This window comes from Aulonocara stuartgranti (genome assembly GCF_965226115.1).
Source record: "Aulonocara stuartgranti genome assembly, chromosome: 7".
In the NCBI taxonomy this organism is placed as follows: Eukaryota; Metazoa; Chordata; class Actinopteri; order Cichliformes; family Cichlidae; genus Aulonocara; species Aulonocara stuartgranti.
In genome coordinates this window covers 36,939,823-37,011,911 of record NC_138945.1, presented here as the reverse complement: position 1 = coordinate 37,011,911, position 72,089 = coordinate 36,939,823, and the positions used below count along the sequence as shown (strand labels likewise).

At 37.3% G+C, this 72,089-nt stretch overlaps 1 protein-coding gene and 2 long non-coding RNA genes across 16 annotated transcripts; all 3 read right to left on the bottom strand.

The window, feature by feature from the left end:
- Positions 1-11,254: 11,254 nt before the first annotated feature.
- On the bottom strand, positions 11,255-13,591 carry LOC309709629. 2 transcript variants are annotated; one of them, XR_014277553.1, is made up of 4 exons: positions 13,520-13,591; positions 11,752-11,868; positions 11,532-11,635; positions 11,255-11,429 (listed from the first exon to the last, which is right to left on the bottom strand). It is a non-coding gene; the product is annotated as an uncharacterized lncRNA (long non-coding RNA). The 2 variants fall into 2 exon arrangements; XR_014277554.1 differs by lacking the exon at positions 13,520-13,591 and adding an exon at positions 12,035-12,277.
- Positions 13,592-20,711: 7,120 nt separating this feature from the next.
- LOC309709626 lies at positions 20,712-22,703 on the bottom strand. Of its 2 annotated transcripts, none has more exons than XR_014277548.1 (3): positions 22,548-22,703; positions 21,820-21,847; positions 20,712-21,391 (listed from the first exon to the last, which is right to left on the bottom strand). It is a non-coding gene; the product is annotated as an uncharacterized lncRNA (long non-coding RNA). The 2 variants fall into 2 exon arrangements; XR_014277549.1 differs by lacking the exon at positions 22,548-22,703 and adding an exon at positions 22,218-22,538.
- An 11,732-nt stretch (positions 22,704-34,435) lies between these two features.
- On the bottom strand, positions 34,436-54,326 carry LOC309709578 (uncharacterized protein). 12 transcript variants are annotated; one of them, XR_014277538.1, is made up of 8 exons: positions 53,937-54,326; positions 52,302-52,332; positions 51,311-51,342; positions 50,159-50,185; positions 46,245-47,166; positions 45,368-45,447; positions 45,141-45,248; positions 39,098-39,186 (listed from the first exon to the last, which is right to left on the bottom strand). XR_014277538.1 is itself a non-coding variant. In XM_082538285.1 (3 exons), exons 1-2 carry the CDS (start codon positions 45,094-45,096, stop codon positions 38,817-38,819), a joined length of 6,120 nt encoding a protein of 2,039 aa, XP_082394411.1. In that variant the 5' UTR covers positions 45,097-45,134; the 3' UTR covers positions 38,621-38,704; positions 38,797-38,816. The 12 variants fall into 12 exon arrangements, 5 of the variants coding, with proteins under 5 accessions (XP_082394411.1, XP_082394409.1, XP_082394412.1 ...); XR_014277539.1 differs by lacking the exon at positions 45,141-45,248 and having other exon boundaries at positions 39,097-39,186; positions 53,937-54,318; XR_014277540.1 differs by lacking the exons at positions 45,141-45,248; positions 45,368-45,447 and adding an exon at positions 45,940-46,024 and having other exon boundaries at positions 39,108-39,186; positions 53,937-54,318.
- Positions 54,327-72,089: the final 17,763 nt, after the last annotated feature.

Below are 72,089 nucleotides of genomic sequence, written 5' to 3'. Positions count from 1 at the left end.
CAACTGACTCAAACTGCCCAGATCTGAAAAACCTGTGTGGAGAAGACAAGTCCACCAATACACAATCAACTTGAATTTAACAGGGCAATAATTCAGGGCTCTATTCAGTTAGCCTATACTAACTACTGACATACTGTTAATCTGTGGCAAAAGCCTGTCAAACCTGTCTTATTGTACCTATTGAAAAAGTTAATCTTACTACAACTGCTTAGATATAACACACATTTTTGATTTAATCTTGGCAGAGAGAGAGAGAGCTCGTTAAGCAGGCAGGTGTGAGCCTGGTTGCTATAGTGACTGCACCCAATGGCTCCATACACACGACACAGACATGCACCTCACTTTTGCTGCTTAAAATGAACAGAAAAGTCAGGCCCAAACAAATCGTTCCCATATGAAAAGTACAAGTCGTATTGACGAAATTCTTTCACCGTGAGCGACAGCAGCTTCTAGTCTACTGAATTCTCAGTTTTCATGCCTGTGGAGTTTATTATATGGACGTGGTGACAGTGGAAAGACACCATGCGGTTCTGATTTTCAAACGAACCTTCTGAGCCCTTTTAACATTAGAGTCTATGGAAGAGTTGGAGGGAGGAGGCTGTGCATTGGTGACATTTACGAAAGAACCATAACACCTAGTACAATAGTAAACACATTGGATGAAAGAGGACAGCGATGGCTACGTTTTGAGGGTAAAATCATACCTGTAGAGCAAACGCTGCGGACACAGCAGCAGTTTTAAAAAAGATTTTAAGATTAATTTTTTTGCTCCTCTCACTCTAGCAGTTGAGCTGTCTCACTCTAGCCCCAACATTCCGTCCCATACACACCCATTATAAACTCTGAAACGGGTGAAAAAACATCATGAAACTTAAACTGGAACTGAAGAAAAAGTATAATAGATATTGAAAAGATAAATACAAGTTGAATAGTTGAATGTCTTGTCTTCGTTTTAAAGTTTGAATGGTGGCTCTATGTCAATGTATGTGGAAGTAGATACAGTTTAAAGAGGAGGAAGTTGAATGAGAATTTGAAGGGTCTCCCCATTGAAATACATTATAAATTTTTGTTGAAAAAAGTTGAATAAAATTAAAAATATAAATGTTAAAAATGAGAAAAAATAGAAGCAATGTTGTCCAAAAGAATAGGAATCTAACGGTGTTTGAATGGTTTTTCTAAGTTGAACGGTTTTGAAGGAGTAGGCTTTCAAAAAACGTACGGAATAGATAATAATAACTAGAAAGTGCATTTTCTGAAGAAACTGCAGTGTGAATGCTTGAATCTGAATGTATGCACTGAAATGCATTAATTGCTGAATTTTGAGTTAAAAATTTTGAACGAGAAAAAAAAAAATCCCGAATTTAACGTGAAACCAAAAGTGCTGAACTGCTAAAAGCTGAAGGTTACACAGAAGAAGAAGTTGGAAAAAAAAGCTGAAAATGTTTTAATTGTAAATTAGAAAACCCTAAGAAATGAGAAAAGAACATTTAGAGTCAGAAAACATCTGAATGAATATTAAAAGGTAATATTCTTTGAATCACTGAATGACTAAAATGTGATCCCTCCACTTTGATCCACACAGTTTTAAAGGTTTACATCTCTGAGCTTTGAAAGACACGCTGTTGGAAAGAGAAGAACGATGGATACGTTTTGAGGGTAAAATGATGGCTGTAACACTGTGGACACAGCAGCAGTTGAAAGAGAAGTGCTTAAGATGAATCTTGGTACAGTGGCAGGCAGAGCTCGTTAAGCAGGCAGGTGTGAGCCTGGTTGCTATAGTGACCGCACCCAATGGCTCCATACACACGTACACAGACATGCGCCTCACTTTTGCTGCTTAAAATGAACAGAAAAGTCAGGCCGAAACAAATCGTTCCCAAATGAAAAGTAAAAGTCGTACTGACAAAATTCTTTCACCGTGAGCGACAGCCATGTCTAGTCTACCTAATTCTCAGTTTTCATGCCTGTGGAGTTTATTATATGGACGTGGTGACAGTGTAAAGACACCATGCTCTTCTGATTTTCAAACGAACCTTCTGAGCCATTTTAACATTAGAGTCTATGGAAGAGTTGGAGGGAGGAGGCTGTGCATTGGTGACATTTATGAAAGAACCATAACACCTAGTACAATAGTAAACACATTGGATGAAAGAGGACAGCCATGGCTACGTTTTGAGGGTAAAATCATACCTGTAGAGCAAACGCTGCGGACACAGCAGCAGTTTTAAAAAAGATTTTAAGATTAATTTTTTTGCTCCTCTCACTCTAGCAGTTGAGCTGTCTCACTCTAGCCCCAACATTCCGTCCCATACACACCCATTATAAATTTTGAAACGGGTGAAAAAACATCATGAAACTTAAACTGGAACTGAAGAAAAAGTATAATAGATATTGAAAAGATAAATACAAGTTGAATAGTTGAATGTCTTGTCTTCGTTTTAAAGTTTGAATGGTGGCTCTATGTCAATGTATGTGGAAGTAGTAAGAGTTTAAAAATGAATAAGTTGAATGAGAATTTGAAGGGTCTCCCCATTGAAATACATGGGAAATTTTTGTTGAATAAAGTTGAATAAAATTAAAAATATAAATGTTAAAAATGAGAAAAATAGAAGCAACCATGTCCAAAATAATAGGAATCTAACGATGTTTGAATGGTTTTTCTAAGTTGAACGGTTTTGAAGGAGTAGGCTTTCAAAAAACGTACGGAATAGATAATAATAAAATAGAATAATAATAATAAAGACTAGAAAGTGCATTTTCTGAAGAAACTGCAGTGTGAATGCTTGAATCTGAATGTATGCACTGAAATGAATTAATTACTGAATTTTGAGTTAAAAATATTGAATGAGATAAAAAAAAAAAAAAAAAAAAAAAAAACCCGAATTTAACCTGAAAACAAAGGTGCTGAACTGCTAAAAGCTGAAGGTTACACAGAAGAAGAAGTTGGAAAAAAACTGAAAATGTTTTAAATGTAAATTAGAAAACCCTAAGAAATGAGAAAAGAACATTTAGAGTCAGAAAACATCTGAAAGAATATTAAAAGGTCATATTCTTTGAATCACTGAATGACTAAAATGTGATCCCTCCACTCTGATCCACACAGTTTAAAAAGTTTAAATGCCTGAGCTTTGAAAGACACGGTGTTGGAAAGAGAACAATAATGGCGACAATTTGAGGGTAAAATGATGGCTGTAACACTGTGGACACAGCAGCAGTTGAAAGAGAAGTGCTTAAGATGAATCTTGGTACAGTGGCAGGCAGAGCTCGTTAAGCAGGCAGGTGTGAGCCTGGTTGCTATAGTGACCGCACCCAATGGCTCCATACACACGTACACAGACATGCGCCTCACTTTTGCTGCTTAAAATGAACAGAAAAGTCAGGCCGAAACAAATCGTTCCCAAATGAAAAGTAAAAGTCGTATTGACAAAATTCTTTCACCGTGAGCGACAGCAATGTCTAGTCTACCTAATTCTCAGTTTTCATGCCTGTGGAGCTTATTATATGGACGTGGTGACAGTGGAAAGACACCATGCTCTTCTGATTTTCAAACGAACCTTCTGAGCCGTTTTAACATTAGAGTCTATGGAAGAGTTGGAGGGAGGAGGCTGTGCATTGGTGACATTTATGAAAGAACCATAACACCTAGTACAATAGTAAACACATTGGATGAAAGAGGACAGCCATGGCTACGTTTTGAGGGTAAAATCATACCTGTAGAGCAAACGCTGTGGACACAGCAGCAGTTTTAAAAAAGATTTTAAGATTAATTTTTTTGCTCCTCTCACTCTAGCAGTTGAGCTGCCTCACTCTAGCCCCAACATTCCGTCCCATACACACCCATTATAAACTCTGAAACGGGTGAAAAAACATCATGAAACTTAAACTGGAACTGAAGAAAAAGTATAATAGATATTGAAAAGATAAATACAAGTTGAATAGTTGAATGTCTTGTCTTCGTTTTAAAGTTTGAATGGTGGCTCTATGTCAATGTATGTGGAAGTAGTAAGAGTTTAAAAATGAGTAAGTTGAATGAGGATTTGAAGGGTCTCCCCATTGAAATACATTATAAATTTTTGTTGAAAAAAGTTGAATAAAATTAAAAATATAAATGTTAAAAATATGAAAAATAGAAGCAGTGTTGTCCAAAAGAATAGGAATCTAACGGTGTTTGAATGGTTTTTCTAAGTTGAACGGTTTTGAAGGAGTGAGATGCCAAAAAACGTACGGAATATATAATAATAATAACTAGAAAAATTTGCATTTCCTGCGAAAATGCAGTGTGGATGCTTAAAGCTGAAGCTGTATGCAAAAAGTAGCTGAAAAAGCTGAAAAGTTGCAGAAATTGTAAAAACTTTGCAGAAGCAAAAGAAGTTTGCTAAAATGGAATAACTTAGCAGAACTGCAATATCTTAGAGGAAACATAATACTTGGCAGAAATACAATAGCATAGCAGAATTTAGCAGAAATATTGTAACTTACCAGAAACATGATAACTTCTCAAAAATACAAGAATTTAGGAGAAATAGTATAAGATAACAGAAAGAATATATTTAGCCAAAAAGACTTAAACATTACAGAAACACTATGATTTAGAAAAATAGTACAACAGAGCAGAAATATTGTGATTTACCAGAGACACTGTGATGAACTATGAATATTGTAATTTTAAATTAAGACTATGTTTTAGCACAAATATTATAATTTGGCAGAAATACTATAATTTAGCAGAAATACTATATTAAGCACAAATCCTATAAAAAGCAGAAATGGTATGATTAAGCATAAATACTACATTTAGTAGAAATACTTTGTTTTAGCACAAATCCCATAAAAAGCAGAAATACTGTACTATGATTTAGTAGAAAGACTATAATTAATCAGAAATACTAAATTTAGCAGAAATACTATATTAAGCACAAATCCTATGAAAAGCAGAAATAGTATGATTAAGCATAAATACTACATTTAGGAGAAATACTATATTAAGCACAAATCTTATAAAAAGCAGAAATACTATATTAAGCACAAATCCTATAAAAGCAGAAATAGTATATTAAGCACAAATCTTATAAAATAGCAGAAATAGTGTGATTTAGCACAATAGTAATAAGTTAAACAGAAAAATTGGAAAAGCAAAATGGACAGCTGAAAAAAATGCTGAACATGCTGAGGTTCCCTCAAATATACTTGTTAAATGACAAAAATCAGCAAAAAAATTTATGACTGCCACACAATTACAAATATGTACACATGAGGAAACACACATGCACAGAGAGACACACACACACAAGATCCAATTCAGTCAACCAGTCTAAATATATTGAATTTGAATCTTACAATGGGATCATCCCATTAAAAGGCTTTCTCTCTCTCTCTCTCTCTCTGTCACACACACACACACACACACACACACACACACACACACACACACACACACACACACACACACAGGGAGAGAGAAGTAAGTTTCTTGGTCAGCCTGGGAGCTGGTGAATTTGAATCCACCAATCAGAGAGGCTGTGCACTTTTCCCCACCAAAACAGGTGCATCTGTTTACACACGCAGCAGCACAGAGAGACACAGGATTTTTGCAGTCTATTTCTCATAGTGACGACTCCCCTCAAACAAATGACCGTAATTTCCTAACCGTAGGGGCTAGAACGGTCATTCTTACACCGTTTTGTTCAGAAGAGATGGGGGAATCTTCAAGTGTTGACAATTTAATATTAAAATATGAATTTTTAGAGATATATGACATGGATGACTTGTTGACTTAGAAGCCACGAATTCCCCAATATGCAAATTTGAATGCCTGAGACCACATATGTGATTGGCTGGCTGGGAAGCCGTGCAGGCCCTGATTTGTGGATTTGAATTCCTCAGCCCTCAGATATGATTGGCTGGCTTAGAAGCCACGAAGGCCCCAATATGCAAATTTGAATGCCTCAGGACACTTATTTGATTGGCTGGGAAACTGTGCAGGCCCTGATTTGAAAATTTGAATGTCTCAGTCCTCACAGAGGATTGGCTGCCTGGGGACCTGGCAGAAATATATAGAAATACTATTATTAAGCATAAATACTACATTTAGTAGAAATACTATGTTTTAGCACAAATACTATAAAAAGCAGAAATACTATAATTTAGCAGAAATACTATATTAAGCACAAATCCTATAAAAAGCAGAAATACTATAATTTAGAACAAATAGTATAAAAAGCAGAAATACTATAATTTAGCAGAAATACTATGTTAGGCACAAATCCTATAAAAAGCAGAAATACTATAATTTAGCAGAAATACTATATTAGGCATAAATCCTATGAAAAGCAGAAATAGTATGATTTAGCAGAAATACTGTATTTAGCACAAGTACCGAAAAGTACCAGAAATACTATGATTTAGCAGAATAGTAATAACTTATTGAAACACAAATGCACAGAGGGACACACAAACACAGGCTCTAATCCAGTCAACCAGTCTATGTTCAATTTAAATCCTACAATGACATGCTGCCAAATAAGGGCAGGGTCCTCTCTCTCCCACTAAACACACACACACACACACACACACACACACACACAGGGAGAGAGGACTAAGTTTCTAGGTCAGCCTGGGAGCTGCTGAATTTGAATCCACCAATCAGAGAGGCTGTTTACGTTTTCCCGCCAAAACAGGTGCATCTTTTTACACACGCAGCACAGAGACATAGACCTGCTTCTTTCAGTTTATTTCACATAGTGAGGATTCCCCTCAAACAAATGACCATAATTTCCTAACCATAGGGGCTAGAGCGGTCATTCTTACACCGTTTTGTTCAGAAGAGATGGGGGAATCTTCAAGTGTTGACAATTTATCATTAAAATATGAATTTTTAGAGATATATGACATGGATGACTTGTTGACTTAGAAGCCACGAATTCCCCAATATGCAAATTTGAATACCTGGAGCCCACATACATGATTGGCTGGCTGGGAAGCTGTGCAGGCCCTGATTTGTGGATTTGAATTCCTCAGCCCTCAGATATGATTGGCTGGCTTAGAAGCCATGAAGGCCCCAATATGCAAATTTGAATGCCTCAGGACACATATATGATTGGCTGGGAAACCGTGCAGGCCCTGATTTGAAAATTTGAATGTCTAAGTCCTCACAGAGGATTGGCTGCCTGGGGACCTGGCAGAAATATATAGAAATATATAGAAATACTATGATTAAGCATAAATACTACATTTAGTAGAAATACTATGTTTTAGCACAAATACTATAAAAAGCAGAAATACTATAATTTAGCAGAAATACTATATTAAGCACAAATCCTATAAAAAGCAGAAATAGGATGATTAAGCATAAACACTACATTTAGTAGAAATATTATGTTTGAGCAAAAATCCTATAAAAAGCAGAAATACTATATTAGGCACAAATCCCATAAAAAGCAGAAATAGTATGATTAAGCATAAATACTACATTTAGTAGAAATACTATGTTTTAGCACAAATACTATAAAAAGCAGAAATACTATAATTTAGCAGAAATACTATATTAAGCACAAATCCTATAAAAAGCAGAAATAGGATGATTAAGCATAAACACTACATTTAGTAGAAATATTATGTTTGAGCAAAAATCCTATAAAAAGCAGAAATACTATATTAGGCACAAATCCCATAAAAAGCAGAAATAGTATGATTAAGCATAAATACTACATTTAGTAGAAATACTATGTTTTAGCACAAATAGTATAAAAAGCAGAAATACTGTAATTTAGCAGAAATACTATATTAAGCACAAATCTTATGAAATAGCAGAAACAGTATGATTTAGCACAATAGTAATCAGTTAAACAGAAAAATTGGAAAAGCAAAATGGACAGCTGAAAAAATGCTGAACATGCTGAGGGTCCCTCAAATATACTTGTTAAATGAAAAAATCAGCAAAAAAATGCACAGGGAGAGAGAAGTAAGTTTCTAGGTGAGCCTGGGAGCTGCTGAATTTGAATCCACCAATCAGAGAGCCTGTGTACTTTTTCCCGCCAAAACATGTGCCTCTTTTTACACAGGCAGCACAGAGAGGCACAGGATTATTGCAGCCTATTTCTCATAGTGAGGACTCCCCTCAAACAAATGACCATAATTTCCAAACCGTAGGGGCTAGAGCGGTCATTCTTACACCGTTTTGTTCAGAAGAGATGGGGGAATCTTCCAGTGTTTACAATTTATCATTAAAATATGAATTATTAAAGATATTTGACTTCTAATGCACCATAACTGAGTAGAGCGAAGCAAAAACTGCCTTGACTTGCCCTCAAACAACGCTTTGTAACTCGAAATCTATTTGGAGTATCGATATCATTCTTTCACCGTAAGAGACAGCAGGCTTTGGTGAACAATCATGGAAATTTTCAGGTCTCTGTGGAAATCCAACAAAAAGTTATGACGAGAGAAAAAAGTGGTTCATTTCCACAGTTTGAAATCTGAAGAAATCTGAGCGAAGGACGAATTTCCTACCCTCAAACAAGTCCAACTCATTTCAGAACGGTAATAGGTGAGAAAGAAATTCTTGAATTGTGAGCGTCAGGGGTGTCTGAAGATATTCGGGGACAAGCCTCATGTCTTAAAGTCGCTTCGTTAAGGAGATATGACGATTCGAATATGCCTCTCATTACAGAAATCCAGCGATGATTTTGAACAAGCTCTCCATTGACTTTATATGGAGAGTTTTGAGACCTTGTGTTGGTCTGAGGAGATTTGCAAAAATTCTATAAATCCCACAACAATGATAGTGACATTTTCTGAAAGCCAGCAAAAATACCTACGTTTTGATGTATAATTTGTGGAAGTTGAGTGAAAATTGAGCAAGTAGCAAGAAGTTGTTCGGACATGAAGTGAAAATTGCAAAACCTTCAGTGGCACACTGGAAGCCAAGAGCATAGCAACCATAACAACGCATGTATTTTGTGAAAAATCACAATTTTGCAACTCAAAACTTTAAGAGGCATAAAAGTAAAACAGTAAAAGATTTGAAAAAGCTGAATCATACCTGAATAGCCCAATAATTTATGAACATTTTAAAGTTTGAATGGTTGTTCTAGGTGAAAATATGAGGAAGTAGTTAAGTTTCAAAAACAAGCAAATTTTAGCAGAATTGCAGAAGTTTCCCATTCATTTCAATGGGACAAATTAAAGGAAAAAAGCTTAATATTTTAAAAAGTATAATAGTTAAAAATAGCAAAAATCGTAGCGTAAATTAGCAGAAATAGCAGAATAGTTTAAAATTTGAACGGTGAAAATCGGCTGAAAATTGTGGAAGTAGTTAAGTGCCAAAAAGTGTACGGAAGCAACTAGAATAATAATAAAGAATAAAGAGAAACAGGAACTCAATAGTGTGGATGCTTAAAGCATCCACACAATAATAATAAAGATTCGAATAACAATACTGTGAATGCTTTTCAAGCATTCACACTAATTAGAAGAACAATACTGTGAATGCTTTTCAAGCATTCACACTAATAATAAAATATAATAATAAAGATTACAACAACAATACTGTGAATGCTTTTCAAGCATTCACACTAACTAGAAAGTGCATTTTCTGAAGAAACTGCAGTGTGAATGCTTGAATCTGAATGTATGCACTGAAATGAATTAATTGCTGAATGTTAAGTTAAAAATAAAAATTCTGAACGAGCTGGAAAATACAGAATTTTTAACCTGAAAACAAAAGTGCAGAACTTTTGAAAGCTGATGTTCACACAGAAGAAGTTGGAAAAAAGCTAAACATGTTTAAAATGTAAATAATAAAATGATGAGTAATGACAAAAGAAAATTTAGAGTCAGAAAACCTCTGAATGAATATTAAACGTTCAAATTCTTCTAACTGAAATGAACTTAAAAGATGAACAAAAATTCTGGAGAAAATACAAACTTTAATATACAGCATAATGTTTTTCAGACATATACACATGTGTATATCATGTTTAATAGTATTACATACATCAATTTGTTTTGTATGTCATAGAAAATAACATAAAAATCTTAAGTCATATTTTACAGCTTCTTTCTGAAAAGGACTAGTAGAATAAATAAAAATAACTAAATTAAATAACTAATGAAATACATGAAAATTCAACTTTTAAAACCACAATCCTGAACCTTTAAATTGTGTTGGTTTCTTAGAACATGGCTGAACAGCTGTTTCTATCGGTCTACTTAATCTGTCTACACATCTTTTTATTACTCATTCTTCTTTATGTTTTAATGTAAACAGAGTCCACACAGTGGTAAAAGAGAACTGTATAGAGATTTTTGAGTAAAGTCAAATGAAAGCGTAAGGTGGTGACACAGTTTAACACATGCAAATAATCAAATAAACACATTAGTCCTTTTTGTGAACATGGATAAATAAGTATCAATACAGCATTGTTCAGCCATGCCACTAAATGCTTTTTTACACATTGTTTTAACCTGGGCTCAGACACAAAGTCCCAAAATTAGTTAGTCCCTGACTTTGAGTTGTGGTTATGACTAATTATTATACACAAGGCTTTATCTATCTGAACTCTAAGGACACAAATATGAAAAAAAAAACCTATACTTACCAGCTGATACCCCACACTACACACTAGGTGTGCCATGTGACCTGAAACTTTGGTACAAAATCATCATAATCATTCTGTTAACACTGTTTTTTAATGCTGTTTGTGTTGCTGTTCAGCAGTTTAAAATGTTTTAGATTGGATTACATGGAATGAATTTGAATTTTCTTGGGGGGTTTTGTGTGTGTTTTGTTCTTAGCAGATTTTTTCTTCCATACTGTTGAATTCCAGTTACCACATTTCTGGTCATATGACATCCCGAGTGCCCACTTAAAAAAAATCCCCACAGTTAATTCAACATTAGAACAAAATAAAAATATCCATCCATCCATCCATTCGCTTCCGCTTATCCTTTCCAGGGTCGCGGGGGGCGCTGGAGCCTATCCCAGCTGTCATAGGGCGAAAGGCGGGGTACACCCTGGACAGGTCGCCAGTCTGTCACAGGGCCAACACACAGGGACAGACAACCATTCACACTCACATTCATTCGCACATTCACACCTAGTGACAATTTGGATTAATCAATTAACCTATCCCCACAAATAAAAAAATAAAAATATGTTAAAGAAAAAAAGGTTTGCTCTGTGATGAAATACTAAATAAGCATACATTGTACAGAGCACTAACAATGACAACAATCCTTTAGCCTATTGATCAGAGAGAGGCAGTCATTATGTCCATTTAAAACCTGTAATCACAGAGCACATCGTTTCTGTGAAACTATAAAGTCCCATATGATCCTCATCATGTCCAGTGACTTCAGAGTGGATCCTCCCTGTCATCCGGCCAGTGTTTGATGTGTGGCAAGCAGCACAGAAGCAGGATAGCTGAGGACTTTAAAAGAAGAGCAGAAAACAGGAATATGTAGTTGTAAATGTAAATATCAGTGATACTTGTCTTGTCAAAGGGAATAAAATAATGAAAATGTTAACTTACACACTCATTTAGGGAGGATCTTGACACTGCACAGAGGAGGCACAGTCAGTCTGACAATGATGGTGATCTCCAGGGATGTTTTCCTGCAGCAACATTCCTGCCAACTGGCCATATGATCCAGAGTAGTGGGTTTGTAATGAACAGAAAGGTGTATATGTTAGGTAGTGTGCACTCAGAGCTGGTCCTAAGAAACAAACACATCCTGTAATAAACTGAATACCTGTAGTAGTGCTGCTGCAAATATGAAGCCCTTCTATCATGAGTGGTTTCAAAGAAGGTGTTTTGGAGGCTCAGTCACAGAAACTGTGCCGTCTGTTCAGTCCTGAGTGTCTCAGCTCTGAAGGGGATGGATCACAGAGGGAAACACCTGAGTACAGACATTACAATACACTCTAACACTCCTAAGGTCAAGTGAAAACACAATTTAAACACTTCACAAAGAATGAATACATGTTTTCATGGAAATTATGTCATTAACCCTTTTTGTTGTGAGTAAATCTCACCGGCTGCTTGTGGGACAAGCTAGAAGGAGGACTTATCACAGAATGTCTCCTGTGCTCCAGATGTGAAGTCTCACGCTCTGATCGTATGGCGATGAAGATGGTGATGATGAAGTTTCTCTGATCTGTGGCATTACAGTTTCTGGCTGCTATGTGCTTCACATTGTTGGATTTTACATGTGAAGCTTGGAGAAGACACAGGAGGACTGTGTCTTGCTTAAAAAAAAAAAAAGAAAAAAAAAGGAAACCTAACAGGAAAGGAACCCCCCCCCCCTCAACTCCCACCGTACCCTCCCCCCCCCCTTCCCACTCAACTCCCCAACCTCACACCATCCAATGTCTATACAAATGTAGGGTATCAGCTGGTAACAGAAAGCAAGTGTAACATATGCACTACATATGTAACACTGCTGAAACATTTCTGGCCAGAAATGTGCAGTTATCAACCCAGACCCACCCTGATGATTGCACTGGCCAGAAACATGATAAAAGCTCATAAAAATTTATGTTTCATAGTAAAATTGGTCCAAAAATATAATCGTATACTTTTGAAAAAGTTTAAATTTATAACAAAACAAAATAATAACATTTTTGTAAATAGTATTTCAAAATAGAGGCACACATAAAGTGGCTTAACTGTCATTATTGCTGTAATTAGGTTTGTTTGTTTGTTTGTTTTTTTTAAAAAGCAACCTTTAGTCATTATTGTTCTCTCAGAAACAATGAAGAAGCTGTTGAACATTTATGTGTTGTGTAGGCAATCCTCTGGTCCACCCTCCCTCCCTCCCAGCCACAGTGAGACTGGGGCAGCCTGGCAGGATGTTGAAGCCTGGCTGCAGAGAGGATATGCCTACACTATTCATTTTAAACTGCTATATTTGATTTTTCTGACATTTATAGGTTACTGTTAGTGAATTTTAGATTTTCTGTAATAAATAAAATTGTCATCTTTTACTGATATCATTACTTAATTCATGTAATTGTATTTTATGTAAACAATTCAAACATTATACTGCAATGCAGGGCGTCAACTTTTAAATATCGCTCTACTTTATGTCTGTGAAGGTTCTCAGTCATCCAGGTCATCGTAGTCAAAGGAGCTTGCAAAGAAAAGCGTCTGGACTTCTTTCTGGAGTTCAAGCATCGCTCTACTTTCTTAAGTCATTCAAAAATATAGATATTACTTACTGTATTCAAAGATCTAGATCATGAATCATCACAGGACAATACACAGTATACTGGGTCATGGTAACTATGGTAGGTCTTCATGACTCCAGAATGGAGACATCGATCTGACTGAGAAATGAAAATTAGGTCAAGCAGTGTGTTCTTCTCTGTGGTAGGGGCAGTGATGACCTGTGCGTATCCCCTAGACTCAAACAGCTCCAGGATTGGTTTGTTTGCACTGGATAAAACATTCTCATTAAAATCACCACAAACTATGATGGGATGACAGTCCATGATCTCCAATGAGTCTAATAGGCTTACCAGGTTTTTCAGGAATGGCCTCAGAGTGTAGTCTGGAGGTCTGTATACAACTGCAATCAGAGCACTGACTGGTGCTTCAACCTTTAAAGCCAGAAATTCAAGGTCAGTTACATTATGGATGTACTGTTTTTCATGCACTTGAATGTCACTTTTCACATAAACAGCAACTCCACCACCACTTCTGTTTGCCATCTGGGGAAAGTTTGTGTAGGACAGGTGTCTGTTGCGTTTGAACAAATTGTAATTTTCCAAGTGGAGACTCTCTGCGACAAAAGAGCCCCGCAGGTGTGTTTCTGTTAGGCACAAAACATCTGCTAGACACAATTCATGGTGACTTTTGATGTCATTAATGTGAGCTGGCAGTCCCTCTGTATTATGATGAACAATGGTGAAAACCTCTGACCTGCTCAGTGTTTGCCTCACGTGTAGAAGAGGCATCATGTCATCAAGGTTGGCTTGTCTCATGTTCTCAAGCGCTGCAGTGATTTCTGGGTTGGTGAATATTTTTTTCTCCTCCATATCAAGAAGATACAGTCCACTGAGAGACGTCACTCTACTGACAGCTACGTAGGCCATGCCGGGCTCAAAAATGCTCTTAAGAGAGACAACAGCTGATGTAGTTGTCATACCCTGTACCTTATGTATTGTACATGCAAAGGCCAGCTTCACTGGGAACTGTCTTCGTACCACTCCTTTCTGCTTCAGATTCTCCTCTGCTCTCTCAATGTACACCATGTCGTCTGCTGGTGTGCGGTTATTCTTTCCAGATGTCTCATTATCCATTTTAAGTCCAAGCTTGATGATGTGTTGGTCGTTTTCAGAGTGAACTACTCTAAGTAGTATTCCAAAAGCTCCATTAACCAAACCATTTTGTATGTCAATGTTTCTGGTGAGCATGACACGAGCTCCTTCTGCAACTTTCAGTGTGTCTGGTAACTCGTTTTTACCTCCTTTCAATGGTCTGTCTTGAAGTGCCATTCTGCCAGTTCTAGGATCTTTTCTATAATCATCTGCATGGATGTCAATGATATGAGTGTGGAGCAGAGCCAGTGTTGCAGAGTTGTGTGCATCCACTTCTTTATTAGTTGCAAAAATGTGCAACGCATCAGTTGGACAATGGGCTGGTTCAGTTATGGCCTGTAACAACAAATCTCTATCTGCTTCGCAAAGCTCATCCAACTTTCCTTTCACACGAATTCTGTTCAGCATCTCTGCAAAGACAACATCATCTTTCTGACGCATAATCTCAGTCAGAGTGATCATCTGAAAATGCTCCCGCCACAGGTCGATCTCAGACGGGTCGTGCACACAGAGAGGTTTAGACTGTCGCACTGGGGGTAGCTGATAGAAGTCTCCGACAGCAATGACTGACATGCCTCCAAAGGGTCTCCGAGTCCCTTTGATCTGTTTGAGTCTTGCATCTACATATGCAAACAGATGTCTTGACACCATAGACACTTCGTCAATGACGATTATTTCAGCATTCAAAAGTTCTGATCTGACTTCATCCAGCTGATTGCCAAGTCCCTGAATGGGAGGTTTTAAGCTTCTAGGCAGCTTGAGAAGAGAATGCAGTGTTGTTCCAGAAATGTTAAAAGCTGCAGTCCCAGTGAAAGCAGTTAACAGGACAGTGGGTTTTGATATGTCAACGTCGTCTGCATATCTGGGCACTTTGCTCAGTATCTTAGATGCTTCTGAGTAGATGCATTTGATAAGATGTGATTTTCCTGTTCCAGCACCACCATTAATATAAAAGAAAAACTGCTCTGGATTTAGAGCACAGACTCTTTTAATGCACCAGTCTCTAACTGCATAAAATATGCAGGCTTGCTTCTTGTTCAGATTCTGAAACATCTGACGTAACAATGTGGGATCAATAGCAGGGGGTTCCCTGATGGCTCTGACTTCTGTTGAAGCATCAGCCTGACGGCTGTAGTCGGGCACATCTTCCTGTTCATTTTCATTGTCTCGCTCTCTTTCTTGTTCGACAAGTGGCAACCTTACGAGATCTGATTCAGGTGCCAGATTACACCATTCGTCAGTCACACCTCTGTTCTGCTCATATTCCTCAACAGCGCTCTCGATCTCCTCACTGTTTTTCTCATATTTTTCTCTGTTTCTTTTGACAATGTGTTGCACGTACTCAAGATGGTCAGTACCTGGTAGCTGTACACAGCCAGCACCATAGAAAGCCTGATAGGTTGGCAACGATGGTGTTTTCAGTTCGTGGTCTGAACGATGAGGAAGGTACAGTTTAAGCAGTCTTCCGTAATATTGCTCTGGATGTTTTTCTTGTGAGCAGCGGTGAAATCTGATGATAGCAGGCTTATTGTTTTTGCGCCTTTGCACAAACCCCATCTCATTGAGAAGGGGCAAAACATCTTTACCTTTTTTCTGTTGGCCATAGACAATCCTGCAAGTAGCAGCAAAGTCTGCCATGCACATCTCCTCATACTCTGGTGTTTCAGGTCTGGCTTTGTATTTGTCATTCAAAGATGTCATCCAAACATTGGAAGACTCAGGTGTTGTGTTGTCCAGAACTGACAGGGGACGACTCATTTTCACAGGATTATCATCAGTTGGAATGAATATTACAGCACGTGAGCATTGCTTCATGTGAAGACCACATGCACGAGCAACACACTCCTGTGCACTGATCTCTCGCTTCTTTGAATATGCCTGCATGACGGCTCTCATTTCATCGCACTCATTTACACTGTCCTTATGGGAGTTCTCAATGACAGTTTTCAGGTACTCAGATAGCCCGCCCTCTTTTTTTGATATATATTTCATTAAATAATTTGCAGCACCAAAAGCATCTAAAACAAAGCTTATGTCGATATTACTGTTCCAGGCTTCAAGCAGATGTGGATTATAGCCGTTTATCCAAGAGTCTTTTGGATCACGCTTTAGTATGATCGTACTCCTCATGTTCATTTTATTCAGGTATCTCTCATATTCTGCATGTGTCAACTTGCATCTTTCCAAGAGCTGCTCTAAACTCATGGAAGCAGTTTCAGGTTCATTCAGCAGCTGGTTCAGTGGTCTGAGCTTGTTCTTTGCCGTTTCTACTTCCAGTGCATCATCCTCACTGGGTCTTGTGATCATTGTCTCATTGCAGGGTGGTTTGGGAAAACCAAAACGGCACCCGGAGCTTAAACTCCTAAAGCACGTCTTTGTGTGGTTCTTACTGTGTTTTTGCACTTCTGTTACTTTTTTGTACAGTTCGGGTTGTTTATGTGGATCAGGCAGCTGAGCTGTGATGTATTTGTTTATAAAATCAAGAACAGTTTGCTCATCATCCTCCTCAAACACAGGAGCACCTTCTACCCACAGGAGGCAGTGTATGTGTGGGCTTCCTCTGTGCTGAAACTCAACTCTGTAAAAGTAGTCAATGACTTTGCCAAGTGGCTCTGCGGGAGATAAGAGTAAATCTCTGAATAATGCTTCAACTCTCTTGTCAAACATGCGCATTGTTGTGACAGGATTGCTTCTCAGGATGTCACACTTTGCTGACCAGTCGAGTCCTTCAAAATTCACTTGTTCACCTTGCTGCCTTGTTATTGCCTCGATCACTTCAGGCCAGCGCATTTCAGCAGCTGAAAATGTGCAAAAGAACGTGGGAGTTCCCAACTGTCTGATCATGGCAAAAAGATCTCTTGTTGTTTTCTCCCAATAGGCTGGGGTTCCTCTCAGAGGCTGCATGAATCTCACTGCATCTTTATTTCGCACCAGTTTCTCCACCTCATGTTTATCTTGTAACATGCCTGAGGTTATTTTTCTACCATCTCTGGTCAGAGGCTTTGCCTTCCTTAACTGTACTGTCATGCTGGATGTAGCCAAGTGTATTTCAGTCACAAACTGTGCAAAGAATAAATAGTTTGTGTCTTTGGCAAAACGATCATCAATGCAGAAAAGTCTTGATTTGAAATACCCACTGGGGGATACTTTGATCAGCCTTCTTTCATCAAGTGTGTTTTGGCCTGTAGGAAACTGCACAGGGAAGGCCATGGCCTCCAGTTTAGGTGTTTTGAAAAAACTTATTGGATTGTTTCTCTCTGCAGGAGCAACAGAGTAGATTCCTTCACTGAAACATAATATCTCCTCAGCCACATCAGGGGGCTGCAAACAGGACTCGAGTGCAAAACCACCATTAGTCAGTCCATCTGCTTGCTCTGAATCATCTCTCATCTGTTCATGCGATTGTTCACCATCACAGGGTAACATGTCAATGTCCTGTTCATTTATATTTTGTGCTTCACTCAGTGCATTTTTCTCACAGCTGTCAATTTCCATTAAATCAGCCTCATCATAATCGTCCTCATTCATGTTTTCATCATCATCATCCTCATCATCTTCATCAGGAAGAGTTGGATCACACAGCTCAGCATCATCTCTGATGCTCACATCCTTATACTGTGGATGAATCTGCTTGAGTTTATGCAGTGCTTGCACAAGTTTAGACCAGCTTACAGTCTGAAACAGCTGATGACCTTTGTAAGACAAGCGTCTCTTCAGTTTTACTCTGATCACCTGAGAATTAATTCTTAATCGAGGTAGTGTTTCAACAGTTTCCTGTACCTCTGATGGGACACAGACCACATTTCCTCTAATTGCTCTTTGTCTGCCTTTGGGAAGAGGAATGATCTTGGCAAATGGTATGCACTTGGCTATGAGATGTCTCTCCAGTATGTTGAGATCAGAAAGTTCAGCTGGAATATCAGCAAGATCCAACTTATTGGCAACAGCAAGTGCTGGCATGGATCCATTTTTAAGATGATCGTGGCAGGTGTGACATATCCACTCTCTCTTTCTCTCATCAGGCACTTTGCACTGCTCATTTCTGCAGTTTTCATCACAAACATGAACAAACTTTCCTGTCAAACATGTTGCAACTACATGTGGGTTTTTGACATACTTTGACCTTGTGCAGGGTCGCACTTGGTTTGGAAATGAAGCCTTGAAGCATACAGTACATGGGTATGATGGTCCAGCTTTGATTTGTGATTTGAACACAGATATGGCCTCGTTGATCACACTGTTGTCACTCTCTTGGGTTTGTCTGTTCACCCATCTGTATTTCCTTTTTATTTTCATTGCACATCTCATGTTGTGCATAATCCTGAATGCAAGATTACTTTGATACCTGTCTCGCATTAGTTGTTTCATTAGTTGTCTGTGTCTTACTCTGAATGCATTGTCACGTGCATAACGCTGAGTCACTCGAGATCTCTGTCTCTCTCTGAATTCAGGGTTTTCTTGATACCTTTTAGTCATATAGTTTTTTTGTTTTTGTCTAAATTCAGCATTGTCACAGTAGCGTCTTTTAATATATTGTTGTTGTTTCTTTCTAACTGTAGCATTCTCAGAAAAACGTTTTTTAACATATTGTTTTTGTTTCTTTCTGAATTCATCATTTTCACAGTAACGTCTTCTAATATATTGCTGTTGTTTCTGTCTGAATTCATCATTTTCACAGTAACGTCTTTTCATATACTGTTGTTGTTTTTGTCTAACTTCAGGATTGTTTTTATATGTCTCGCTTGTGCAAGATTTTTTCTTTTCTTTGTAATCTTTATTTGAAGCATACTTTTGTCGTTCTTTCCTTTTTTGGTTTTCTTTTCTCTGATTTCTGGGTTTCTCTGATGCCATTAATCTTCTTTTCCTTTTTTGCCTTTGTTGTTTATTAACTTTTTTCACTTTTTGTAAAGCTATATCAGAAAGGTCACAGGCAGCAACATTTGTTATGGCAGCATTTGATTGACATGAAAAAGCATCACTTGATGGAAGGAAACTTAATTCACTGCATAGTTCTTCAGTTGGTATATTAGGAGGTTCATTCTGATCTTCATATGATGTGAACTGAGTCACGTGGACTTCTTTTTGTTTCACCAGTGGCGTACAAATGGACATTTGACAAAAGATATTTTCAGTCGGATCAGTGGTTGTGTTTCTCCTTGGAGTAGAGGGGTTTGCTTCATCAACAGTTGTATCAGAGTGAGTAGGTGCCACAGTAGTGGCAGCTGTTGGTCTGCAGACTGTGTCTGTGATAGTATCACTCAGGTGGACTGTGCTCATACTGTAGAACTGCACAGGCTTCAGTTCATAGTTACAAGAGGGTGATATCTCCATCATTTCATAAGAATCTTGGAGCCTCTTAATCATGTCACTGAGGAGTGTGAATTTCAGCATCACAGCTGTACCACGATTACGTGACTGTAGTAGTAGAGGAAGACCACTGGGTGTTCTGGGGTGTGGGTCAAAGAAACCATATTTGCCTGATGTGGATCTGAACACTGCGATACACAATCCACTCATAATCAGTAAGGCATACTGCACATCTGACAACAGGCAGCTCAGTCCTGCTTCTAAGCTCAGAAAGGTATCTACTGCCTCCTCTGGAGGTTCTTCAAATGTCCCATACCGGGAAGGCTGTGTCATGTTGACATGATACATAGACCTGCGAGCATCAACTTTGTCTGGCAGCTCATCGGTTGCCAAATGAATATTTTTAGGAAATCTTTTCTTGGCCTCTTTGTACATCACATCACCTTTATCCAAGACCAGATTAAGGTCAGCTGTAGTCATGTTTTCATTCTCATGAAGGAAAGCAAGAAATGTGAGTGAGTTACATGTGCACTGCTTGTTTCTGGAGTCTCCATATTTAGGATGAGCCTGGCTGCGAGATGCACAGACATGTATAACAGAGGGCTGGTTTTCAAGGTTCAGTCTTTCTGCATGAGATGGTCCTGCCACATCACTGTGACAGCCTCTTTTCAAAAAATCAGCATAACCCACCTGTGGGTCACATGACACCTCATGTTGTTCATTAAATTCATGCTGCAGTCCACTCTTTACAGCATCAGCATAAGATACCTGTTGTACATGTGCAGGAACATGTTGACCTGCCTGTTTGACACTGTCAGAATTGGTCTTTGTAGACACACTGTCTTCTGCAGAGCTCTGAGGAAAATCAAACTCAGCTTGTTCACATGTTGGTACACTGTGAAACTCATGAAACTTTTTCCAGCGTTGTTTTGCAGCTTGTGACTTTTTCTGCTTCCTTGGCATTTTCACACACCTGCAAGTGTTTCTTAGTCTTTAGAAAATATGTTCACAAGAGTGGCACACACCAGGAGATGTTGTCTTTGTTTTTATATTTCAGTTTTTATTTGTCTTAAACAGATGTCTTTCGTTTGACAGTTTGTTCTTCAGTTGAGAGAATATTATGCACTCTCTTTATTGGCTTGGCACAACTTAGCAGCAAGCCAAGAGTGAAAAACAGGTAGAGAGAAAATTTAGAAGAGAGAACAGGCAGAGCAGGAGAGACACGGCTGGGAAATCACAATCAAACCGTGAATTAGTTTTCTTTGTTTGTTCAGTTTGTTCTCAGGTAGAGGCAATATATGCACTCTTTATTGCTTTAATGGCTTGGCGTTTTTCAGCAGCAAGCCAAGAGTGAAAAACAGGTAGAGAGAAAATTTAGCAGTGAGAACAGACAGAGCAGGAGAGACACGGCTTTAAATCAAACCGCAGATTTTTCTTTGTTTGTTCAGTTTGTTCATAGGTTGAGGCAAAATATGCACTCTTTATTGCTTTGTTGGCTTGGCGTTTTTCAGCAGCAAGCCAAGAGTGAAAAACAGGTAGAGAGAAAATTTAGCAGAGAGAACAGACAGAGCAGGAGAGACACGGCTTTAAATCAAACCGCAATAAGATTCTTGGTTTGGCAAAATTTCTCACAAACCACAGAGTGAAATACAGATGGAAAGAAGGCAGAGACAACAGGTGGAGCAGGACAGAGGATAGAGGGGTTGGGGGGTTGGGATGTGAGAGAGAAGACTGGAGATCTGGTCCTTGTTCTTCTTCTGCACACTGTGAACAAAAAACAAGAAAAAAATTATTTTATTAAAATTATATCACATGGTAATTGTATGAACTAATTGTGACTACTGAAAAAGGACAAAACAAATATTCAAGCTAAACTGTTGTCGGCTGCCATGTGCAAAAAGTTGCATAATTGGGCACTTTTTAAAAGAATAAATATTTAATTAAATTCAGCAATAATATTTTTAAATACAAATATGATTGAGTGAATCATTAATTAATCACATGTAGTGTGACTACAAAAATGTACGAAAAAAATATTTTAGCCCAATTGTTAAGCTGCACTTATGTGTATTTATTATAAAATTGTGTTTAAAAGGTCTAGCACAAAGTTTGAACCCATCACTTTACATCTTATATTAGTCAGATTATTTTATTATTTTGGTCTACTTCTCTTACAGTATGTGCACACCTACCAGGCAAAGCACAGTGTCAGTCAGGTTCCTGAAAGTGTAACACGAGAAATAATACGTTAGTTGTCTGTACAGTGTTATCAGACTAACAGAAATACAAAGCCCACACGACATGATACACTGAACTTATAGTCAGCAGGGTAATTATAGAGTAATATAGCACACCAACTGATACAGCAGCCATTTTACAATTCAAACTAATTAACTGAAGTATTGCCACTTATGTAAGGCTACTGTTAGACTGTTACTAGCCTTAGCATTGCTGCTAGCGCTAGCATTCCGGCTAGCATTAGCACTTCAGTTAGTGTTAGCAATGCAGCTAGCGTTAGCAATGCTACTAGCGCTAGCACTCTTACTGTTAAAACTGAGCCACAATGGCAATAATAAAGCTCATTTCTTACTTTTGTCTCACTGACCGGCAAGAAATATCACAGGAATATTATTTTTGTCAGTTAACAAGTGCTAAGGCTAGTGTTAGCACTATAGCTAGCGTTAGCATTGTTGCTAGCATTAGCATTGTTGCTAGCATTAGCATCGAAGCTAGCGTTAGCACTGCTGCTAACAGCAAAACATCATAAACGTATATAAATGATAGCGAAGGTTATTCTTTTTTCTTTCTTCTTTGAATTCTTTTTAACTCTGTTGGACTTGATATGTGAGTTTAAATGTCAAACATGTATTTTTTCCATCATAAAAATAAAACACTGCAGTACTGAGTGTACTGTACTTACCACAGCAGAGAGCGAAGCGGAATGACGACAGTTGGTCCAGTGATAGGTTAAAAACAGATGAGGCGTTCAGGTGGTGCTTGGAAATTTGACCATCAGTTTGAACAGCAATAATGAGCATATACATGTCTGTGTGTTGGTCTCTGTGTGTGACAGACATAGAGAGATAGAGGGAAAAAATACACTATACTAGTGTACAAATTGGTACTTTTTGCCAAAGTATAAGCGAATGAGTGACATACAGAAAAACAGGGCAACTGGCATTAAATGAGCAAATAAAAAGTATTAAATCTTGAACTGTTTTGTGGGTTTTATTTTAAGACTACTTTGAGTGTATTCGTGGGGAGATAAACTATACAGACTATAAACAGAAACATTAAATGTGATTAGATTAGTTAAACGTTAGTTAAAAGGTGGGGAAATTAACTACAGACCAATAGATGCTGAGAGCTTTAATTATCCAGTCAGAAAGGATGATTTTGAAGTCATCAACTGACTCCAACTGCCCAGATCTGAAAAACCTTTGTGCCAATCACAATGCTCTACTTAGTTGGCATATACTAACTAGTGACAAACTATTAATCTGTGGCAAAACCCTGTCAAATCTGTCTTATTGTACTATTGAAAAAGTTAATCTTACTACAATCTAACATTTTTAGGTTTAACCTTGGCAGAGTGAGAGAGAGCTCGTTAAGCAGGCAGGTGTGAGCCTGGTTGCTATAGTAACTGCACCCAATGGCTCCATACACACGACACAGACATGCGCCTCACTTTTGCTGCTTAAAATGAACAGAAAAGTCAGGCCGAAACAAATTCTTCCCAAATGAAAAGTACATGTCGTGTTGACAAAATTCTTTCACCGTGAGCGACAGCAATGTCTAGTCTACTGAATTCTCAGTTTTCATGTCTGTGGAGTTTAATATATGGACGTGGTGACAGTGGAAAGACACCATGCTCTTCTGATTTTCAAACGAACCTTCTGAGCCATTTTAACATTAGAGTCTATGGAAGAGTTGGAGGGAGGAGGCTGTGCATTGGTGACATTTATGAAAGAACCATAACACCTAGTACAATAGTAAACACATTGGATGAAAGAGGACAGCCATGGCTACGTTTTGAGGGTAAAATCATACCTGTAGAGCAAACGCTGTGGACACAGCAGCAGTTTTAAAAAAGATTTTAAGATTAATTTTTTTGCTCCTCTCACTCTAGCAGTTGAGCTGCCTCACTCTAGCCCCAACATTCCGTCCCATACACACCCATTATAAACTCTGAAACGGGTGAAAAAACATCATGAAACTTAAACTGGAACTGAAGACAAAGCATAATAGATATTGAAAAGATAAATACAAGTTGAATAGTTGAATGTCTTGTCTTCGTTTTAAAGTTTGAATGGTGGCTCTATGTCAATGTATGTGGAAGTAGTAAGAGTTTAAAAATGAGTAAGTTGAATGAGGATTTGAAGGGTATCCCCATTGAAATACATGGGAAATTTTTGTTGAATAAAGTTGAATAAAATTAAAAATATAAATGTTAAAAATGAGAAAAATAGAAGCAATCATGTCCAAAAGAATAGGAATCTAATGGTGTTTGAATGGTTTTTCTAAGTTGAACGGTTTTGAAGGAGTAGGCTTTCAAAAAACGTACGGAATAGATAATAAAATATAAGAACTAGAAAGTGCATTTTCTGAAGAAACTGCAGTGTGAATGCTTGAATCTGAATGTATGCATTGAAATGAAATAATTACTGAATTTAAGTTAAAAATATTGAATGAGATAAAAAAAAACCCGAATTTAACCTGAAAACAAAAGTGCTGAACTGCTAAAAGCTGAAGGTTACACAGAAGAAGAAGTTGGAAAAAAGCTGAAAATGTTTTAATTGTAAATTAGAAAAACCTAAGAAATGAGAAAAGAACATTTAGAGTCAGAAAACATCTGAAAGAATATTAAAAGGTCATATTCTTTGAATCACTGAATGACTCAAATGTGATCCCTCCATTTTGATCCACACAGTTTAAAAAGTTTAAATGCCTGAGCTTTGAAAGATACGGTGTTGGAAAGAGAACAATAATGGCGACAATTTGAGGGTAAAATGATGGCTGTAACACTGTGGACACAGCAGCAGTTGAAAGAGAAGTGCTTAAGATGAATCTTGGTACAGTGGCAGGCAGAGCTCGTTAAGCAGGCAGGTGTGAGCCTGGTTGCTATAGTGACCGCACCCAATGGCTCCATACACACGTACACAGACATGCGCCTCACTTTTGCTGCTTAAAATGAACAGAAAAGTCAGGCCGAAACAAATCGTTCCCAAATGAAAAGTATAGGTCGTATTGACAAAATTCTTTCACTGTGAGCGACAGCAATGTCTAGTCTACTGAATTCTCAGTTTTCATGCCTGTGGAGTTTATTATATGGACGTGGTGACAGTGGAAAGACACCATGCTCTTCTGATTTTCAAACGAACCTTCTGAGCCATTTTAACATTAGAGTCTATGGAAGAGTTGGAGGGAGGAGGCTGTGCATTGGTGACATTTATGAAAGAACCATAACACCTAGGACAATAGTAAACACATTGGATGAAAGAGGACAGCCATGGCTACGTTTTGAGGGTAAAATCATACCTGTAGAGCAAACGCTGCGGACACAGCAGCAGTTTTAAAAAAGATTTTAAGATTAATTTTTTTGCTCCTCTCACTCTAGCAGTTGAGCTGCCTCACTCTAGCCCCAACATTCCGTCCCATACACACCCATTATAAACTCTGAAACGGGTGAAAAAACATCATGAAACTTAAACTGGAACTGAAGAAAAAGTATAATAGATATTGAAAAGATAAATACAAGTTGAATAGTTGAATGTCTTGTCTTCGTTTTAAAGTTTGAATGGTGGCTCTATGTCAATGTATGTGGAAGTAGATACAGTTTAAAGAGGAGGAAGTTGAATGAGAATTTGAAGGGTCTCTCCATTGAAATACATTATAAATTTTTGTTAAATAAAGTTGAATAAAATTAAAAATATAAATGTTAAAAATGAGAAAAGTAGAAGCATTCATGTCCAAAAGAATAGGAATCTAACGGTGTTTGAATGGTTTTTCTAAGTTGAGCGGTTTTGAAGGAGTGAGATGCCAAAAAACGTACGGAATATATAATAATAATAATAATAATAAAGATTCGAATAACAATACTGTGAATGCTTTTCAAGCATTCACACTAATAATAAAGATTAGAAGAACAATACTGTGAATGCTTTTCAAGCATTCACACTAACTAGAAAGTGCATTTTCTGAAGAAACTGCAGTGTGAATGCTTGAATCTGAATGTATGCACTGAAATGAATTAATTGCTGAATTTTGAGTTAAAAATATTGAATGAGATTAAAAAAAAACAAAAAAAAACAACGAATTTAACCTGAAAACAAAGGTGCTGAACTGCTAAAAGCTGAAGGTTACACAGAAGGAGGAGTTGGAAAAAAACTGAAAATGTTTTAAATGTAAATTAGAAAACCCTAAGAAATAAGAAAAGAACATTTAGAGTCAGAAAACATCTGAATGAATATTAAAAGGTCATATTCTTTGAATCACTGAATGACTCAAATGTGATCCCTCCACTTTGATCCACACAGTTTAAAAAGTTTAAATGCCTGAGCTTTGAAAGATACGGTGTTGGAAAGAGAACAATAATGGCGACAATTTGAGGGTAAAATGATGGCTGTAACACTGTGGACACAGCAGCAGTTGAAAGAGAAGTGCTTAAGATGAATCTTAGTACAGTGGCAGGCAGAGCTCGTTAAGCAGGCAGGTGTGAGCCTGGTTGCTATAGTGACTGCACCCAATGGCTCCATACACACGTACACAGACATGCGCCTCACTTTTGCTGCTTAAAATGAACAGAAAAGTCAGGCCGAAACAAATCGCTCCCAAATGAAAAGTATAGGTCGTATTGACAAAATTCTTTCACCGTGAGCGACAGCCATGTCTAGTCTACCTAATTCTCAGTTTTCATGCCTGTGGAGCTTATTATATGGACGTGGTGACAGTGTAAAGACACCATGCTCTTCTGATTTTCAAACGAACCTTCTGAGCCATTTTAACATTAGAGTCTATGGAAGAGTTGGAGGGAGGAGGCTGTGCATTGGTGACATTTATGAAAGAACCATAACACCTAGGACAATAGTAAACACATTGGATGAAAGAGGACAGCCATGGCTACGTTTTGAGGGTAAAATCATACCTGTAGAGCAAACGCTGCGGACACAGCAGCAGTTTTAAAAAAGATTTTAAGATTAATTTTTTTGCTCCTCTCACTCTAGCAGTTGAGCTGCCTCACTCTAGCCCCAACATTCCGTCCCATACACACCCATTATAAACTCTGAAACGGGTGAAAAAACATCATGAAACTTAAACTGGAACTGAAGAAAAAGTATAATAGATATTGAAAAGATAAATACAAGTTGAATAGTTGAATGTCTTGTCTTCGTTTTAAAGTTTGAATGGTGGCTCTATGTCAATGTATGTGGAAGTAGTAAGAGTTTAAAAATGAGTAAGTTGAATGAGGATTTGAAGGGTCTCCCCATTGAAATACATTATAAATTTTTGTTGAATAAAGTTGAATAAAATTAAAAATATAAATGTTAAAAATATGAAAAATAGAAGCAGTGTTGTCCAAAAGAATAGGAATCTAACGGTGTTTGAATGGTTTTTCTAAGTTGAACGGTTTTGAAGTTATAGGATTATAAAAAACGTACGGAATACAGAATAAAATATAATAATAATAATAACTAGAAAGTGCATTTTCTGAAGAAACTGCAGTGTGAATGCTTGAATCTGAATGTATGCACTGAAATGAATTAATTGCTGAATTTTGAGTTAAAAATATTGAATGAGATTAAAAAAAAAAAAAAAAAAAACGAATTTAACCTGAAAACAAAGGTGCTGAACTGCTAAAAGCTGAAGGTTACACAGAAAACTGAAAATGTTTTAAATGTAAATTAGAAAACCCTAAGAAATGAGAAAAGAACATTTAGAGTCAGAAAACATCTGAATGAATATTAAAAGGTCATATTCTTTGAATCACTGAATGACTCAAATGTGATCCCTCCACTTTGATCCACACAGTTTAAAAAGTTTAAATGCCTGAGCTTTGAAAGATACGGTGTTGGAAAGAGAACAATAATGGCGACAATTTGAGGGTAAAATGATGGCTGTAACACTGTGGACACAGCAGCAGTTGAAAGAGAAGTGCTTAAGATGAATCTTGGTACAGTGGCAGGCAGAGCTCGTTAAGCAGGCAGGTGTGAGCCTGGTTGCTATAGTGACCGCACCCAATGGCTCCATACACACGTACACAGACATGCGCCTCACTTTTGCTGCTTAAAATGAACAGAAAAGTCAGGCCGAAACAAATCGTTCCCAAATGAAAAGTAAAAGTCGTATTGACAAAATTCTTTCACCGTGAGTGACAGCAATGTCTAGTCTACCTAATTCTCAGTTTTCATGCCTGTGGAGTTTATTATATGGACGTGGTGACAGTGGAAAGACACCATGCTCTTCTGATTTTCAAACGAACCTTCTGAGCCATTTTAACATTAGAGTCTATGGAAGAGTTGGAAGGAGGAGGCTGTGCATTGGTGACATTTATGAAAGAACCGTAACACCTAGGACAATAGTAAACACATTGGATGAAAGAGGACAGCCATGGCTACGTTTTGAGGGTAAAATCATACCTGTAGAGCAAACGCTGTGGACACAGCAGCAGTTTTAAAAAAGATTTTAAGATAAATTTTTTTGCTCCTCTCACTCTAGCAGTTGAGCTGTCTCACTCTAGCCCCAACATTCCGTCCCATACACACCCATTATAAACTCTGAAACGGCTGAAAAAACATCATGAAACTTAAACTGGAACTGAAGAAAAAGTATAATAGATATTGAAAAGATAAATACAAGTTGAATAGTTGAATGTCTTGTCTTCGTTTTAAAGTTTGAATGGTAGCTCTATGTGAACGTATGTTGAAGTAATAAGAGTTTAAAAATGAGTAAGTTGAATGAGAATTTGAAGGGTCTCCCCATTGAAATACATGGGAAATTTTTGTTGAATAAAGTTGAATAAAATTAAAAATATAAATGTTAAAAATGAGAAAAGTAGAAGCACACCATTCCAAAAGAAGAGGAATCTAATGGTGTTTGAATGGTTTTTCTAAGTTGAACGGTTTTGAAGGAGATAGTCGGCGAAAAACGTACGGAATAGGAAAAAATAATAATAAAGATTAGAAGAACAATACTGTGAATGCTTTTCAAGCATTCACACTAACTAGAAAGTGCATTTTCTGAAGAAACTGCAGTGTGAATGCTTGAATCTGAATGTATGCATTGAAATGAAATAATTACTGAATTTAAGTTAAAAATTTTGAATGAGATAAAAAAAAACCCCGAATTTAACCTGAAAACAAAAGTGCTGAACTGCTAAAAGCTGAAGGTTACACAGAAGAAGAAGTTGGAAAAAAGCTGAAAATGTTTTAATTGTAAATTAGAAAAACCTAAGAAATGAGAAAAGAACATTTAGAGTCAGAAAACATCTGAAAGAATATTAAAAGGTCATATTCTTTGAATCACTGAATGACTAAAATGTGATCCCTCCACTTGGACCCACACAGTTTAAAAAGTTTACATCTCTGAGCTTTGAAAGACAAGATGTTGGAAAAAGAACAACGATGGCGACGTTTTGAGGGTAAAATGATGGCTTTAACACTGTGGACACAGCAGCAGTTGAAAGAGAAGTGTTTAAGATTAATTTTGGCAGAGTGGCAGAGAGAGCTCGTTAAGCAGGCAGGTGTGAGCCTGGTTGCTATAGTGACCGCACCCAATGGCTCCATACACACGACACAGACATGCACCTCACTTTTGCTGCTTAAAATGAACAGAAAAGTCAGGCCGAAACAAATCGTTCCCAAATGAAAAGTAAAAGTCGTATTGACAAAATTCTTTCACTGTGAGCGACAGCAATGTCTAGTCTACCAAATTCTCAGTTTTCATGTCTGTGGAGTTTATTATATGGACGTGGTGACAGTGGAAAGACACCATGCTCTTCTGATTTTCAAACGAACCTTCTGAGCCATTTTAACATTAGAGTCTATGGAAGAGTTGGAGGGAGGAGGCTGTGCATTGGTGACATTTATGAAAGAACCATAACACCTAGTACAATAGTAAACACATTGGATGAAAGAGGACAGCCATGGCTACGTTTTGAGGGTAAAATCATACCTGTAGAGCAAACGCTGCGGACACAGCAGCAGTTTTAAAAAAGATTTTAAGATTATTTTTTTTGCTCCTCTCACTCTAGCAGTTGAGCTGCCTCACTCTAGCCCCAACATTCCGTCCCATACACACCCATTATAAACTCTGAAACGGGTGAAAAAACATCATGAAACTTAAACTGGAACTGAAGAAAAAGTATAATAGATATTGAAAAGATAAATGCAAGTTGAATAGTTGAATGTCTTGTCTTCGTTTTAAAGTTTGAATGGTGGCTCTATGTCAATGTATGTGGAAGTAGTAAGAGTTTAAAAATGAGTAAGTTGAATGAGGATTTGAAGGGTCTCCCCATTGAAATACATTATAAATTTTTGTTGAATAAAGTTGAATAAAATTAAAAATATAAATGTTAAAAATATGAAAAATGGAAGCAGTGTTGTCCAAAAGAATAGGAATCTAACGGTGTTGGAATGGTTTTTCTAAGTTGAACGGTTTTGAAGGAGTAGGATTACAAAAAACGTACGGAATACAGAATAAAATATAATAATAACTAGAAAAATTTGCATTTCCTGCGAAAATGCAGTGTGGATGCTTTAAAGCTGAAGCTGTATGCAAAAAGTAGCTGAAAAAGCTGAAAAGTTGCAGAAATTGTAAAAACTTTGCAGAAGCAAAAGAAGTTTGCTAAAATGGAATAACTTAGCAGAACTGCAATATCTTAGAGGAAACATAATACTTGGCAGAAATACAATAGCATAGCAGAATTTAGCAGAAATATTGTAACTTACCAGAAACATGATAACTTCTCAAAAATACAAGAATTTAGGAGAAATAGTATAAGATAACAGAAAGAATATATTTAGCCAAAAATACTTAAACATTACAGAAACACTATGATTTAGAAAAATAGTACAACAGAGCAGAAATATTGTGATTTACCAGAGACACTGTGATGAACTATGAATATTGTAATTTTAAATTGAGACTATGTTTTAGCACAAATATTATAATTTGGCAGAAATACTATAATTTAGCAGAAATACTATATTAAGCACAAATCCTATAAAAAGCAGAAATGGTATGATTAAGCACAAATACTACATTTAGTAGAAATACTTTGTTTTAGCACAAATCCCATAAAAAGCACAAATACTGTACTATGATTTAGTAGAAAAACTATAATTAATCAGAAATACTAAATTTAGCAGAAATACTATATTAAGCACAAATCCTATAAAAAGCAGAAATACTATAATTTAGAACAAATAGTATAAAAAGCAGAAATACTATAATTTAGCAGAAATACTATGTTAGGCACAAATCCTATAAAAAGCAGAAATACTATAATTTAGCAGAAATACTATGTTAGGCACAAATCCTATAAAAAGCAGAAATACTATAATTTAGCAGAAATACTATGTTAGGCACAAATCCTATAAAAAGCAGAAATACTATAATTTAGCAGAAATACTATATTAGGCATAAATCCTATGAAAAGCAGAAATAGTATGATTTAGCAGAAATACTGTATTTAGCACAAGTACCGAAAAGTACCAGAAATACTATGATTTAGCAGAATAGTAATAACTTATTGAAACACAAATGCACAGAGGGACACACAAACACAGGCTCTAATCCAGTCAACCAGTCTAACTATGTTCAATTTAAATCCTACAATGACATGCTGTCAAATAAGGGCAGGGTCCTCTCTCTCCCACTAAACACACACACACACACACACACACACACACACACACACACAGAGGGAGAGAGCTGCCGAATTTAAATCCACCAATCAGAGTGGCTGTTTACGTTTTCCCGCCAAAACAGGTGCATCTTTTTACACACGCAGCAGCACAGAGAGGCACAGGATTATTGCAGCCTATTTCTCATAGTGAGGACTCCCCTCAAACAAATGACCATAATTTCCTAACCGTAGGGGCTAGAGCGGTCATTCTTACACTGTTTTGTTCAGAAGAGATGGGGGAATCTTCCAGTGTTAACAATTTATCATTAAAATGTGAATTTTTAGAGATATATGACATGGATGACTTGTTGACTTAGAAGCCACGAATTCCCCAATATGCAAATATGAATGCCTGAGACCACATATATGATTGGCTGGCTGGGAAGCCGTGCAGGCCCTGATTTGTGGATTTGAATTCCTCAGCCCTCAGATATGATTGGCTGGCTTAGAAGCCATGAAGGCCCCAATATGCAAATTTGAATGCCTCAGGACACATATATGATTGGCTGGGAAGCCGTGCAGGCCCTGATTTGAAAATTTGAATTTCTCAGTCCTCACAGAGGATTGGCTGCCTGGGGACCTGGCAGAAATATATAGAAATACTATGATTAAGCATAAATACTACATTTAGTAGAAATACTATGTTTTAGCACAAATACTATAAAAAGCAGAAATACTATAATTTAGCAGAAATACTATATTAAGCACAAATCCTATAAAAAGCAGAAATAGGATGATTAAGCATAAACACTACATTTAGTAGAAATACTATGTTTGAGCAAAAATCCTATAAAAAGCAGAAATACTATATTAGGCACAAATCCCATAAAAAGCAGAAATAGTATGATTAAGCATAAATACTACATTTAGTAGAAATACTATGTTTTAGCACAAATAGTATAAAAAGCAGAAATATTGTAATTTAGCAGAAATACTATATTAGGCATAAATCTTATAAAATAGCAGAAATAGTATTATTTAGCACAATAGTAATAAGTTAAACAGAAAAATTGGAAAAGCAAAATGGACAGCTGAAAAAATGCTGAACATGCTGAGGGTCCCTCAAATATACTTGTTAAATGAAAAAATCAGCAAAAAAATGCACAGGGAGAGAGAAGTAAGTTTCTAGGTCAGCCTGGGAGCTGCTGAATTTGAATCCACCAATCAGAGAGCCTGTGTACTTTTTCCCGCCAAAACATGTGCCTCTTTTTACACACGCAGCACAGAGAGGCACAGGATTATTGCAGCCTATTTCTCATAGTGAGGACTCCCCTCAAACAAATGACCATAATTTCCAAACCGTAGGGGCTAGAGCGGTCATTCTTACACCGTTTTGTTCAGAAGAAATGGGGGAATCTTCCAGTGTTTACAATTTATCATTAAAATATGAATTATTAAAGATATTTGACTTGTAATGCACCATAACTGAGTAGAGCGAAGCAAAAACTGCCTTGACTTGCCCTCAAACAACGCTTTCTAACTCGAAATCTATTTGGAGTATCGATATCATTCTTTCACCGTAAGAGACAGCAGGCTTTGGTGAACAATCATGGAAATTTTCAGGTCTCTGTGGAAATCCAACAAAAAGTTATGACGAGAGAAAAAAGTGGTTCATTTCCACAGTTTGAAATCTGAAGAAATCTGAGCGAAGGACGAATTTCCTACCCTCAAACAAGTCCAACTCATTTCAGAACGGTAATAGGTGAGAAAGAAATTCTTGAATTGTGAGCGTCAGGGGTGTCTGAAGATATTCGGGGACAAGCCTCATGTCTTAACTTTGCTTCGTTAAGGAGATATGACGATTCGAATATGCCTCTCATTACAGAAATCCAGCGGTGATTTTGAACAAGCTCTCCATTCACTTTATATGGAGAGTTTTCTGACCTTGTGTTGGTCTGAGGAGATTTGCAAAAATTCTATAAATCCCACAACAATGATGGTGACATTTTCTGAAAGCCAGCAAAAATACCTACGTTTTGATGTATAATTTGTGGAAGTTGAGTGAAAATTGAGCAAGTAGCAAACAGTTGTTCGGACATGAAGAGAAAATTGCAAAACCTTCAGTGGCACACTGGAAGCCAAGAGCATAGCAACCATAACAACACATGTATTTTGTGAAAAATCACAATTTTGCAACTCAAAACTTTAAGAGGCATAAAAGTAAAACAGTAAAAGATTTGAAAAAGCTGAATCATACCTGAATAGCCCAATAATTTGTGAACATTTTAAAGTTTGAATGGTTGTTCTAGGTGAAAATATGAGGAAGTAGTTAAGTTTCAAAAACAAGCAAATTTTAGCAGAATTGCTGAAGTTTCCCATTCATTTCAATGGGACAAATTAAAGGAAAAAAGCTTAATATTTTAAAAAGTATAATAGTTAAAAATAGCAAAAATCGTAGCAGGAATTAGCAAAAATAGCTGAATAGTTTAAAATTTGAACGGTGAAAATCGGCTGAAAATTGTGGAAGTAGTTTAACGGCGAAAAGTGTACGGAAGCAACTAGAATAATAATAATAACTAGAAAAATTTGCATTTCCTGCGAAAATGCAGTGTGGATGCTTAAAGCTGAAGCTGTATGCAAAAAGTAGCTGAAAAAGCTGAAAAGTTGCAGAAATTGTAAAAACTTTGCAGAAGCAAAGGAACTTTGCTAAAATGGAATAACTTAGCAGAACTGCAATCACTTAGAGGAAACTGTAAAGCTGAAGCTGTCTGCTGAAAATAGTTGAAAATAGCTGAAGAAGCTGAAGAAATCAAAGTCAGTGTTTAAAAAGTTGTTGAAATTTTAATAACTTTGCAGAAGAACATCAAGTTAGCAAAAATGTAATAACTTAGCAGAAATGCAATAACTTAGAAGAAACATAACAATTCAGCAGAAATGTTGTAGTTTACCAGAAGCTACAACTTAGCAGAAATGTAATAATTTATTAAAAAATTAATAACTTGGCAGAAATATTACAACTTACCAGAACTGCTATAATTTTGCAGAAATGTAATTATTAGGAAAAAAATGTATACAGATAACAGCTGAAAACGATGACGTAACCTCAAAGTTACTTGTTTAACTGTGAAAAATGACCAGAAACATTAGAAAAGAAAGAAAACCAATTCAATTCAATTTATATAGCAACAAATCACAACAAAAGTCGCCTTAAGGCGCTTCATAGATACAGAGAAAAACCCAACAATCATATGACATATGACCCCCTATGAGCAAGCACTTTGGCGACAGTGGGAAGGAAAAACTCCCTTTTAACAGGAAGAAACCTCCAGCAGAACCAGGCTCAGGGAGGGGCGGCCATCTGCTGCGACCGGTTGGGGTGAGAGAAGGAAGACAGGAATACCAGCCAGCAGATAAACTGATGTGAAACAAAACCAAGGTAAAATTGCAGAATTTACACAGTTGGTGAAAGGTAAAAATGGCAACAAAAAACCCCCAAACAAACAAACAAAAAAAACAAACAAACAACATTTAGTTAATAAGTGCACAAGATGATTCGATGATAAATATGGTACCAATCTACAAAATACTGTCGAAATGAAGTCCACATTGTGATATATTTCAGGTGTGGAGAGTCACAGAGCTAAACAATCGATGTGCATATTTAAAGAATCAAATAAAGAACATTGTTGTGGAATAAATTACAGTGAATAATAATCACTTCCCTGCGTTAGAGAGTGACTTATGATGATGTATTAATTGGCTTAACTTTACCTCTAACAGCTTTTCACATAGTGCTGTGACCAGGGTGAAATCCATCATAAAGTAACTGTAAACAGTAGAACCATTAGCATGAATGTTATGGTTCTACTCTGATCAAAACTCAAGTCAGCTGTGTGACCTGATATAAAATGATAAAGAGGAACACATATAAATGACCTTTATGAACTTTTCAAAATGACTTTATATGTCTGACCCATTATCTATATATATTAGAGCAGATGTGGAAAACCACTGTTAGACCTACTCTATACTAACACAAACACAGTCAAAAATTCATTGCTAGTGTGACATGTGGTCCTTTTTGCCTTTGACCAATGATATGCTGGTTACTTGGACCAGTTTAGTATTTGCTGTCACAGAGGAATGTTAACCATAAATCCAAAAGACAAAACTGAAAAAATATGTTAATTGCAAACATGTTTTTGCTTAGTAAGAGGATTGAAATTACATGGAAACTGTCACCTTAAAGCCTCATTGTAAATATCATCACAAACAGATGTTTTCCACACGGTTAACAAAGCTCCACCACATCCAATCACTGCATATAAATCTAAAAGAAAACAACAACAAATAAAATGTAATTAACACAAGTGAAGTCTAAGGAGCTTGGAAAGAAAAGCGTCTGGACTTCTTTGAGTTCCTTGAAGACGTTTCACCTCTCATCCGAGAAGCTTCTTCAGTTCTAAGGGTCAATGGTGGAGAGTCCCAGATTTAAACCCAGTGGGAGTTTCCCCCCAAAGAGGGACAAAGAACCCCCTGATGATCCTCTACCTAATCACATGAGCCAAGGTGTGAAAGTGGGTGTGGGTCCCAATCAGCCAGGGTTTCGGGTGAGCTCATTGTGAAACCTGGCCCCACCCTATCATGTGATTTCCCGAGGTCAGGAAATCACCCACGCCCACTCCCAGGATGTGAGTGGACGTTACGGTGTCTGGGGAGGGAACTCAAAACTGGATTATAGATGGCAGACAGTTGGTGTCGTAAACCACCGCCTCTGTTTAAAGATGGTCACTCACAGTGGACGTAAATGGCTTCTTTCACTCCTCCATCTGTCCAAAATGTGAACATTGGCATCCTCAAAGACTGACCTTTGTCCTTTAGATGCAGATGAACTGCTGAGTCTTGTCCCGTGGAGGTGGCTCTTCTATGTTGTGTCATGTGCTTGTGAAGTGGCTGTTTGGTCTCTCCGATGTAGAAGTCTGGGCATTCCTCGCTGCACTGTACAGCGTACACCACATTGTTAAGTTTGTGTTTAGGAGTTTTGTCTTTCGGGTGAACCAGTTTCTGTCTGAGTGTGTTACTGGGTCTGAAGTACACTGGGATGTCGTATTTGGAGAAAACTCTCCTGAGTTTTTCTGATACACCGGCTACATAGGGGATGACAATGTTGTTGTGTCTGTCTTTCTTATCCTCCCTCGCTGGTGTCTGATGTTCTTTTCTGTGAAGCTGGAATGCAGGCACACTGGACGAGCTTATTCTAAAAAATACAGAAAAAGGAACATTTTTTTTGTCTGTAGAAACCCTAAAAACTACAAATAAGTTATACAATGAACAATGTTGAAATACCTTATAGGTGCTGCAGGCCACATAACCAGAATCCAGAGCAATCTCACACTCACATGATGGTGAGGAAAGACATGAGCTCTGCAATGAGGTTTGAAGGCCTCAGTTGGGACACGGAAGAACTCAGAAGACAGCAATACCTGCACAGAGAGACAGAGTAGAAAAAGCATAGATTTGTAATCCATAATGTGAATTAAAACTCAAAAAGTGTCAACAAGTATAATCATTTGAGTGTGGAATTATTTATGCAATAAACAGGATTTTAATTAATTAATTGAATTAAAAACACTGACATTTTTTTTTATCAAAGATAAAGAATGATACCTCTCTCTGCTCTGAGGATCACTGAGCATCTCTGACAGGAAATACAGTTTCCTCAGTATGAGTCATCATTGATGGTCTCAGAGGTGTGTAGTGTGATAGCATGATGATGGTCTCCAGATCAGGCAGGAGGTCAGGTGATGGGTGTGTCATCTTCTCCATTGAAGACACACTGGTATGGCAATTCATAACACAGCAGTCTCCTTGTGGCATGTAGTTATCTGTGCAGTCCAGCACTGATGGATCAGGTTTGGCTCAGCAGTTCATGAAGATGGTGTCTGAAAAAATATATCTAACAAAACACGTGCTTATAACACCACCCACCCAGCTCAGCCCCCAAGTGTCTATGTAATGCTGGTATGGGGTGTCGGTTACTAAGTCTAATTAGTGCATCAGAAAGCGGGGGCTACACCTAAAGCCCACACTTTTTGATGTCTTTGTTTATTAGCAGCTTTTTCCAGCTGCTCAGAGAATTCTGACTTGGCCTTTATCCACCCAAACCCAAACCCACCCGGATAAAGGCCAAGTCAAACTCACACACCATACCAGCATTACATAGACACTTGGGGGCTGATCTGGGTGGGTGGTGTTAAACTGTAGTCGGGAACTTTCAGAAAACTATCCATTTACTTCTAAATCAGTTTTTATACATATTCTGTAAGCTGTACTAATGTTTTTCTCTACATAATGTATCATTATAGACATCTCTGGTAGCCTAAAGATAGTTTATAACTTTTGACATTTTTTACCTGTAAAACATGATAAGCAAAACCTCATTCATCACAAAAACTTTTGATTCTACAAAAGCTACTATAATCAAGAAAATATAATTGTCTGTATTTATTCATGTGAGCCATAATAAATACCTGCATTTATGTGGGATTTATTTATTTACTATTTCATATTTTCAAGCCCTTGGAGGGGAAGATCTCGTTTGTTGAGCTACATACGTCACAGTAAAAAGATTTAGTCATTTAAAACATGAGAATAAAAGAAATTATGTTGGTTTAATAAATGTTGCAGCACATTTCAGATCAGAGGTGCATGATAGCAGATGTTCTCTGCTCTGCATGAAGTTCAGCAATGATTTGGTGAAATGATTAATAACATTGCAATAAGAAAGGGTCTTCTGACAGACAGAGTAGGGAAGACCCTTTTTTCAATGAAAAATCTTTTTCATGCTCTACAATCAGTAAACTCTGTAACAAACATGATCTGTAATTGTTTCAAAACTCACCAGACGACTTCATGATTGGCTCGAGGACAGGACACAAAAGACAGGGTTGTGGTAACTGTAATATGATCTCAGAACACCTGAATACAGACATTTCTGTGGCTGAGAAATAAAAATGAGGTCAAGCAGGGTGTTCTTGTCTGTAGTGGCAGAAGTGATCAGCTGTGAATACCCTCTCGACTGAAACTGCTCCAGAATCTGTTTTCTTCCACTCTGCAACTGGTTCTCATTAAAATCTCCACACACAATGATTGGGTGACAGTCCATTATTTCAAGTGAATCTAAAAGACTTACCAGGTTTTGCATGAATGGTGTCAAACTGTAGTCAGGGGGTCTGTACACAACAGCAATGAGCGCAGGGAATGGAGCCTGAACCTTCAACACTAAAAACTCAAGATCAGTGACATTATGCAGATACTGTTTTACCTGAACCTGAAAATGATTCCTCAAATACACAACAACTCCCCCACCACTTCTGCTGGCCATGTGAGGAAAGTTTGTGTAGGACACATGTCTGTTGCGTTTGAACATGGTGTAGCCGTCCAAATGAAGACTGTCTGCAACAAAGGAGCCTTGAAGGTGAGACTCAGTGAGACACAAAACATCTGCTAAACACATTTCATGATGACTCTTGATGTCACTGATGTGAGATGGCAAACCCTCCGTATTGTGATGGATCAGTGTAAGAGTGTCAAGTCTGCTGGCTGTTTCTCTGACCTGAAGAAGAGGCATCATTTCCTCAACACTGGCTTGTCTCATGGTTTGGAGCGCTGCAGTTACCTCGGGATTGGCGTAAATCTTTTTCTCATCCAAGTCCTGCAAATAGAGTCCACTGAGAGACGTCACCCTGCTGAGAGCAACGTAAGCCATACCTGGTTCAAAAATGTTCTTCATTGAAACTACAGCTGTCTGTGTTGTAAGACCCTGAGTTTTGTGAATTGTGCAAGCGAATGCTAGCTTTACAGGAAACTGTCTGCGTACCGCTCCTTTAAACTTCAGACTCTCCTCTGCTCTCTCAATGTAAACAAGATCATCAGATGCTGCATTAGCACTGCGGTTGTGTCTCATAGGCTGCCGGTTGTCCATCCTGAGCCCCAGTTTAATTATGTGTCCATCATTTTCAGATCTCACCACCTTTACCAGTATACCAAAAGCACCGTTGACTAAACCGTTTAGTGTGTCCAAGTTTCTGGTCAGCATGACTCGAGCTCCTTCAGCAACATTCAGAGTGTCAGGTAAATCATTTCGCCCACCTGTAAATGGTTTGTCTCTTCGTTCCATTCTGCCTGTACATTTATCCTTCTGGAAATCGTCTGCATTGATGATTATGATGTTTGAATGAAGCTTCTTCAGGGTATCTGTGTTGTGGGATTCCACATTCTTGTTGGTGGCATAAATGTGTAAGACCTCAGTTGGACATTCTTCTGGTGCAGTCACAGCCTGTGACAACAAATCTCTGTCGCACTGAGAAAGCTCATCTGTCTTTTCTTTGACTCTAATCCTGTTCAGCATCTCTGCAAAGGCCACATCATCTTTCTGACGCATGATCTCGGTTAGAGTGATCATCTGAAAATGCTCCTGCCATAGGTCAATCTGTTCTGGATCGTAAACACAGAGAGGTTTAGACTGTCGCACTGGTGGCAGCTGGTAAAAATCTCCAACAGCTAAAACTGACATTCCACCAAAAGGTCTCTGAGTGCCTTTGATTTGTTTCAGTCTTGCATCCACATAAGCAAAAAGGGGTTTTGAAACCATTGAAATCTCATCAATAACAATAATTTCAGCATTCATCAGCTCAGATCTGACTTCATCCAGTTGGTTACCAAGTCCTTGAATGGGTGGTTTCAGACTCCTGGGTAGTTTCAGTAGAGAATGTAACGTAGAGCCACTGATAGAAAAAGCTGCTGTACCGGTAAATGAAGTCAGTAAAACAGTTGGATTTGATATGTCAGCTTCTTCTGCATTAGCAGGCAGTCTGCTCAGGATCTTTGATGCTTCAGAATGAATACACTTAATCAGATGTGACTTTCCAGTTCCTGCACCACCATTGATATAGAAGAAAAATGGATCTGGGTTCAAACCACAAACTCGCTGAATACACCAGTCTCTTATGGCATAGAACACGCAGGCCTGCTTCTGGTTCAGATTCTGATACATTACACGTACCACGGCTGGATCTACTGCAGGTTGTTCTCTGACGGCTCTGATCTTTGTTACAGCATCAGACTGACGACTGTAGTCGGGAACATTCTCCTGTTCGTTCTCATCATCAGAATGTCTCTCAGGAAGATTCTCATCGCATTGCAGCCTCACAACTTCAGATTCAGGAGCAAGATTACACCATTCATCAATCACAACATCCCTATTTTGTTCAAACTCTTCCAGTGCACTCTCAATATCCTCAGAGTTCTTCTCATACTTGTCTTTATTTCTTTTCACAACCCTTTTCACAGACTCACTGTGGTCTGAACATGGAAGTCGTACAAAACCTGAGTTGTAGAAGGACTGATAGGTTTGGAACCCTTGTGGTTTCAGTTCCTGCTCTGATCTGTGTGGAAGGTAAAGTCTCAACAGTCGACCATAATATTGCTCAGGATCTTTTTCCTGTGAACAGTGGTAATACCTGATTATAGCTGGTTTATCATTCTTTCGCCTTTGTACAAATCCAAGCTGGTTTAGAAGAGGAAGCACATCTTTTCCTTCATTTGGACCACTCACCAACCTGCACAAGGCAGCAAAATCAGCCAGTGACATTTCCTCATATTCTGGGGTCTCAGGTCTGCATTTGTATTTATCACTCAAACTAGTCATCCAAATATTACAACTGTCGTGTGTTGTGCTTTCCAGGAAGCTCATGGGCCGACTCATTTTTACTGGGTTATCATCTGTTGGTACAAATACAACACTGCGGGAACATTTTTTCATTTTTAGGCCACAGACTCGAGTCACACACTCCTGTGCGCTGATTTCTCTCTTTTTTGAGTAAGCTTGCATCACAGCTCTCATTTCATCACATTCATTGACGGTGTTCTTATCAGAGTTGTCAATAACTGTCTTCAGGTATTCAGAGAGGCCAGATTCTTTCTTTGTTATATATTTACAGAGGTATTCTATACATGAATAGGCATTCAAAATGAATGAGACATCTAAATTAGAGTTCCAGGCTTCAAGCAGGTCTGGGTTGTAATTGTTGATCCAACACTCATTTGGGTCACGTTTCAGAATCAGAGCTGTTTTCTTGTTTATGTCTTGGAGGCATTGTTCATACTCATTCATTGTCAAGTTGCATCGTGACAGAATCTGCTCTATGGTGAGGGAAGCAGCTTCAGGTTCCTTCAGCAGGTTCAACAAAGGTCTGAGTTTGGCTTTTGCAGCTTCAGTGTCTGAATCCTCATCCTGTCTCACAATCATTGTTCTTGTGGCTGGTGGTTTGGGAAACCCAAATCTACAACCAGAGTTCACACTCTTAAAGCATGTCTTTGTGTGGTTTTTGCTGTGCTTTTGTAGCTCAGTGACTTTTTTGTGCAGTTCAGGTTGTTTTTCTGGATCAGGGAGTTGAGCTGAGATGTATCTGTCCACAAAGTCACAGACAGTTTGGTCATCATCCACATCTGCTTCTACCTTTTCTCGAATCCACAGCAACATGTGTATATGTGGACTACCTCTGTGCTGGAACTCAACTCTGTAAAAGTAATCAATGATCTCACCAAGGGGCTGTGCAGGAGAAAAAAGCAAATCTCTGAACAAAGCCTCAACACGTTTATCAAACATTCGCATGGTGGTTACTGGATTTGATCTTAGAATTTCACACTTTTCTGACCAGTCCAGGGCTTCAAAATCAACCTCTTCACCTTGCTGTCTCTTTATTGCTTGAATCACTTCAGGCCATCTCATCTCAGCAGCAGAGAAAGTGACAAAGAACTGAGGTGTTCCTATTTGGCGAACCATGCTGAATAGATCTCTGGTAGTTTTCTGCCAGTAAGCTGGAGTTCCTCTGAGTGGCTGCATAAATCTGATTGCATCTTTATTTCTTACCAGCTTCTCTACTTCTGTCTTACTTTGTAACATTCCTGATGTGATTTTGCGTCCATCTTTGGTCATAGTTTTACCTTTCCTTAGCTGTATTGTCATGCTGGAATTAGCCAAATGTATTTCAGTGACAAACTGTGAGAAAAACAGGTAATTTGTGTCTTTAGCAAATCTTGCATCAATGTTGAAAAGCCTTGACTTGAAGTAAGCACTTGGTGTGAGCTTGAGACGTCTCTTTTCATCCAGTGTATTCTGACCAGTAGGAAACTGCACAGGAAATGCCATGGCTTCCAAATGAGGAGTTCTGAAGAAGCTAACAGGATTGTTTCTTTCTGCAGGAGCCACACAATATGTGTTATCAGTGAAACAGAGAATCTCTTCTGAAATGTCTACAGGCTGCAGACAACTTTCTAGAGCAAAACCTCCATTGTTCAAATCACTTTCTGGTTCATCTGGATTTTGTTCCTCTGGTTGTTCATCACAGGATTGCATATTAATATCTTGGTCACTTTGAGACTCACTTTCGCACAAAAGGGCATCTTTTTCATAGTTGTCAATTTCCATTAAATCTGCTTCATTATAATCATCACTTGCCATGCTGGCTTCATCACTGCTGTCATCATCAGGTAACGTTGGATCACAAAGCAATGCATCATCTCTGATAACAATATCTGTGTACTGTGGATGAATTTGTTTCAGTTTACGCAGAGCTTGAATGAGTTTAGACCAGGTGACAGTCTGGAACAGCTGATGGCCTTTGTAGCACAGTCGTCTTTTCAATTTCACCCTCATGATCTGTGATTGGCTTCTGATCCTCGGTAAACTGTCAACTGTTTGTTGGACCTCAGATGGTACACACACCACATTACCACGTATGAGTCTCTGTCTCCCCTTTGGAAGAGGAATAATCTTAGCAAATGGTATGCATTTGGCAATCAGATGTCTCTCCAGAATGTTGAGATCACAAAGTTCAGCTGGAATATCCTGCAGTTCTAAACCATTAACAGCAGCAAGCCTGGGCATGCATCCACTTTTGAGGGAACTGTGACACGTGTGACAGATATACTCTTTTTTTCTCTCAACAGGAAAGCTGCAGTGATCATTACATGCTTCATCACACACATGAACATATTTACCAGTTAGACACTGCTGAGCTACAGTCTGGTGTTTTGAGTAATTTTGTCTTTTGCAGATTTTCACCTGATTAGGAAAAGAAGCTTTTAGACAAACAGTACAAACATAAGATGGTGCTGACTTAATGTTGGATCTGAAACGAGATATGGCCTCATTCATTAAAGTGTTCTCTGGATGACACTGTAAAGTCTCAGTTGGTCGATGCATCTGGCGATATTTCCGTTTTATATTCATTGCACATCTGATATTATGCATCTGTCTGAAAGAAAAACCATTCCAATATTTTACTCTCATTCGTTCTCTCATATTGTCCTTGTGTTGTTGCTGAAATTGTTTTTCTTCTCCATAACGCTTAGTCATATAAGATCGTTTTTTCTGTTTAAAATCTTCGCTTTTTTTATATAGGTTATATACATATGACCTCATGTAAGCTTTATGTTTCTCTCTGAATCCAGCACAAGTTCTGTATATTCTTCTTATACGCTCTTTCTGCTTATCTCTGAATATGGGAGACTCTCTATACGTTCTTGTTATACGTTCCTTCTGCTTATCTCTGAATATGGGAGACTCTCTATACGTTCTTGTTATACGTTCCTTCTGCTTATCTCTGAATATGGGAGACTCTCTATACGTTCTTGTTATACGTTCCTTCTGCTTATCTCTGAATATGGGAGACTCTCTATACGTTCTTGTTATACGTTCCTTCTGCTTTTCTCTGAATAGGGGATTGTCTCTATATGTCCTTATGACACGTTCTCTTTTTCTCTCTCTAATTTTAGCACTTTCTCTATACATCTTTCTCAAATGTTCTCTGTGTTTCTCCTTATAGGTAGCATTTAATTTATACAGCTCATTTTTGTACAGACTCCTTTTATGTCTGTGATCAGGATCATTACACTTCTTAGTTGAGTTTTTTTTCTTTGTCTTGAAGCTTTCATCAAACCTGTACATCTGCCTTTCTTTCGTCTTCTGATTTTCCTTTCGTTGTGGTAGCTTTTGTTGGGCTAATAATCTTCTCCTCATTTTTTGCCTTTCCTGTTTATTACGTTTCAGCAGTTTATCTGAGAGTTCCTCTGTTATCTTAGTTGAACTGGAGGCACTGTTTGAATCATTCTGAGGAACAGAATCTGGTGTTACCGGAGTTTCTCTCACAGAAGATGCAGAGGTTTTCTTTTCAAAATAATCAGAAGGATGTTTTTTTCCGGGAGCAGCTGTCTCATTTGAAGAATCAACTCTGGATGACATTACTTCACTGATTAAATCTTTGGTCACAGGTTTCCGTGTCTGCTCAGTGTATATTTCGGAGTTTAATTCATGAACACGTTCATTTAAAGCTGGTGCTGGTGCACTTGTAGCTGTTTGTCTGTATTCGGTGGTTTGATTAGCATCTCTTTGGTCAGCAGCGTTTTCACTGTGAAACTCGATGGGCTGTAGCTCATAAGTGCAGCTTGGTGCGATGCTAAACATTCTGTACAAACGTTTGATCCTGTCAATCATGTCATTAAGACGTGTGAATTTCAACATAACTGCAGTTCCACCACTTACACTTAGCGACAATGGCATACCAGTAGACTTACGTGGGTGAGGGTCAAAATATGCATATTCACCTGAAGTCAGCCTGCTAACAGCGATGACTGTTCCTCCCATGACTAGCAAAGCGTAGCGAATGTCTGAAGCCAAACACTGTAATCCCTGTTCAAGGCTCGGAAAGTGATCTGTACCATCAAATGTGCCGTAATGAGCAAACTGAGACATGTCGACTTGATACTCGTGTCTGCGGCTGATGACCACTGAGGGAAGTTCATCGCAGGCTAGAAACACGCTGTTCACAAACCTCAGTCTGGCATCTGAATAGACGGCATGGCCTTTGTCCAACACACGGTTTAGATCTGCTCTGGTAATAAATTCATCCTCCTGTAAGAATGACAGGAAAACCAAACTGTTAGCCATGCATTGCTGATTCCGGTACTTTCCATACCTAGGAGAAGCCTGGCTTCGGGAAGCACAGACGCTACTCACTCGTGGACTTTCACTGTTTGTAACCTGTACATGAGACTGTCCTGGAGCTTGTCCATCATGCTGTGTTTGTGCAGTTAGCTGGGGTTCAGTCTGGATTACCTGCATAACTTCAGGCTCTGGGACAGACACTGAGGGAACACTTCTCTTTACCACATCTGCATAAGATACTTTGGCTGTCTCTCCATCATGCTGTGTTTGTACAGTTAGCTGGGGGTCAATATGTATTACCTGCATAACTTCAGGCTCTGGGACAGACACTGAGGGAACACTTCTCTTTACCACATCTGCATAAGACACTGTGGCTGTCTGAACACTGCTCTGCACTTCTGTGCTGGGAAAAGCTGAAACACACACCTTTACCTGCTCACTGCTCTGAGAAACATTCACCTGTTCCTTCTGCTTTTGCCATCTAAGCTTCTGGGACTGCGACCTTTGACTTTTTCTTGGCATTTTGCTGAAGTACAATCTGGAACTTATATGTGGTTATACACAAATATAAACAAAACTGAACCTTGAAACAGAAAAACTTATAACTCCTCAAGTTACTGTTAAATCTGAGAAATGTACTATTATACTATAAAATGTTTTTATGAATATATGAATAGATGTTAAAAAGCTGATTTGTACTCCAAACTCAAAAAATAAAGGAAATTCAAAGTTCTCTGGAAACAATTTGGTGCGTTTTATTGTACCTCTTTTAGAAACGGGGTTTCTTCAGCTGGATGTTCTGCAGCAGTCAGGAAACAGGAAGTCTGGGTCCTCAGGCACTTCTCGATGACAATACTAACTGAATACTTACACCGAGTGACAAAATGGGTTTGTCCTTAAATAATAGTACTATAAACTTGCAGTCAAATGTTATAGCCAATGAAACAGACTAACAGACTGGATCTAATTTATTATTTATCTGAATGTATGTATTACAAAATAACCAGATTATCTTATTACAAATAAACTTATAAAAAGGTGATATTTTATACAATTGATCAAAGTAAGCCAAACTAGCAGTCCAAACTAAAGTCTAATGCAAAATTAAAATGACAAATGTAGGGCTGTGTAAGTAGTTTCTACTATAAGTTCTACTGTACTGTAATTCTACTACTGTATATTCAACTTGTAATTTCCAGCAAAATGACTGAATGTGAGAGAGTTTAAAGACAGGAAAGAAAGAGCAGTGAGAGCAGAGATCTCTCAGAATTCTGTAACAGATAGATCAAGTTCTGGTAACTTGGATTTCTGAAAATTGGATTCTGAAAAGGATTTCTGAAAACTTGGATTCTCAAATTAGATAGAGCAGTAGAGATAGAGGGATACAAGATGGAATGGCTTTCAAATTAGATAGAGCGGTAGAGAGAGGGATACAAGATAGAATGGCTTTCAAATTAGATAGAGCGGTAGAGATAGAGGGATACAAGATAGAATGGCTTTCAAATTAGATAGAGCGGTAGAGATAGAGGGATACAAGATAGAATGGCTTTCAAATTAGATAGAGCGGTAGAGATAGAGGGATACAAGATAGAATGGCTTTCAAATTAGATAGAGTTGGGAGAGTGATAGGATAGACAGAATTGCTTATAATGATAGAGAGAGAGAGGATCTTCTGCAGCAGGTCACCTGTAAGACACAAAAGGACTGGAATTAGTCGTATTTCCAATATGCTTGGATTTACCATATTCTTCAGACTATATGGCACACCTAAAATCCTGTCATTTTCTCAAAAATATACAATGTGCCTAGTGTATCGATTCTGGTTATGCTTACTGACCTCAAACGGGATTTCTGTGGTACACAGCGCTCAAAATTCTGTCAAATATTTTAGTAATACTTCGGTAAGCTACAAAGCTGCGCTGCTTGATGTATTGTCAGAGCATTATGGCTACCATAGTCAGGACCCTCGCAGAGTAATTCGTACGGTGCTTCAACATAACATTATGGTGTGTGTACAAGGACCTGGCACGTGCTAAGAGACATGCTTATGAAGCAGATTTCAAACTGATCAACCCATGAAGAGTTTGATGGATTTGCAGATGAGGAATGAACTGAAAAAGTGAGTGTATTGTTCTGTATTTTATGTGTTACAACTGAACAGTGTTGAGAGTTGTTGTGAATGACTTGAATAAAGTTGGACTTATCTGACTGTTTGTTCGGCTTAATCTGCCTTAAAAACAGGCTTGTTTATTGACATTATGCCTTATAATCTCAAAAATACAGTACATGTAGGGCTTTAAATACTAAAGAGTTCTACAGTAAATTATTGGAGTGAACAGAATGACAATGTTTAACAAATGATGGTGGAACTGTTATAAGGACATTTTTACGTTCTATTAAAACAATAAACTAAGTCTAAACTCAAACCAAGACGTGCTGCTACAGTAACTTGCTGTAAATATTATATGGTCCAACAAAACCAACACACTGAGGTTAGAGCAGACAGTTTCAGGCCACTCTGTATGAATTTTGGCAAAATGAGAAATTTGGAGACAGCTAGTTTCTACACAGCAGTTTCTACATATTTCAGTCACATTTGGGGCATGTTTGATACACAGAAATAAGCACTACACTAAATCTATAATAAACGTATCATAGCTGATATAAAGGCCTAATTACCATAATTTAGTATGATGATAATTTCTTTGTAGATCATTTCATGATAAAAAGAACAGAAGTGAGTGCTGTATCTGAGCTGTTGCATGTAAGATCTTTGCTGGAGATTCCCACATTTCTTAAACAAACAAACAAACAAACATGACTTTCAGACAGTTCATCTTTTGTAAATTAGGGCAGGATTATTTTCAAAAAACAGCCTTGATAAAAATATCAGGCCACTATAAAATGTCTTATGTTTATGTTTTCATCCCACCTATATTTTGCAAGTCATTATGACAAATTACAAAAAGCAGTTTTTAGGCAGTGATTTAAGGGAAGAAGCTTTTGAAATCCACCATGCCCTACCACCAGTGGTCTCAAACTCTGGTCGTTAAGGCCTGGTGTCCAGAAACTTTTCTATGTGTCCCTGTTGCAACACACCTGAATAACATTAGTAGGTCATTAGCAAAACTCTACAGAACGTGACTGCATGCTGAGGTGGTAATTCAGCCATTTGATTCATGTTATAGCAGCTCATGAGTGAATGAACATGATGCAATGAAAGTACTTTTAGAAGTACATTTTTCCAAACACTTAAATTACTTAAATTTGAACAGTCTTCGGGGATGCCACTTCAACACAGTCAAATTCTATACTCTCACTAATGACCTACAAATGTTATTCAGGTGTTTTGTAACAGGGACACGTGGAAAAGCTTCAGGACACCAGCCCTTGAAAAGTGGAGTTTGAGACCCCTGCCCTATGTGAATATTTAATTGTCCCTAAACTGCTAGTCGTGAGCTGCTCTAATGTGAAACAAACACATATAGTTCTGTAAAGGTTTACAAAGAGATTTCTAAGGATCTGGAGACCCCAGAAAACAGAAACCCTCCCAGACGTTGTAGCTGAACAGGCAAAAACAAGTTGCCTAATAATATCTCGATGATAACCAAGAGCTGTGCTGACTAACTGCACTAAACTGAATCATCTATAGTGAGAGAAAAACACCAGCATTAAAGTCAAACATGGTGCTGTTACTGTGATGTCCCAGAGTTCCTTTACTACTTCAGGACCTACATCAACTCATCAGGTCCTGGGCTTAAGTTTAATCACACTTAGGATCTGAAGCACACAAGCAAGTCCAATTGAATGAATGAAACAAAACACTTGGTGTAAACGAATCAGTCTGGACTTTAATGAAATTAAGATACTTGGTATGACTTGAAAACCCTATCCATCCATCCATCCATCCATCCATCCGCTTCCGCTTATCCTTTTCAGGGGGCACTGGAGCCTATCCCACCTGTCATAGGGCGAGAGGCAGGGTACACCCTGGACAGGTCGCCAGTCTGTCGCAGGGCCAACACACAGGGACAGACAACCATTCGCACTCACATTCATTCGCAGATACACACCTAGTGACAATTTGGATTATTCAATTAACCTATCCCCACAAGCTGCATGTCTTTGGACGGTGGGAGGAAGCCGGAGTACCCGGAGGGAACCCACGCAAACACCGGGAGAACATGCAAACTCCACACAGAAAGACCCCAGCCTGATGTTGGAATTAAACTCAGGACCTTCTTGCTGTGCGGCAACAGTGCTAACCACCGTGGTACTTGGTATGACTTGAAAACCCTATATTGGGCCTTAATTAAGACTTTTTTCTTTTCTTTTTTTGCCTGTCCTGTTTGGATCTAATTAAGACAATTCTGAAATTATAGTGGACCAAAATCAACCAGTGATGTAAACCAGTCATTACCAGTTACTGTAAATGCTTGATGGTAATTGTTGCTATCAGGGCATCCACAGCTGGGTATTAGAGACCAATATGTTTTTACATTAGACCAGGTTGTTCTGGTTCAAAAATGAAATCATCACTTTAAAACTGCTTTTTGTATTTATCCAGGTCATCCTTGTTAGATGATTTGAAACATGTGAAAAAAAGCATAAACAAAATAAATCTGCAAGGAAGAAAGACCTTTCTCAGCACTGTACTGCAGACAAAACCTATACTTACCAGACTTGCGACGATCAGATCAGTATCCTAGAGAAAGGAAACAACACATCAGATCACTGTTTAATGACTTACACTGTTGAACCTCTTCACACACAATCCAATTTACTGTGACATGAAATAACTAGTAAGATCCTCAATTTCTTCAAGCCTTTATGAACTCACTGTAGTCTAAAGAGGACAAACTTTAGTTACAGAGTCTCACATGACGATAACATGTGTAATAAAGGCATGCATACTACAGAAGTGCAAAGAAGAGGCACCAATATTTGTTGGTACAGATTATGGCTTTTTAGCTCCATCATTTTCTATCACAAGTCAGTGCTTAATAAAGTGTGGAAAAACCACAACTGTTAGAATCAACGGAAAACCTCATTAGGTTTTAGTTCTGATCTGAATATGTAAATCCTAAAATACATGTAAATTCTGACATGTTATAGTAACAACAGTGGCACGCCATTTTTGCAATTAATTTCTTAAAAATTATAATAAAAAGTCCTTCCATTGTACCTGTTGGCAGGAATCTTTTTGTATTTTGCAATATTTCCCTTTTATATATAATTTTCAAACACATTGTATCAAGCAACTTATTAAGAAACTGATTTAAACTTAGTGTACATAAATTACACACAGGCTTTAACATACACAACATTGCCTACTCACAACTCTAGTTCTCTTAGTCTTTTATTATTGCTTAAATGTTTAACGTACCACTTCTGTTCACTCAGGCAAAAATACTTCTATAGTGGTCTGACTTTAATGTAATACATAAGCAGAATATGAGTGAAGATATAAATCAACAACTGTGGTGCTCTTAAGTGTTTAAGCTACCACTTACACTAACTCACCTAAAATGCGTTCATAGTTATGTCTGCTAGGTAAATCCATAAACAAACGGAGAACATGAACAACTGTATAAAAACAGTTGTTTGTGTTCAAACATAAAAATCAGACACAAATGGCCTGTTAAACTTCAGGGACAGTCAGAGGTCATGTGTGGGGCCTTTGCTGCTACAAGGTATAAATTCTGACCATTTGTTTTTGCCCATCAGTAAATGGTAATGTCACAAAAACCAAACTACGTTAGGTAAGTTGCTAAACATGTTACACAGTGACAATGTCATATTACTGCAGTTACAATTGCTGCTTACTTACCAGCAAAGGCAAAACCGAAGTTCTGTTTCACTCTGTAACAAAAGAACAAAAATACAGAATCAGACAACTGAAATCAGCATCAGAGTCAATACTGCATCACAATCTGTAGTGGGAAAAAAAATCTGTTAAATTCTTTGTTTACAACAGCTTTACTATAAACACCCCATCTTCTCTTTCTGCACCTTATTAAAGATTTCTGTCTTTATTAAGGTGATGTGTCGTTTTATCCATCTGCAATTCCACAGAAATTCCTCATGAACGTAAAGCTCTAATACTTTGGTGCTATTACATAACACAGCAGATACCACAAGCAATGATTTGCTCGCACTGCACACTTGATCAAATGATAACATCACAGTTTCAAAGCGTGCAACAATCACAAATAATACTTGATACTATAAATGCTTGATGGTAGTTCTTCGTATCAGGGCTTCCACAGCTGGGTATTAGAGACCAGCATGTTCTCACATTAGAACAGATAGCTCTGGTTTGGTTTTCTCTGCTTCATACGTGAAATCATCACTTTAAAATGCTTTTTTGTATTTATTCATATCATCCCTGTTAGATGATTTGAAACATGTGACAAAAAAGCATGAACAAAATAAATCTGCAAGGAAGAAAGACTTTTCCCAGCACTGTACCTCAGACAAAATGAACTCACTTTAGTCTAAAGAGGGCAAAATTTAATTGCAGAGTCTCAAATGGCCTTAACATGTGTAATAAAAACAATAATTACTACAGAAATGCTTTGATAAGCCTTTAAAATTAGACATAAATGGCCTATTAAACTTCAGGGACATTTTTAGGGACACTCAGAGATCTAGTGGGGGGGGGGGGGGGGGGGCTTTACTGCTTATAAATCCTAAATGTGTTTTTGCCCATGAGCAAATGGCAAGATATCACAAAAAGCCAAACTATTGTATGTAAATTGCTAAAAATGTTACACAATCCCAATTTCATATTGCTTCAGTTACAATCACTGTTTACTTACCAGCAAAGGCAAAACCAAGCTTTATTTCACTCTGTGTAACAAAAGACAAAGAACAAAAATACAGGATCAGAAAACTCAAATCAGCATCAATACTGCATCACTCTCTGTTGTCAAAAAGATTCACTAAACTTCTTTGTTTACTACAGCTGGAATACAAACAACAACTCTCCTCCGTTTTCTTTGGTCTACATCTCATTTAAGATTGCAAAACACTCATACATGAAAAACTGCACGACATATTTTTAAGGCTTTAATATTTGAGGTGGTCTGCATTCAAATTCTACTTCCTAAAATATTACCAACTGCACATAGTATCATAGTAAATATGCTCTAGTTTTAAAATAAATATCTATGTACCATACTAATAATAATATACTGCCATATTTTATTTATGTGAAGGTGGGCTGTTGTTTATTTCATTAATTTCCCACAAAGTGAGAATTTAAACTGTGCTGCAGATTTAGGTTGGCACAAACAAGCCTTTGTTAAACAGTTCTTAAAAATTAAAGTCTACATATTAGGAGTTCTTATTATTCTTGGGCTATGTCCACACGTACACAGGTACTTTTGAAAATGGAGATTTTTCTATGCGTTTGCACCTTTCGTCCACACTTAAACGGCGTTTTCGGTCACTGAAAAACTAAAAACGCTTGCCAGAATATTTTCGAAAACTCCGTTTTTGCATTTATGTGTGGACAGGGAAACGGAGAAAACGCAGCGCCTTTTTTGACGTCACACTGTGCGCAACGTTATTGTTTCGGTGAAATGCATTTCTACAATACGGTTACTGTTAATTGTTCTCTCTGCAGTGTTTAAATGCTTACATATGCGCACACAGTTACTGTCCCCCCACAGATATGACTCGGTTCTGCTTCTATGCCCCATCTTTGTTTACCATTTCCCACCGAGGCTTCTAGACTTCTGATTGGCCAACATTTCTACACGGTTAGGAATATAGCGCCACCTGCTGCTTTGGCATGTTCCTAGCAGCGTTCTCCTTCATTTCTGCATTTATGTGTGGACGGGATTGTTTTTTAAAACAGAAACGGAAAATCTCCGTTTTCAAAAATACCCGTGTATGTGGGGACATAGCCTATGTTTAATCCTCAGTTTCTCCCCCCCCTCCTTTGTCTTAATTAACCCACAAGACCTGCACACACGTGACTCTTTTTCTCCCGTGTTCGGTCAGAGGCGGTAAAATGGCTCCTTTGATCTTGCCGACAGCTGACACTGAATCTAAGATGGCGGTTCGTTAAAAACTTTACAGCATAAAGAATGAGGCTGTTTTAACCAACTGATTTGTGAAGAGAACTAACTGCACCTTATGTAACAGACTGACAAACACACCAAATGTAATTAATAAAACAACACAATAACCGTGGTTCACAGTCAAATTTTCATTTCACACTGGGCTCAAAGGAGCGCTAGGCATTAGCATCGGGTTGTTAGCTCATCAAACACTCCTTTTACATACAAAAATGACAAAGTTTCACTAAGAAAAAGCAACCACTGTGTTACTCTAATATGAGTTATACCTCGGTTGGCTTTATAAATCACTAAAAGAACTCGTTAAATCACACAAACAGACTATAAACATTTAGGAGAGAAGAGGAGAAGCAGAGCAGCAGCACTCACCCAGAGCGGACTCAGCGAAGTGTGCGGAAAGGCGGATGTCCGGCAGTCAGGTAAAAGATGAGGCGTTCACGGGTAGTAGGAAATTCCAGTATTACACACAATGGGCATTGTAAACATCAAAAATGTAGGTGATTTTAAATATTCTATACAATATTTATTTGCTACAGAAAAAACTCGCAGAACTTTAAATCTATAACTTGAATAAATATTATTAGAAGGCTCTACTCCTGAACACCAACACCAAAGAGCTGAGTTCACCAGACCTGAAAAAAACAACAACAACAACCAGTCCAGGACAGTCAGTCTGCAAAGATGTTTTAAAGACAAATATATATATATAAACATTATCCATTAAGGATTCCCCTCAAAACAAATGACTATAATTTCCTAACCGTAAGGGTTAGAACGGTCACTGCACCGTTTTGTTCAGAAGAGATGGGGGAATCTTCAAGTGTTGACAATTTATCATTAAAATGTGAATTTTTAGAGATATATGACATGGATGACTTGTTGACTTAGAAGCCACGAATTCCCCAATATGCAAATAGTATGATTAAGCATAAATACTACATTTAGTAGAAATACTATGTTTTAGCACAAATAGTATAAAAAGCAGAAATACTGTAATTTAGCAGAAATACTATATTAGGCACAAATTCTATGAAAAGCAGAAATAGTATGATTTAGTAGAATAGTAATATATAGAAATAGTATGATTAAGCATAAATACTACATTTAGTAGAAATACTATGTTTTAGCACAAATCCTATAAAAAGCAGAAATACTATAATTTAGCAGAAATACTATATTAAAATTAAAAATGCAAAAGACAATAAATGTCCCTAAGGACCTCTGAAGGTTAAACACAAATCCTATAAAAAGCAGAAATACTATATTAGGCACAAACAGTATAAAAAGCAGAAATACTATAATTTAGCAGAAATACTGTAACATGACAGAAATTCCTCCAATTAGTAGTAATACTTTAACATAACACAAATGTTATGATTTGGCACAAAAATCATGATTTGGCAAAAATACTATGATTTAGCAGAAATACTATGATTGAGCAGAAGTACTAAGATGTAGTAAAAGTACTTTGATTGAACAGAAATACAATTATGGAGGAGTAATACTTTAAAATGGGAGAAATATTGATACACACACACACATACACAGAGCCTAAAGGGAAGAGTATTTGTGCCATGGGGTGTTAACAAGAATGTGAGGTCCATATTATCAAAAGCTGGTAAAATCATAAAAGTTTGCAGAATTGTAATAAATGATGAATATGAATTACTGGTCTGTGACAGTGTATTAATTTGTAGGGAAAAAAAACATGTTGACCAAGGTGGAATCGAACCCACGATCTTTGGCTTGCAGAGCCGTGTCATTACCAACTGCGCCACTGGGAAAGAGAGCGGCCGCTTTGGAAAAACAGGCTGATGAGGAGTCAGAATTAGATCGCGGTGAGAGGCGAAAAACACCGTTTTTTGGAGTTACAAAACGTTGTGTAACTCAAAAACTAGGTGGACTAGAGGCATAATTCTTCTACTGGCTGAATCAGCGGACTTTGGTGTACTTTGACTGCGATTTTCATTGCTCTCTGTACATCTGTCGCTGAGATATGACGAGAGAGGAAACAGGAGACCTCAGATATGATTGGCTGGCTGGGAGGCCGTGCAGGCTGTGATCTGTATACTTGAATGTCTGAGTCCTCACAGAGGATTGGCTGCCTGGGGACCTGGCAGAAATATATAGAAATAGTATGATTAAGCATAAATTCTATAAAAAGCAGAAATAGTATATTAAGCACAAATCCTATAAAAAGCAGAACTAGTATATTAAGCAGAAATCTTATGAAATAGCAGAAATTGTATGATTTAGCACAATAGTAATAAGTTAAACAGAAAAATTGGAAAAGCAAAATGGACAGCTGAAAAAATGCTGAACATGCTGAGGGTCCCTCAAATATACTTGTTAAATGAAAAAAATCGGCAAAAAAAATATAACAGCCACACAATCACAAATATGGACACATAAGGAAACACACATGCACAGAGAGACACACACACAAGATCCAATTCAGTCAACCAGTCTAAATATATTGATTTTGAATCTTACAATGAGAACATCCCATTAAAAGGCTTTCTCTCTCTCTCTCTCTCTCTCTCTCTCTGTCACACACACACACACACACACACACACACACACACACACACACACACACACACACACACACACAGGGAGAGAGAAGTAAGTTTCTAGGTCAGCCTGGGAGCTGCTGAATTTGAATCCACCAATCAGAGAGCCTGTGCACTTTTTCCCTCCAAATGGGTGCATCTATTTACACACGCAGCACAGAGAGGCACAGGATTATTGCAGTCTATTTCTCATAGTGACGACTCCCCTCAAACAAATGACCATAATTTCCTAACTGTAGGGGCTAGAACAGTCATTCTTACACCGTTTTGATCAGAAGAGATAGGGGAATCTTCAAGTGTTGACAATTTATCATGAACTTGTGAATTTTTAGAGATATATGACATGGATGACTTATTGACTTAGAAGCCACGAATTCCCCAATATGCAAATTTGAATGCCTGAGGCCACATATATGATTGGCTGCCTGGGAAGCCGTGCAGGCCCTGATTTGTGGATTTGAATTCCTCAGCCCTCAGATATGATTGGCTGGCTTAGAAGCCATGAAGGCCCCAATATGCAAATTTGAATGCCTCAGGACACATATATGATTGGCTGGGAAGCCGTGCAGGCCCTGATTTGAAAATTTGAATTTCTCAGTCCTCACAGAGGATTGGCTGCCTGGGGACCTGGCAGAAATATATAGAAATACTATGATTAAGCATAAATACTACATTTAGTAGAATACTATGTTTTAGCACAAATACTATAAAAAGCAGAAATACTATAATTTAGCAGAAATACTATATTAAGCACAAATCCTATAAAAAGCAGAAATACTATATTAGGCACAAATAGTATAAAAAGCAGAAATACTATATTAGGCACAAATAGTATAAAAAGAACAAATACTATAATTTAGCAAAAATACTATATTAGGCACAAATCTTATGAAAAGCAGAAATAGTATGATTTAGCAGAAATACTGTATTTAGCACAAGTACTGAAAAGTACCAGAAATACTATGATTTAGCCGAATAGTAATAACTTACAAAATTACAAATATGGAGGCATATTGAAACACAAATGCACAGAAGGACACACAAACACAGGCTCTAATCCAGTCAACCAGTCTAACTATATTGAATTTAAATCCTACAATGACATGCTGCCAAATAAGGGCAGGGTCCTCTCTCTCCCACTAAACACACACACACACACACACACACACACACACACACACACACACACACACACACACACACACACACACACAGAGGGAGAGAGCTGCCGAATTTGAATCCACCAATCAGAGAGGCTGTGCACTTTTCCCCACCAAAACGGGTGCTTCTGTTTACACACGCAGCACAGAGAGAGACACTGGATTATTGCAGTCTATTTCTCATAGTGACGACTCCCCTCAAACAAATGACCATAATTTCCTAACCGTAGGGGCTAGAACGGTCATTCTTACACCGTTTTGTTCAGAAGAGATGGGGGAATCTTCAAGTGTTGACAATTTATCATTAAAATATGAATTTTTAGAGATATACGACATGGATGACTTGTTGACTTAGAAGCCACGAATTCCCCAATATGCAAATTTGAATGCCTGAGGCCACATATATGATTGGCTGGCTGGGAAGCTGTGCAGGCCCTGATTTGTGGATTTGAATTCCTCAGCCCTCAGATATGATTGGCTGGCTTAGAAGCCATGAAGGCCCCAATATGCAAATTTGAATGCCTCAGGACACATATATGATTGGCTGGGAAAAAGTGCAGGCCCTGATTTGAAAATTTGAATGTCTAAGTCCTCACAGAGGATTGGCTGCCTGGGGACCTGGCAGAAATATATAGAAATACTATGATTAAGCATAAATACTACATTTAGTAGAAATACTATGTTTTAGCACAAATACTATAAAAAGCAGAAATACTATAATTTAGCAGAAATACTATATTAAGCACAAATCCTATAAAAAGCAGAAATACTATATTAAGCACAAATTCTATAAAAAGCAGAAATACTATATTAAGCACAAATTCTATAAAAAGCAGAAATACTATATTAAGCACAAATCCTATTAAAAGCAGAAATACTATATTAAGCACAAATCTTATGAAATAGCAGAAACAGTATGATTTAGCACAATAGTAATAAGTTAAACAGAAAAATTGGAAAAGCAAAATGGACAGCTGAAAAAATGCTGAACATGCTGAGGGTCCCTCAAATATACTTGTTAAATGAAAAAATCAGCAAAAAAATGCACAGGGAGAGAGAAGTAAGTTTCTAGGTCAGCCTGGGAGCTGCTGAATTTGAATCCACCAATCAGAGAGCCTGTGTACTTTTTCCCGCCAAAACAGGTGCATCTTTTTACACACGCAGCAGAGAGAGGCACAGGATTATTGCAGCCTATTTCTCATAGTGAGGACTCCCCTCAAACAAATGACCATAATTTCCAAACCGTAGGGGCTAGAGCGGTCATTCTTACACCGTTTTGTTCAGAAGAGATGGGGGAATCTTCCAGTGTTAACAATTTATCATTAAAATGTGAATTTTTAGAGATATACGACATGGATGACTTGTTGACTTAGAAGCCACGAATTCCCCCAATATGCAAATTTGAATGCCTGAGGCCACACATATGATTGGCTGCCTGGGAAGCCGTGCAGGCCCTGATTTGTGGATTTGAATTCCTCAGCCCTCAGATATGATTGGCTGGCTTAGAAGCCATGAAGGCCCCAATATGCAAATTTGAATGCCTCAGGACACATATATGATTGGCTGGGAAACCGTGCAGGCCCTGATTTGAAAATTTGAATGTCTAAGTCCTCACAGAGGATTGGCTGCCTGGGGACATGGCAGAAATATATAGAAATACTATGATTAAGCATAAATACTACATTTAGTAGAAATACTATGTTTTAGCACAAATACTATAAAAAGCAGAAATACTATAATTTAGCAGAAATACTATATTATTAAGCACAAATCCTATAAAAAGCAGAAATACTATATTAGGCACAAATCCTATAAAAAGCAGAAATAGTATGATTAAGCATAAATACTACATTTAGTAGAAATACTATGTTTTAGCACAAATAGTATAAAAAGCAGAAATATTATAATTTAGCACAAATAGTATAAAAAGCAGAAATATTATAATTTAGCACAAATAGTATAAAAAGCAGAAATACTACATTTAGTAGAAATACTATGTTTTAGCACAAATAGTATAAAAAGCAGAAATATTATAATTTAGCACAAATAGTATAAAAAGCAGAAATATTATAATTTAGCACAAATAGTATAAAAAGCAGAAATATTATAATTTAGCACAAATAGTATAAAAAGCAGAAATACTACATTTAGTAGAAATACTATGTTTTAGCACAAATAGTATAATAAAGCAGAAACACTATAAATTAGCAGAAATACTGTATTTAGCACAAGTACCGAAAAGTACCAGAAATACTATGATTTAGCAGAATAGCAATAACTTACAAAATTACAAATATGGAGGCATATTGAAACAGAAATGCAGAGAGGGACACACAAACACAGGCTCTAATCCAGTCAATCAGTCTAACTATATTCAATTTAAATCCTACAATGACATGCTGCCAAATAAGGGCAGGGTCCTCTCTCTCCCACTAAACACACACACACACACACACACACACACACACACACACACACACACACACACACACACACACACACACACACACACACACACACACACAGAGGGAGAGAGCTGCCGAATTTAAATCCACCAATCAGAGTGGCTGTTTACGTTTTCCCGCCAAAAAAGGTGCATCTTTTTACACACGCAGCAGAGAGAGGCACAGGATTATTGCAGTCTATTTCTCATAGTGACGACTCCCCTCAAACAAATGACCATAATTTCCTAACCGTAGGGGCTAGAACGGTCATTCTTACACCGTTTTGTTCAGAAGACATGGGGGAATCTTCCAGTGTTTACAATTTATCATTAAAATATGAATTATTAAAGATATTTGACTTCTAATGCACCATAACTGAGTAGAGCGAAGCAAAAACTGCCTTGACTTGCCCTCAAACAACGCTTTGTAACTTGAAATCTATTTGGAGTATCGATATCATTCTTTCACCGTAAGAGACAGCAGGCTTTGGTGAACAATCATGGAAATTTTCAGGTCTCTGTGGAAATCCAACAAAAAGTTATGACGAGAGAAAAAAGTGGTTCATTTCCAGACTTTGAAATCTGAAGAAATCTGAGCGAAGGACGAATTTCCTACCCTCAAACAAGTCCAACTCATTTCAGAACGGTAATAGTTGAGAAAGAAATTCTTGAATTGTGAGCGTCAGGAGTGTCTGAAGATATGCCGGGACAAGCCTCATGTCTTAACTTTGCTTCGTTAAGGAGATATGACGATTCGAATATGCCTCTCATTCCAGAAATGCAGCGGTGATTTTGAACAAACTCTCCATTGACTTTATATGGAGAGTTTTCTGACCTTGTGTTAGTCTGAGGAGATTTGCGAAAGTTCTATGAATACCACAACAATGATAGTGACATTTTCTGAAAGCCAGCAAAAATACCTACGTTTTGATGTATAATTTGTGGAAGTTGAGTGAAAATTGAGCAAGTAGCAAACAGTTGTTCGGACATGAAGAGAAGACTGCAAAACCTTCAGTGACACACTGGAAGCCAAGAGCATAGCAACCATAACAACGCATGTATTTTGTGAAAAATCACAATTTTGCAACTGAAAACTTTAAGAGGCATAAAAGTAAAACAGTAAAAGATTTGAAAAAGCTGAATCATACCTGAATAGCCCAATAATTTGTGAACATTTTAAAATTTGAATGGTTGTTCTAGGTGAAAGTATGAGGAAGTAGTTAAGTTTCAAAAACAAGCAAATTTTAGCAGAATTGCTGAAGTTTCCCATTCATTTCAATGGGACAAATTAAAGGAAAAAAGTGGAATATTTTAAAAAGTATAATAGTTAAAAATAGCAAAAGTCATAGCCGGAAAGAGCAAAAATAGCTGAATAGTTTAAAATTTGAACGGTGAAAATCGGCTGAAAATTGTGGAAGTAGTTCTACGGCGAAAAGTGTACGGAAGTCCTAAGAATAATAATAATAATAATAAAGAATAAAGAGAAACAGGAACTCAATAGTGTGGATGCTTAAAGCATCCACACAACTAGAAAAATTTGCATTTCCTGCGAAAATGCAGTGTGGATGCTTAAAGCTGAAGCTGTATGCAAAAAGTAGCTGAAAAAGCTGAAAAGTTGCAGAAATTGTAAAAACTTTGCAGAAGCAAAAGAAGTTTGCTAAAATGGAATAACTTAGCAGAACTGCAATATCTTAGAGGAAACATAATACTTGGCAGAAATACAATAGCATAGCAGAATTTAGCAGAAATATTGTAACTTACCAGAAACATGATAACTTCTCAAAAATACAAGAATTTAGGAGAAATAGTATAAGATAACAGAAAGAATATATTTAGCCAAAAATACTTAAACATTACAGAAACACTATGATTTAGAAAAATAGTACAACAGAGCAGAAATATTGTGATTTACCAGAGACACTGTGATGAACTATGAATATTGTAATTTTAAATTGAGACTATGTTTTAGCACAAATATTATAATTTGGCAGAAATACTATAATTTAGCAGAAATACTATATTAAGCACAAATCCTATAAAAAGCAGAAATGGTATGATTAAGCACAAATACTACATTTAGTAGAAATACTTTGTTTTAGCACAAATCCCATAAAAAGCAGAAATACTGTACTATGATTTAGTAGAAAAACTATAATTAATCATAAATACTAAATTTAGCAGAAATACTATATTAAGCACAAATACTATGAAAAGCAGAAATAGTATGAATAAGCATAAATACTACATTTAGCAGAAATACTATATTAAGCACAAATCCTATAAAAGCAGAAATAGTATATTAAGCACAAATCTTATAAAATAGCAGAAATAGTATGATTTAGCACAATAGTAATAAGTTAAACAGAAAAATTGGAAAAGCAAAATGGACAGCTGGAAAAAATGCTGAACATGCTGAGGGTCCCTCAAATATACTTGTTAAATGACAAAAATCTGCAAAAAAATTTATTACAGCCACACAATCACAAATATGTACACATGAGGAAACACACATGCACAGAGAGACCCACACACAAGATCCAATTCAGTCAACCAGTCTAAATATATTGAATTTAAATCTTAGAATGAGATCATCCCATTAAAAGCCTTCTCTCTCTCTCTCTCTCTCTCTCTCTCTCTCTGTCACACACACACACACACACACACACACACACACACACACAGGGAGAGAGAAGTAAGTTTCTAGGTCAGCCTGGGAGCTGGTGAATTTGAATCCACCAATCAGAGAGGCTGTGCACTTTTCCCCACCAAAACAGGTGCATCTGTTTACACACGCAGCAGCACAGAGAGACACAGGATTTTTGCAGTCTATTTCTCATAGTGACGACTCCCCTCAAACAAATGACCGTAATTTCCTAACCGTAGGGGCTAGAACGGTCATTCTTACACCGTTTTGTTCAGAAGAGATGGGGGAATCTTCAAGTGTTGACAATTTAATATTAAAATATGAATTTTTAGAGATATATGACATGGATGACTTGTTGACTTAGAAGCCACGAATTCCCCAATATGCAAATTTGAATGCCTGAGACCACATATGTGATTGGCTGGCTGGGAAGCCGTGCAGGCCCTGATTTGTGGATTTGAATTCCTCAGCCCTCAGATATGATTGGCTGGCTTAGAAGCCACGAAGGCCCCAATATGCAAATTTGAATGCCTCAGGACACTTATTTGATTGGCTGGGAAACTGTGCAGGCCCTGATTTGAAAATTTGAATGTCTCAGTCCTCACAGAGGATTGGCTGCCTGGGGACCTGGCAGAAATATATAGAAATACTATTATTAAGCATAAATACTACATTTAGTAGAAATACTATGTTTTAGCACAAATATTATAAAAAGCAGAAAAACTATAATTTAGCAGAAATACTATATTAAGCACAAATCCTATAAAAAGCAGAAATACTATAATTTAGAACAAATAGTATAAAAAGCAGAAATACTATAATTTAGCAGAAATACTATATTAGGCATAAATCCTATGAAAAGCAGAAATAGTATGATTTAGCAGAAATACTGTATTTAGCACAAGTACCGAAAAGTACCAGAAATACTATGATTTAGCAGAATAGTAAAAACTTATTGAAACACAAATGCACAGAGGGACACACAAACACAGGCTCTAATCCAGTCAACCAGTCTAACTATGTTCAATTTAAATCCTACAATGACATGCTGTCAAATAAGGGCAGGGTCCTCTCTCTCCCACTAAACACACACACACACACACACACACACACACACACACACACACACACACACACACACCACACACACACACACACACACACACAGGGAGAGAGGACTAAGTTTCTAGGTCAGCCTGGGAGCTGCTGAATTTGAATCCACCAATCAGAGAGGCTGTTTACGTTTTCCCGCCAAAACAGGTGCATCTTTTTACACACGCAGCACAGAGACATAGACCTGCTTCTTTCAGTTTATTTCACATAGTGAGGATTCCCCTCAAACAAATGACCATAATTTCCTAACCATAGGGGCTAGAGCGGTCATTCTTACACCGTTTTGTTCAGAAGAGATGGGGGAATCTTCAAGTGTTGACAATTTATCATTAAAATATGAATTTTTAGAGATATATGACATGGATGACTTGTTGACTTAGAAGCCACGAATTCCCCAATATGCAAATTTGAATACCTGGAGCCCACATACATGATTGGCTGGCTGGGAAGCTGTGCAGGCCCTGATTTGTGGATTTGAATTCCTCAGCCCTCAGATATGATTGGCTGGCTTAGAAGCCATGAAGGCCCCAATATGCAAATTTGAATGCCTCAGGACACATATATGATTGGCTGGGAAACCGTGCAGGCCCTGATTTGAAAATTTGAATGTCTAAGTCCTCACAGAGGATTGGCTGCCTGGGGACCTGGCAGAAATATATAGAAATACTATGATTAAGCATAAATACTACATTTAGTAGAAATACTATGTTTTAGCACAAATACTATAAAAAGCAGAAATACTATAATTTAGCACAAATCCTATAAAAAGCAGAAATACTATATTAAGCACAAATTCTATAAAAAGCAGAAATACTATATTAAGCACAAATCCTATTAAAAGCAGAAATACTATATTAAGCACAAATCTTATGAAATAGCAGAAACAGTATGATTTAGCACAATAGTACTAAGTTAAACAGAAAAATTGGAAAAGCAAAATGGACAGCTGAAAAAATGCTGAACATGCTGAGGGTCCCTCAAATATACTTGTTAAATGAAAAAATCAGCAAAAAAATGCACAGGGAGAGAGAAGTAAGTTTCTAGGTCAGCCTGGGAGCTGCTGAATTTGAATCCACCAATTAGAGAGCCTGTGTACTTTTTCCCGCCAAAACAGGTGCCTCTTTTTACACACGCAGCAGAGAGAGGCACAGGATTATTGCAGCCTATTTCTCATAGTGAGGACTCCCCTCAAACAAATGACCATAATTTCCAAACCGTAGGGGCTAGAGCGGTCATTCTTATACCGTTTTGTTCAGAAGAGATGGGGGAATCTTCCAGTGTTAACAATTTATCATTAAAATGTGAATCTTTAGAGATATACGACATGGATGACTTGTTGACTTAGAAGCCACGAATTCCCCCAATATGCAAATTTGAATGCCTGAGGCCACATACATGATTGGCTGCCTGGGAAGCCGTGCAGGCCCTGATTTGTGGATTTGAATTCCTCAGCCCTCAGATATGATTGGCTGGCTTAGAAGCCATGAAGGCCCCAATATGCAAATTTGAATGCCTCAGGACACATATATGATTGGCTGGGAAACTGTGCAGGCCCTGATTTGAAAATTTGAATGTCTAAGTCCTCACAGAGGATTGGCTGCCTGGGGACCTGGCAGAAATATATAGAAATACTATGATTAAGCATAAATACTACATTTAGTAGAAATACTATGTTTTAGCACAAATACTATAAAAAGCAGAAATACTATAATTTAGCAGAAATACTATATTAAGCACAAATCCTATAAAAAGCAGAAATACTATATTAAGCACAAATTCTATAAAAAGCAGAAATACTATATTAAGCACAAATTCTATAAAAAGCAGAAATACTATATTAAGCACAAATCCTATTAAAAGCAGAAATACTATATTAAGCACAAATCTTATAAAATAGCAGAAATAGGATGATTAAGCATAAACACTACATTTAGTAGAAATACTATGTTTGAGCAAAAATCCTATAAAAAGCAGAAATACTATATTAGGCACAAATCCCATAAAAAGCAGAAATAGTATGATTAAGCATAAATACTACATTTAGTAGAAATACTATGTTTTAGCACAAATAGTATAAAAAGCAGAAATATTGTATTAAAAGCAGAAATACTATATTAGGCACAAATCTTATAAAATAGCAGAAATAGTATTATTTAGCACAATAGTAATAAGTTAAACAGAAAAATTGGAAAAGCAAAATGGACAGCTGAAAAAATGCTGAACATGCTGAGGGTCCCTCAAATATACTTGTTAAATGAAAAAAATCAGCAAAAAAATGCACAGGGAGAGAGAAGTAAGTTTCTAGGTCAGCCTGGGAGCTGCTGAATTTGAATCCACCAATCAGAGAGCCTGTGTACTTTTTCCCGCCAAAACATGTGCCTCTTTTTACACACGCAGCACAGAGAGGCACAGGATTATTGCAGCCTATTTCTCATAGTGAGGACTCCCCTCAAACAAATGACCATAATTTCCAAACCGTAGGGGCTAGAGCGGTCATTCTTACACCGTTTTGTTCAGAAGAGATGGGGGAATCTTCCAGTGTTTACAATTTATCATTAAAATATGAATTATTAAAGATATTTGACTTGTAATGCACCATAACTGAGTAGAGCGAAGCAAAAACTGCCTTGACTTGCCCTCAAACAACGCTTTCTAACTCGAAATCTATTTGGAGTATCGATATCATTCTTTCACCGTAAGAGACAGCAGGCTTTGGTGAACAATCATGGAAATTTTCAGGTCTCTGTGGAAATCCAACAAAAAGTTATGACGAGAGAAAAAAGTGGTTCATTTCCACAGTTTGAAATCTGAAGAAATCTGAGCGAAGGACGAATTTCCTACCCTCAAACAAGTCCAACTCATTTCAGAACGGTAATAGGTGAGAAAGAAATTCTTGAATTGTGAGCGTCAGGGGTGTCTGAAGATATTCGGGGACAAGCCTCATGTCTTAACTTTGCTTCGTTAAGGAGATATGACGATTCGAATATGCCTCTCATTACAGAAATCCAGCGGTGATTTTGAACAAGCTCTCCATTCACTTTATATGGAGAGTTTTCTGACCTTGTGTTAGTCTGAGGAGATTTGCAAAAATTCTATAAATCCCACAACAATGATGGTGACATTTTCTGAAAGCCAGCAAAAATACCTACGTTTTGATGTATAATTTGTGGAAGTTGAGTGAAAATTGAGCAAGTAGCAGGAAGTTGTTCGGACATGAAGTGAAAATTGCAAAACCTTCAGTGGCACACTGGAAGCCAAGAGCATAGCAACCATAACAACACATGTATTTTGTGAAAAATCACAATTTTGCAACTCAAAACTTTAAGAGGCATAAAAGTAAAACAGTAAAACATTTGAAAAAGCTGAATCATACCTGAATAGCCCAATAATTTGTGAACATTTTAAAGTTTGAATGGTTGTTCTAGGTGAAAATATGAGGAAGTAGTTAAGTTTCAAAAACAAGCAAATTTTAGTAGAATTGCTGAAGTTTCCCATTCATTTCAATGGGACAAATTAAAGGAAAAAAGCTTAATATTTTAAAAAGTATAATAGTTAAAAATAGCAAAAATCGTAGCAGGAATTAGCAAAAATAGCTGAATAGTTTAAAATTTGAACGGTGAAAATCGGCTGAAAATTGTGGAAGTAGTTTAACGGCGAAAAGTGTACGGAAGCAACTAGAATAATAATAATAATAAAGAATAAAGAGAAACAGGAACTCAATAGTGTGGATGCTTAAAGCATCCACACAACTAGAAAAATTTGCATTTCCTGCGAAAATGCAGTGTGGATGCTTAAAGCTGAAGCTGTATGCAAAAAGTAGCTGAAAAAGCTGAAAAGTTGCAGAAATTGTAAAAACTTTGCAGAAGCAAAAGAAGTTTGCTAAAATGGAATAACTTAGCAGAACTGCAATATCTTAGAGGAAACATAATACTTGGCAGAAATACAATAGCATAGCAGAATTTAGCAGAAATATTGTAACTTACCAGAAACATGATAACTTCTCAAAAATACAAGAATTTAGGAGAAATAGTATAAGATAACAGAAAGAATATATTTAGCCAAAAATACTTAAACATTACAGAAACACTATGATTTAGAAAAATAGTACAACAGAGCAGAAATATTGTGATTTACCAGAGACACTGTGATGAACTATGAATATTGTAATTTTAAATTGAGACTATGTTTTAGCACAAATATTATAATTTGGCAGAAATACTATAATTTAGCAGAAATACTATATTAAGCACAAATCCTATAAAAAGCAGAAATGGTATGATTAAGCACAAATACTACATTTAGTAGAAATACTTTGTTTTAGCACAAATCCCATAAAAAGCAGAAATACTGTACTATGATTTAGTAGAAAAACTATAATTAATCAGAAATACTAAATTTAGCAGAAATACTATATTAAGCACAAATACTATGAAAAGCAGAAATAGTATGATTAAGCATAAATACTACATTTAGCAGAAATACTATATTAAGCACAAATCCTATAAAAGCAGAAATAGTATATTAAGCACAAATCTTATAAAATAGCAGAAATAGTATGATTTAGCACAATAGTAATAAGTTAAACAGAAAAATTGGAAAAGCAAAATGGACAGCTGAAAAAATGCTGAACATGCTGAGGGTCCCTCAAATATACTTGTTAAATGACAAAAATCTGCAAAAAAATTTATTACAGCCACACAATCACAAATATGTACACATGAGGAAACACACATGCACAGAGAGACCCACACACAAGATCCAATTCAGTCAACCAGTCTAAATATATTGAATTTAAATCTTAGAATGAGATCATCCCATTAAAAGCCTTTCTCTCTCTCTCTCTCTCTCTCTCTGTCACACACACACACACACACACACACACACACACACACACACAGGGAGAGAGAAGTAAGTTTCTAGGTCAGCCTGGGAGCTGGTGAATTTGAATCCACCAATCAGAGAGGCTGTGCACTTTTCCCCACCAAAACAGGTGCATCTGTTTACACACGCAGCAGCACAGAGAGACAGGATTTTTGCAGTCTATTTCTCATAGTGACGACTCCCCTCAAACAAATGACCGTAATTTCCTAACCGTAGGGGCTAGAACGGTCATTCTTACACCGTTTTGTTCAGAAGAGATGGGGGAATCTTCAAGTGTTGACAATTTAATATTAAAATATGAATTTTTAGAGATATATGACATGGATGACTTGTTGACTTAGAAGCCACGAATTCCCCAATATGCAAATTTGAATGCCTGAGACCACATATGTGATTGGCTGGCTGGGAAGCCGTGCAGGCCCTGATTTGTGGATTTGAATTCCTCAGCCCTCAGATATGATTGGCTGGCTTAGAAGCCACGAAGGCCCCAATATGCAAATTTGAATGCCTCAGGACACTTATTTGATTGGCTGGGAAACTGTGCAGGCCCTGATTTGAAAATTTGAATGTCTCAGTCCTCACAGAGGATTGGCTGCCTGGGGACCTGGCAGAAATATATAGAAATACTATTATTAAGCATAAATACTACATTTAGTAGAAATACTATGTTTTAGCACAAATATTATAAAAAGAAGAAAAACTATAATTTAGCAGAAATACTATATTAAGCACAAATCCTATAAAAAGCAGAAATACTATAATTTAGCAGAAATACTATGTTAGGCACAAATCCTATAAAAAGCAGAAATACTATAATTTAGCAGAAATACTATATTAGGCATAAATCCTATGAAAAGCAGAAATAGTATGATTTAGCAGAAATACTGTATTTAGCACAAGTACCGAAAAGTACCAGAAATACTATGATTTAGCAGAATAGTAATAACTTATTGAAACACAAATGCACAGAGGGACACACAAACACAGGCTCTAATCCAGTCAACCAGTCTAACTATGTTCAATTTAAATCCTACAATGACATGCTGTCAAATAAGGGCAGGGTCCTCTCTCTCCCACTAAACACACACACACACACACACACACACACACACACACACACACACAGGGAGAGAGGACTAAGTTTCTAGGTCAGCCTGGGAGCTGCTGAATTTGAATCCACCAATCAGAGAGGCTGTTTACGTTTTCCCGCCAAAACAGGTGCATCTTTTTACACACGCAGCACAGAGACATAGACCTGCTTCTTTCAGTTTATTTCACATAGTGAGGATTCCCCTCAAACAAATGACCATAATTTCCTAACCATAGGGGCTAGAGCGGTCATTCTTACACCGTTTTGTTCAGAAGAGATGGGGGAATCTTCAAGTGTTGACAATTTATCATTAAAATATGAATTTTTAGAGATATATGACATGGATGACTTGTTGACTTAGAAGCCACGAATTCCCCAATATGCAAATTTGAATACCTGGAGCCCACATACATGATTGGCTGGCTGGGAAGCTGTGCAGGCCCTGATTTGTGGATTTGAATTCCTCAGCCCTCAGATATGATTGGCTGGCTTAGAAGCCATGAAGGCCCCAATATGCAAATTTGAATGCCTCAGGACCAATATATGATTGGCTGGGAAGCCGTGCAGGCCCTGATTTGAAAATTTGAATTTCTCAGTCCTCACAGAGGATTGGCTGCCTGGGGACCTGGCAGAAATATATAGAAATACTATGATTAAGCATAAATACTACATTTAGTAGAAATACTATGTTTTAGCACAAATACTATAAAAAGCAGAAATACTATAATTTAGCAGAAATACTATATTAAGCACAAATCCTATAAAAAGCAGAAATAGGATGATTAAGCATAAACACTACATTTAGTAGAAATACTATGTTTGAGCAAAAATCCTATAAAAAGCAGAAATACTATATTAGGCACAAATCCCATAAAAAGCAGAAATAGTATGATTAAGCATAAATACTACATTTAGTAGAAATACTATGTTTTAGCACAAATAGTATAAAAAGCAGAAATATTGTAATTTAGCAGAAATACTATATTAGGCACAAATCTTATAAAATAGCAGAAATAGTATTATTTAGCACAATAGTAATAAGTTAAACAGAAAAATTGGAAAAGCAAAATGGACAGCTGAAAAAATGCTGAACATGCTGAGGGTCCCTCAAATATACTTGTTAAATGAAAAAATCAGCAAAAAAATGCACAGGGAGAGAGAAGTAAGTTTCTAGGTCAGCCTGGGAGCTGCTGAATTTGAATCCACCAATCAGAGAGCCTGTGTACTTTTTCCCGCCAAAACATGTGCCTCTTTTTACACACGCAGCACAGAGAGGCACAGGATTATTGCAGCCTATTTCTCATAGTGAGGACTCCCCTCAAACAAATGACCATAATTTCCAAACCGTAGGGGCTAGAGCGGTCATTCTTACACCGTTTTGTTCAGAAGAGATGGGGGAATCTTCCAGTGTTTACAATTTATCATTAAAATATGAATTATTAAAGATATTTGACTTGTAATGCACCATAACTGAGTAGAGCGAAGCAAAAACTGCCTTGACTTGCCCTCAAACAACGCTTTCTAACTCGAAATCTATTTGGAGTATCGATATCATTCTTTCACCGTAAGAGACAGCAGGCTTTGGTGAACAATCATGGAAATTTTCAGGTCTCTGTGGAAATCCAACAAAAAGTTATGACGAGAGAAAAAAGTGGTTCATTTCCACAGTTTGAAATCTGAAGAAATCTGAGCGAAGGACGAATTTCCTACCCTCAAACAAGTCCAACTCATTTCAGAACGGTAATAGGTGAGAAAGAAATTCTTGAATTGTGAGCGTCAGGGGTGTCTGAAGATATTCGGGGACAAGCCTCATGTCTTAACTTTGCTTCGTTAAGGAGATATGACGATTCGAATATGCCTCTCATTACAGAAATCCAGCGGTGATTTTGAACAAGCTCTCCATTCACTTTATATGGAGAGTTTTCTGACCTTGTGTTAGTCTGAGGAGATTTGCAAAAATTCTATAAATCCCACAACAATGATGGTGACATATTCTGAAAGCCAGCAAAAATACCTACGTTTTGATGTATAATTTGTGGAAGTTGAGTGAAAATTGAGCAAGTAGCAGGAAGTTGTTCGGACATGAAGTGAAAATTGCAAAACCTTCAGTGGCACACTGGAAGCCAAGAGCATAGCAACCATAACAACGCATGTATTTTGTGAAAAATCACAATTTTGCAACTCAAAACTTTAAGAGGCATAAAAGTAAAACAGTAGAAGATTTGAAAAAGCTGAATCATACCTGAATAGCCCAATAATTTGTGAACATTTTAAAATTTGAATGGTTGTTCTAGGTGAAAATATGAGGAAGTAGTTAAGTTTCAAAAACAAGCAAATTTTAGCAGAATTGCAGAAGTTTCCCATTCATTTCAATGGGACAAATTAAAGGAAAAAAGCTTAATATTTTAAAAAGTATAATAGTTAAAAATAGCAAAAATCGTAGCAGGAAAGAGCAAAAATAGCAGAATAGTTTAAAATTTGAACGGTGAAAATCGGCTGAAAATTGTGGAAGTAGTTTAACGGCGAAAAGTGTACGGAAGCAACTAGAATAATAATAATAATAACTAGAAAAATTTGCATTTCCTGCGAAAATGCAGTGTGGATGCTTAAAGCTGAAG

Bases quoted from the DNA above. Each gene is read 5' to 3' on its own strand.
- LOC309709578 (XM_082538283.1), bottom strand. From the start codon at position 45,096: ATGCCATTGTCGCTAAGTGTAAGTGGTGGAACTGCAGTTATGTTGAAA.